At 38.5% G+C, this 55755-nt stretch overlaps 4 protein-coding genes and 1 long non-coding RNA gene across 10 annotated transcripts in view; 4 read left to right on the top strand and 1 right to left on the bottom strand.

Moving 5' to 3' along the window:
- LOC115728859 (protein EI24 homolog) overlaps positions 1–9185 on the top strand; it is a 10443-nt gene extending 1258 nt beyond the window's left edge. Inside the window, exons 3-12 of one of the 4 annotated variants that reach the window (XM_030659268.2) lie at positions 400–550; positions 1801–1853; positions 2619–2753; positions 2853–2916; positions 3540–3625; positions 3705–3787; positions 6603–6679; positions 7437–7552; positions 8602–8704; positions 8926–9185. In XM_030659268.2, coding sequence (XP_030515128.2) covers positions 400–550; positions 1801–1853; positions 2619–2753; positions 2853–2916; positions 3540–3625; positions 3705–3787; positions 6603–6679; positions 7437–7552; positions 8602–8668 — 832 coding nt within the window. In that variant the 3' untranslated portion in view covers positions 8669–8704; positions 8926–9185. Of the gene's footprint in view, positions 1–399; positions 551–1800; positions 1854–2618; positions 2754–2852; positions 2917–3539; positions 3626–3704; positions 3788–6602; positions 6680–7436; positions 7554–8492; positions 8533–8601 lie in introns of all 4 variants that reach the window. The other 3 variants (XM_030659266.2, XM_048278936.1, XM_048278935.1) reach the window with 3 other exon arrangements.
- A 17687-nt stretch (positions 9186–26872) lies between these two features.
- On the bottom strand, positions 26873–28009 carry LOC125315276. The gene is made up of 6 exons (XM_048279727.1): positions 27911–28009; positions 27720–27824; positions 27464–27622; positions 27335–27364; positions 27095–27238; positions 26873–27016 (listed from the first exon to the last, which is right to left on the bottom strand). Exons 1-6 carry the CDS (start codon positions 28007–28009, stop codon positions 26873–26875), a joined length of 681 nt encoding a protein of 226 aa, XP_048135684.1.
- Positions 28010–40991: 12982 nt separating this feature from the next.
- LOC115727036 (40S ribosomal protein S28-2-like) lies at positions 40992–41415 on the top strand. The gene has a single exon (XM_030657156.2). The coding sequence runs from the start codon at positions 41078–41080 to the stop codon at positions 41342–41344; it is 267 nt and encodes an 88-aa protein (XP_030513016.2). The 5' UTR covers positions 40992–41077; the 3' UTR covers positions 41345–41415.
- A 921-nt stretch (positions 41416–42336) lies between these two features.
- On the top strand, positions 42337–49066 carry LOC115727033 (ATP phosphoribosyltransferase 2, chloroplastic-like). Of its 3 annotated transcripts, XM_030657151.2 has the most exons (11): positions 42338–42772; positions 42975–43034; positions 43631–43744; positions 44878–44943; positions 45052–45159; positions 45291–45374; positions 47303–47404; positions 47502–47615; positions 48128–48208; positions 48335–48454; positions 48630–49066. In XM_030657151.2, exons 1-11 carry the CDS (start codon positions 42485–42487, stop codon positions 48723–48725), a joined length of 1233 nt encoding a protein of 410 aa, XP_030513011.1. In that variant the 5' UTR covers positions 42338–42484; the 3' UTR covers positions 48726–49066. The 3 variants fall into 3 exon arrangements, with proteins under 3 accessions (XP_030513012.1, XP_030513011.1, XP_030513013.1); XM_030657152.2 differs by lacking the exon at positions 45052–45159 and having other exon boundaries at positions 42337–42772; XM_030657153.2 differs by lacking the exon at positions 43631–43744.
- A 501-nt stretch (positions 49067–49567) lies between these two features.
- Positions 49568–51370, top strand: LOC115727037. The gene is made up of 2 exons (XR_004013645.1): positions 49568–49615; positions 51028–51370. It is a non-coding gene; the product is annotated as an uncharacterized LOC115727037 (long non-coding RNA).
- Positions 51371–55755: the final 4385 nt, after the last annotated feature.

Here is a 55755-nt window from a genome sequence, read left to right as displayed (position 1 = left end):
TAGAGTCTTGCTAAGAAAAAGGAAGAGAAAGATTGTAGAAAGACTAATCATGGGTGTGTTGGAAACTCTTAATAAACATAATGAACATTGTGAATTCTTAATGGGCTATATTTAGGCTAAACATGTGCAAAGCATGTATCGTTATGTGTTCCAGAAACTAGTTGACTCAAATTGTGAAGTGTTCCCTTAGCATTTTCATTGCATTCGTATGTAGATATTTCCTCAACAGTTATAATCAGTTGAATCTTAGATGATATATACGGGCAACAATTGCAAGTTGTAACAATTGATATTTTCAATTGATTTTGTTTCTCAACTCTTCTATCAATGCTCTTCCACTTCGTTCTTCAAAGTTTGATGTGCGTACTTGTGACGAAAATAACATCGATTTATTTGCAGCATACTTGTCTTACATTTGCTTGTCATCCCTACACTTCAGTGGATATTGCCTGAGAACTGCTGTCAGATTACTTCTCAAGACTCTTGTCCATTTTCTAGTGTTTTGAAGCTCTATTCGTTCCTACATTTTGGACTTGTACAACTGCTTTATGTAAGTTTGCTCTTGACATCTGCAGTTTTTAATTATTAAATATTGAACACGTGCTGTTTCATGGCCTTGTGTTGGCAGAGCAGTGAGCACTACCCAAAGCTGTAGTTTTTGTGAAAAAAGGGGCGTTTGTTTTGCTTCTCTCATTTTGACTGTATGACATTACTTTCGAGTGATGTTCTTGGATATCCTAATTAATGGATCTGTGCTATCAGATTGGTGCTTTTATTGAGTGGTTTTTCCAAATATCCTCTGACGCTAGACAACTCATGTATGTAATGCAAACAATTCACATTACATAAAAGAAGCATTCACCATCTGAACATACTCAATGAAGAACACCATGAGGACACCCGATTTTACCGATAGTTTTTAGTTCGTTGTGACTATCTGGGTTTATTTTTAGATCTGCTGTTCTCAGACTATCGTGAACAATGCCCCTATGCAAGTGGCTTGTCCATGCCTAAGTAGCTTTCAGAATTACGATGGAATTTAATGAGTGCATGTGTGCCCAAATTTTACCACGGGGAACAAAAGGTTCGATAAATAGAAGATCATATGTTATGACTTGTCTCTAGACCAACAACATAAAATGGCAATTTGTCCTTGACAATGCATTTGGGGCCTTCCAGATGCATAGAAGCCCTCATGATTTCTCTTCTGTGGTGATCAAGAGATGGAAGAAGCAATTGACAAAACTTTTCTTTTTACAAGTTCCGAGGCAATCACACGTATAGTTCCTTCAATGCTGAACTCCCAAGTTCCCAACCATCCAATAGAAGCATACGAGTAAAAGAGCTGTATTCCATAGTTTGTTGTACTTGTATGTTGCTTAACTTTTGATTTCTTCCTAGATTAGCACTAAAGTTAATCTCATTTTAAATGTTGAGTATGGATTGATTTTGGACTAGGAAAGAAACAAATTATAGGTATTATAATTTTGTTTGATGTCTAGGTACTTGAGCTTGGAAAGTAGTCTTGAGAGATACGTAGGGCATGGAAAGTACTCTACTGACCCCTGAAATTGCCCAATTGAAAGAGTACTATTAGTGATTTGAATGCTGTACCCTTTATGTTAAAAAAAGAAACCTCAAGATAAGAATTTAAGAGGAGTGAATTCGCATCAGGTTCACAGAAACTTAAGGAATGACTGGTAGATTTCAATAATGAGAAAGTTAATGTTTTGTGTTCATGAAATATCTTATAGTCCCTCATGGATTGATTAACTTTCACCAGGATTTTTTTTTTTGCAGGTTTTCTGGTTCTACCCATTGTACATTTTTAGCTTTATTTTGAGCGCTATATGGTATTGCCCTCATTACACTAGTTAGTTTTATGTCTTTTTACTCTGGTAGTCTTGTTTGTTTGATTTCAGTCAATTTTCCATAAAGCAAGGATAGCGATGAGCATCATGATTACGAGATAAAGTACCCTAAGCCTTTGTATATTGCCTTTCTTGTAAGTTAAACACAGGAGTCAACATTTATACTGTTCAATGGAAACAAGGAGAAAGAAAAAATTACTGAAATAATTTGTGGGTCAACTAGACTTAGTACATTTCCTATGCTGAAGTCCTAATTGAGAGGTAGCAAAAGCCACATGTCTTTGTTTATTTGATGCAAGAAAACAAGGAATGTAAAGCTTTTCAGAAAGAGAAAGGTTAAGACACTCAATAGAATTGTTGGTGTTTGGTTAACCTCTATTTTGTGGGGGATAAAAGTGGTCCAGGGGAAGAAGGTGCTCCAATGGATACGTTTCATAACCATCTTATACGAGGTGGTCCTTGAGAGATTTAAGAAATGGTCTTCATTCATTGCTTGCACCCCAAGCTATGATAAGAACGTGCCCCGGATTTCAGTTTTTAAGGTTGTAATTTGGTTTTGCCTTTTCAGTGCCAGTTCGCTTTGAGCTGATAGGGAGGTTTCCACGATGTAAAGCTCTAGTGTGCTGTGTACACTTTTAAATTCCTTCAAGCGTAGATTTTTTTGTTGATTATTGTGCATTCTTTCCGAGTATGTCTGATATAGGTTGTGGAGGAAATCTAAGGTTTTGGTGGAAGATGTGAATGCAGGTACAGTGATATAGCTAAACATGGATTTGCTGCTATGGAAGGATCTCAGTCTACGTTAGAGCAACCCTCAAGCAAAAATGAAGCAGTGGCGTTGGAAAGAAAGATTGAAACAGAAAAACTTGTTGATCTTGGAGGGTATAGAACTAAACACGATCAACCATTCTTATACTTGGCTATGGAAGTTTGCTTTTGGTATTATTTCATCTGAAGCTGAAGTGTTCTCATTTTCCTTAGGTTGATGATTGGAATTGGAGAGCAGGTGTATTCAATACTGCTTCTGACCTTTTTCTTCCTGGAGGTGAAATAAAGTCTAGATTTAATCTTGAGTAGCTACATCATGGGTTAAAAGCATTTTAGTTGGACTTTGAACTATCCTCATGATCAAACACCTTCTACAACCCACAGGTGTTGAATAGAGTAAAAATTTTGTTAATTGCTCAAATATGGTAGAATTTGATGTTGTTCCTGAATCCTGTGATGTGTATGGCTTCACAATTATAGCTGCCCAGGTGATTACGCCATTGTGGCAACAATGTTAGTAGAATGTTTTCCCAACGATGAACAATGACTGCAATGAAGGCCAAATGTTGTTGATTTATGATGGAATTACCATAATGAAATCAGTCATGTAGATGCAATTGAGGGAGAGAATGCTAGATCTTATTTTTTTTTTTTGGTTTATACCACAAAAAACCCAAACTAGTACGGCCATATCACATTTAACCTAAACTAATTTTCGTTACAAAAACTCCCGAACTGATACACCCATGCCACATTCACCCCAAACTAGTGCACCCGTGCCACATTTACTCTACAATGTTCTACTGCTTTGTTGCCTTAACGACTGCATTTTCTTTTAATACCTTTTCATATACCATTTGTATGCCTGACAAGCTGAGTAGTAGTTACTGCACTGTGCAGGTTTATGTTCTAGGATTTGTTCCCTATATTGGGAAGCCACTTAATATTTTGCTGCTCTCCTGGATGTATGCTTATTACTGTTTCGAGTATGTAATCTTCTCAATGTATTTTATTGGGTTATACATTTTTCTTGCCTTTTACTTCTTCTTATGTGGGAATTTTTAGGTACAAATGGAACTTTACTGGAGTTAGTCTGGACAAAAGGCTGGACTTCTTTGAATCCAATTGGGCATTCTTTGCTGGTTTTGGTAATGTTCTTTCTGATCACGATACTTAATATTGCAGTCTCAGTGTGCATGTGTATTGGGTGGGATGTGATCCATGGATTCGTGGGTCAGCTAATCTGAGATTTTTGACGTGACACTTATCAAATAGTTGTTCACCATGATTTATGTGGGATCCACGTATCAAAGAGTATCTGTAGTGGGTTTTTATTGTGTCTTTCTCCTGCAATGGATATCCTAGTTTGTGTATTTCTTATGGCATAAACGCACTTGGTGGTGAGAAAGACATGCTATTTCTTGTGTTACACACTTTTTCAATCATCCTTTTGATGTTATGTACATATGTAATAGAATATTGAAGTAGTTTCACGTATTTTCTTTTTATAGCAAAGGATGCACTGATTTTTCTGACACAACCAACAAAATTGACTGTTTGAGTATCTTCTCTAAATAATGCTCTTTTCATGTTCTCTATGTATATATATATTCCTTCTGAAATCCTCTATAGGAGATTGGTAGTCAATTTGGGTGATCTGGATGGAAAATTGCTGGAAATGTGAACTGAAGCCTAGAACTTTTGTCTGAGGGTCCTTGACTCCTTGTAAATCTGATTGCAAGATAGCTAAAATGGAACAGGGAAGGACTGCATTTTGAAATGCGCTCTAAGGTAGTCATCACTAGTGGTTATGGATAATGAGGAGGGGTACGAGTGGTATATTTCCTTGGAAGGATCACGTTATTGCTCTTACTAACATAGGTCAATCGAAGACTGTTTTGAACATTGTTTGGCTCTCATTTGGACAGATTTTTATAATTGGTCAATCAGGGCCATTTTAGTGAAGTTGCCTCTTGTCATTACTGAAACTGAAAAAAGAAACACGTGCTCTTAACTCTTAAAAATATTTTTGTGTCAAGTTAACTTTTCTTTGACTACTTTCTTTAACGAGAAGTCGCTTAGAAGAATAAACATCGAAGTTAATTAACATATTAGCAAAACATAAGCTAAACTTAGGTAAAATTTCGTATAGAACTTAAACCGAATAAAAATAAACGAACAGATGTGATGGATGAAACAATGAAGATGTTGAAAACCTTCATTAAACTAAAGCTGCCAACTTTTCTGATACAACACTTGGACAAAATAATGTTAATTGTAGAGGAAAAGTACATTCAATTGTTAATGCATGGGTATGCTACTGGTTAAAGTTCAGGTGATATTATAAAGAGTGGACTTTAATGATGCTCTTCTATCTTACCTGGAAGAGAGGGATCATATTAGTTTGATCTTCCTGTATTAATGATTCATGAAATTATGTTAATCTGTTGGGAGCTCGGAAAGATATGTCAATTTAAACTATAATATTCTACTGCAAAGACAGTACAACAAAATTAGCATACAGTTTCAACTTCTAAGCTATCAAAGTTTCAGATTGTATTTATTGCTTTTAGGTAACTTATATTTAAAATGGGTCAATACTTTTTCCTAATGTTGGCCATATAGAATATATCCAAATAAAACATATGAAGTCTTGGAACTTCCTTGTTTGAATAAGTGAGATGAGCTTTCTTTTTTTAAGGGAGTCATTTCCGTAATTACATTGGATTACTTTCTCCATATCAGCTTTAAGTTTTTCCATGAAATGACAAACTGTCATGTTTATCAATGGAGAGTTAAATCGAAATTTGTAGACCTGTTAGGCAAAATCGAAACAATTGCATGAAACTAAAATTGGGTCAAAATTTGGCTTAATGAACACTTAATTGTGTCAACTAGCTGTTGATGTTGAATTATGTGGTTTGTCAGAAGCACATGCGATGTTGATCTGTTATGACAGACTTTATATGTCATCATGGCATGTGTGTCTCTTGTTTAATTGAAATCTTCTAAATCAATGTGCGGGTCATAATGGTATCTTGCAGCATTTCCGTCATTACATTGGATTACTTTCTCCATATCAGCTTTAAGTTTTTCCATGAAATGACAAACTGTCATTTTTATCAACAGAGAGTTGAATCAAAGTCTGTAGAACTGTTAGGTAAAATTGAAACAATTGCATGAAACTAAAATTGTGTCAAAGTTTGGCTTAATGAACACTTAATTGTGTCAACTAGCAGTTGATATTGAATTATGCGGTTTGTCAGAAGCGCATGCGATGTTGATCTGTTATGACAGACTTTATATGTCATCATGGCATGTGTGTCTCTCGTTTAATTGAAATCTTCTAAATCAATGTGCAGGTCATAATAATATCTCGCAGCATTTCTGTCATTAGATTGGATTACTTTCTCCATATCAGCTTTAAGTTTTTCCATGAAATGACAAACTGTCATGTTTATCAACAGAGTTAAATCGAAGTTTGTAGACCTGTTAGGTAAAATTGAAACAATTGCATGAAACTAAAATTGGGTCAAAGTGTGGCTTAATGAACACTTAATTGTGTCAACTAGCGGTTGATGTTGAATCATGCAGTTTGTCAGAAGCATATGCGATGTGGATCTGTTATGACAAAATTTATATGTCATCATGGCATGTGTGTCTCTCGTTTAATTGAAATCTTCTAAATCAACGTGCAGGTCATAATGGTATCTCGCAGCATGTCATGTTGAAAAATGATTTATGTGTTTCTCTGAAGCTCATATGATTCTTTTTTCTTCCATAAACGGCATTCTATTTAGTGCTATTATGTTTGAATTTTCATGTGGAGATTCAATGCTTATACTGCTAAGAGAATGCTGAAATGAGCCACTTTATTTGCTGGTTGTGAGCATGTCTAAAATGAGGTTTACTTGGTGGCAAGTCAATCTATGTATTCAATAAATTTGCTTAAATTCCTTACAGGAAACCCCTGCGTTCTGGCTAGTTTCTTTTTCTCACCTCTGGTGGGCTATGGTGTTATGGCTATACTTTTTCCACTGGTATGTCTTTGCCTTTTCCTATATTGCCTGTAGTGTGTGCCCTTAGTGCTAGAGAAACTGGTTGATAAAAAATCTAGTTAATCTTCAGCAAATGTCTTGAGCACTCGTGACGTATTTCCATTTCAAGTGTGAAATGATATACACACACCTTATTTCCAACCCTTGGTCAGGTCTTTTCCCTTAGTTAACAAATTTCTGCCTCAAAATACATGCTTATCATCCACTTTGGCTGTTCGCTGCTAAACATCAATATAGTTCTGTATCTGAATCATGCCCAACTCAGGCCTAGCTTCCTTAGATCAGCATTAATTATAAAATTCCCGAACTGGTAATTAATGCTATAATAAATGTCATAAATGCTAAATTGGACTCCAAGTTTGAAGCTCTGTTTCATTAACATGGAAACATGATGAAAATTTAAATAGGTCAGACCAAAAAACACCAGATATACGAGAAGCTAGCAAACCCTAATGATTACCTGTGCACGCGACCTGTTGATGCTGCTAGATATCAGAATTTGGGCTTTCAGCTTCTGAAGGAAAGTAGATATGCTTGTATTCAGACATCGAACCATTTGTGCAGAGAGTGCGGTGACATATTCTTGTTAGATAGCTCATTTACCATTGCCAATTCAGCAGACAAAACATGGTTCTTCCTCCTTTTCTTTTATTTGACCGTGCTTATTTCTTCTCTTTGCTAATTGTTCAAATTGGTTTGATTCATCTGCATTTTCTGTACTAATAAATGCATCTTTCAGTTTGTGCTGACAGCTACAAGCTCAAGGGCTGAGCAAGCTATATTTTCTGAAGGAAGAAAAAAGAGAGATGCTGGAATAGGAAGGCTACCAATATTTTATGCCGCTGATACTTTGTCGTAAGATGCCTCTGTGCCTATTCAATTTCCCAAAGAAGTGTGAATATTGATTTTAGCAGCATATCTATATTTAGATAAATTACCTTCACTTATCGAAACCCTTGCATCTATGAACATACAGCAATTCTGGGCATTTCAATTGACAATCCTTTTTGACCCAAAAAAAGAAAAAGAAATTGACAATCCTGTAATTTAAACTTAAGTCTCCACCTAGGTTATGTGTATCAGTTTAGCCCTGTGAAGTTTACTGTTGATCTTGCGAGACACATTTACAAAGTTTTATCATTTTCTACTGCAGTTTCATGAGATCACAGAGATAATAGTACTAGAATTCTCTTGGTGCTTAGAAAATTGTGTTGTGGCTTGACAAAGTACCTAATGGTGTTTCAAATGCTGACCACCCAACAAAAATGACCAAGTGTTGTCCCACCAATCTGGAGTGGGTTATCAATTTACTTCCTTTGCACTCTGTTTCATGCTAATTCTTCGACTAAGATCCAATATTCAAGGTCTTTATGTTGTGTCTACTCATAAGCTCTAAAGTGTCTCCTTATTCCTTTCAAACCTGCTTCACTATTATAGAACCACAAGTGAACACTGTTATTCTCCATTTTGAAGCCCGCGTCGCAAGAATTCTCGTCATCTTATTTTTAGTTGAGGCCAGACAAACTTTCCTCAAATATAACTTCTTTTCTATCTTTTGCTTTTCAATCTTTAGTACCCTGCATTAATCGAAATAGTCATATCTGCGATCCCGATCTTGCGCATATAGTAATATTTTTAGAGAATATTTCATGGGGACAAGCATTATTGGCCTTGCATGAATATTTTAGGTGATATGATACAAAATTGTTTCAAATTTAGAAAAATCCAGTTTTTCTTTTGTGAATCGTTTTGTAGAATAAGGATGACAAGTTGATCTGAATATTATAAATTCCTTAGTTGGTGATTTTTGCTAATACCTTGATATATGAATCGACGTCCTGTGCAGTGTACTCTAGTTTAATTCTTGGCAGTGCTACTATTGATGTTTCACTCTAATTCTGTAGGATGTGGGTATTGGGTCTTTTCTCTTTGGAATCTCGGGAGCAATTACAAGAGAAGAAGATGCACTAGAAAGCTTTGATCACTGTTGACATGATTGTAGCCTGCATGGAACTTATAACGCATAAACCCTCTCAGCTCCTGTACAGGTGATTCATTAATAACATTATCTGGTCATGATGGTGGTTCTGGTGTTGTTAATTCTATATGTTGATTCAATAGACTGAGCCCTACAACAATATACGTTGACAGTAACACGTGTGCTTTTGTACTTTAGTTCAAGGTATCAACGATCATCTGACGCTAAGAAGTTTGTACATACTCGTTAGAAGATCCTGGAGCATAACATTTCCATGGAAGGCATATTTGTTAATGAACCGGGTGGTCAACAATGATGTGGTTGTGTTCGTCGTCGTATGCTATTAACAAGAAAGTCTATGTAAAGCACTCAACTGTAAATTCTTGCCGACAAGTGAATTTCCCTGGTGAAGGTTAACCTGTTGACTCCTATTTTCACCCTTTAAATTGTACATAGCGACATATCTTTGTTAAGTTGCAATAGACTGGACAGCTTTTTTAATTTTGTCTTCATTTCATGGTACTATATGCTGTAAGGATAGTCGGTATGATCTCATGTTGGTGTATAAGGCGGTTCCTCTTGTATTTGTAACTGGAGAGAGCCCCTCTTTCTCACTCTCTCCTGCCCTTGGTGGATCTCGTTGATGGTGCAGAATCAGATGAGCAGAGGGATGCCCTTGAATGTGCAGTTCAGAGCTCAAGGTGGCGTCGAGCTTTTCAATGGCGAGGCGAGACACCATTGCTGAGCTCTTCAATGGTAAATAGTGAGAGAGATTAAGACATATAAGAGAGAAAGAGAAAAGGGGAAGGGGAAGGATGTTTGTGTTGTTGGGGGGGGGTGGGGGGTTGGGTGTTTGTGTTTTCCTTTGGGGTTGGGGGTGAAATCAAGCTGAGATGATTGGCAGCACCGGGTGATGGTGGCGGCGGTTTGGAGTGGGGAAGAAGGCCGCCTGCAGCTTCAAAGAGGCGGTTGCTGTGGAAAAGGCATCGATTGGTGTGGAAAGGGTGGGGGATAGAGAAGGAAGTATAGTTGGGTCCCAAAGGAATGCAACTCTTTTTCTTTTTTTTTTATTACACTAGCGGGTGAGTGTCCGTTGGACGATGAAAAATTCACTCAAAAACTACTTGGTGTCCGGCATTAGCGTTGATGCTGCGGTCCGGTTGCAGCGTGACCTCTCTCCCTGGTAAACTTGAGGCCAAGCTAATCGTTGAGCCGGTAATAAAATATCTTAGTAACTTATCGATAAACATTTGGATCGACTAATTTCTAATTTGTCAGTAACTTTATCAGACGTAACATTGCATTATTACCATGGACTATCAAAATATACTAGTGTTATCTATTCGAAGCTACACCAAAGTAACAACTATATTTTGCCAATTTGCAGTTTGGTTTGTAAAATTACTAAATTGACGTTACGATATTCACCAGTGAACATTATATCAAGCGACTGTATACGTTTGAGGAAGTTACCAACATGTAGTTACTAACAGTTAGCGTCTACTAGCGAGTATTGAATTTATCTCTCATATCATCGATATCGAGCTACTTACCTTAAATGTTCAACAAAAGTTGCCGACTTACAATCTGATTTGCCAATTTGTACTTGACTAGCAAGTGATCATCGTTTAGCCATGAATCATGCACATCACCATCAACTTGAGTGCTTTTAGGTAAACGGGAGGATTACCAAAAAAGTACTAAACCTATTGTAATTGTGCTAATTTAGTCCTTAACTATTTTTTTCTGTTAATTTAGTCATAAAACTTTTACATTTCTGTAATGTATTGCAAATTTAGTTCAAAATGCGGAATTTTTCAATCAATATCTTCATCGAAGATTCAAAAAGGATTCCAATCAGCCCGCAACATATTCAATGGATAACATTTACCCAAAGCTTACCCATGATTAAAGTCAACTAGACTATATTGATGGAACATAAACAATCTTTTAACAATTTATTATACAACAATCTCACTAAAACCTATTTCAAAATATGAACAACAAAACCTTTGAACTTAATCCATGAATGGACAAAAAGGTTCAGGTCTCCGAATTCTGCTTATCTCATGAGCTGGCGTATTTTGTAATTTGGGCTTATTAAGTTGTACTATGGCGTTAATTAATTGTTCAAAGAATCGAAAGCTTATCCAGTGAGTTAAATGGAGATATATTCTTGTTAAAGAAAAGTTTGGACATACACGTGAAAGATTAATAGATATGATTGAAAACTTGTGAACCGTTGGATATCCACGGTTTTGTTAAGAACAATTAGAACTATGAATCAACAAGCTACACGGATTAGATTTGAGCCACTGACAGCAACACTTGATTCTTGTTTCACTCCTCGTAGGATTAGGAATCGTGTGCTTTATAATCCAAAGGAACTTCACAAATTCTTACTTAGTTGTTTCACAAGAGACACGTTGTATGAGTATTAACAATTTCAAACGCACTTGCCCAAGTAACCCCAACTTCTTGTCAATGAAGCAAGAAGAGTGTGGTTCAAGGGTCATCGGTCCGGACCTTCTCGTGGAGCTGCCATTCACCCAGTTGCCGGCTGAATTCGTTGGATCCGTCCTGTACTCACTTATCACTGGACTCAGAGACGATGATGGCAAGGTTGTGGGACCAATAAGGAGTTCTACCTCCGAGGCTTTCAATCGAGCAAACACTTTCAAAGAAACCAAGCAGTTTCCAGATCGGAATCACGGCTTCAATCTTTCATTCTTCAAGAAGATGCCGGAGGAGTATTTCGGCCTGAATGGAAACCAAAATCTGACGGATGGAGCAGCCGGAAGGAAAAGAGGATAGACTTGAAGAGAACGTACTTAATTAATTCGCAAGACGTTGAGGAACTAGAAATTTCCTTAAAATAAGTATGCTGCGTCAAATATGTATTAAATTATCTTAGTTTAGTTTTTCAGCTGGTGCATCAAATTAGGCATCCACTAATATATCCATATATTTTTCAAGCAGCGGTTAACTCCATGATCAATTAATTAATCACCGCTATATAAGATGCTCAATAAACATTTAAACCAACTTTCTATGTCATTCATATATCTCCAGATAGTTACTATCTTTTGAAATACAAATCCATATAACAGTAAAAAAAAAATTTTAATTGATCGACACAGGTTTATTCTGTAACATACTTTAGTGCAAACAATGTACAGCAAGTCAATAATAACGCCACATGACGCTGACTGACATGACACGACACGATTGTAAGCTAGTAATATTTGCTTTAACTATCAATAGATGGATGGGTATACATATTTGTAGAATTTTGTTGATTCAAACTATACAAACAAATAGCTAGCCAAAAACAAGTATACAAATAGATAAAACCTTAGCCTGCTTGGGATTGAAAATTAATCAATTATTTGTTTCATGAAAATCAATGATTTAAAAAAGTTTTTTCTAATTTTTGATAGCGTAAACATTTTCATATCAACAAAAATATTTAGGCAAGAATTGTTGTTAACTGTGTAATGATGATGGCAGGATTGTCGGACCAATAAGGAATTATGCTTCCGAGGTAGGAGATCAAGGAGTTTGCACATCATAAAGACGGCTCCGATCTTTGGTTCTCAGCACGTTCTGAATTGAAAATAAATAAATTAAAATTCTATTAAGCCAATTTCAGTAAAAAAAAATAAAAATTTTGGCGATGGAAAACGAAGGGTTAGATTTTTCGAGAAAGTTTGGAACGTGTAGATAATCTTTGTGCGACCAAAAAAAAAAAAAAAAGATAATCTTTGTGCTCTCTTATCCTTTCTGTTGTTTCTATTTGGTTAATTGGATCATCACGTATTTGAGAGCATGAACCAAATTATTTTTTTTTCTTTTTCCTTTCTTTTTGTTTTGTTTATCAAATCTAATGAAATTTTATTGACTGAAATAGTAAGTGAGGGAAGGTTTAACTTTTTACAAACCAAGCAAAACTATTCCTGTTACGAGAAGTCCACAGTGCCATATCTAATTGTTCAAATAATGCAAGGCTTATATAGTTGTTGTGAACCGTCGGATCTCCGTGAGTTTGTGAAGACCAATTAGGACTAGGAATGAACAAGCTACCGGATAAGATTCAAGCCGGTGAGAACAAAACCTAATTACTGTTTCACTTCTAGTAGGATTAGGAATCGAGTGCTTTATATTCCAAAGGAACTTCCCAATTCACTGGCGATATGTCGCACGAGAATAACAATTCCATGCTCACCTTCCCTAGTAACGCCAACTTCTTGTCAATGGAGAAAGAAGGGCGTAGTTCAAGGCTCATGGGTCTGGACCACCTCGTGGAACCGCCATTCACGCAGTCGCCGGCCACATTCGTCGGATCCGTCCTGTACTCATTCATCACAGAACTCAGAGATGATGATGCCATGGTCGTCGGACCAATAAGGAGCTTTGCTTATGAAGCTTTCAACCGAGCGAGTGCTTTCAAGGAGATCGAGGAGTTTCAACATGAGAGTGATGGCTCCGATCTTTCATTCTTCACGAAGACGCCGGAGGAGTATTTTGGGTTGAACCCGAAACCAAAATCGACAGATGGAGCAGTCGGAGAAGAAGCAGGAAGCCTCGGAGCAAAGGAGGGAACGAAGGAGAGGGTACCGAGCCTGAGAGAAACCATATACTCCTTAGCAATGAATATGATGCAGTATGTTCTTGGAATCTTTCTGCCAAAGCATGATGATTAGTTTCTCCTCGGGCTTTTCTTCGTTTGGGGGTTTTGTTAGGCACTTCCTTAATTGGTTGTCTTTGTGTTTAAACGTTTGTGTTAAATTGATTTTCATGGATGAATTTTCTTGTGAAAGTTGATCATCACGTATTTGAGAGTACGACCCAATTTCTCTTTTCCCTTTTTCTATCCTTTTATTTGTTTTGTTCATTACATCTAATGAAATTATATTGACTGAAATTATAAGTGATGGAATGTTTAACTGTTTACGAACCAAGAAAACCTATTCCTGTTACAAGAAGTCCAGTGGCATATACTTGTTATTTTTGTTGTTGTTCGTATCATCATCATCTCTAGTTTTGTTACCCCTGGGCTGCACGGACTTTTTCCTTAAATCAGAAAAATAGATAGGAGCAAACGAATCTTCGATAACATGATTGGAAACGTTGGTGTCATATCTTTATTGGCTTGAACTTTGATGAGTACTTGCACTTGAATTTTGCATACTATGAATTGAAAATCCAAAAGATTTGAAGCCTTTGACGGTACAAGAGGAAGCGCACTCTGTCGATTAAGCATAATTAGTGCTGACGCGCACGAATATAGGTTAATTATGTACGAAGAGAAAGGAGTCTTGATTTCGAAAGAAAACTCAGTGATTATTTGATTGAGTGGACGTGGTGAGTATCTGTTAAACATGTGTAATTTGAGTGATTACTTGATGAAGAGGGACTAGCGGGCAGCTCGTTTTTGTGAATTTCGATGCAAGGGTAATGGAGGAACGATGGCGTTCGGGTAAATTACTTAAAAATTCCTAAACATATTACACTATTGTCAATTCGGTAAAAAAATTTCAATTTTATCAATTTTGTCCTAAACTTTTTGATAATTAGCCAATGTAATTATTCCAGTTAAGTTTGGCGTGAACATTCTTTTCATTTAACAGCAACATGTCGAACATATTATGTCTTAGATTATTTCAGGCACGTGAAAGCATAAAGTGTTCCCACAGAATGAACCAAATCCATGTCATTCTTCATCGAAGCGGTATCTTGTAATTTTCCAGGAAAATTGCACCAAAAAGCCTAAATAATATGACCCAGTCCTAAACTTTTCGATTGTTCAATCGATAGTTACCAAAAGAGCAACATGAGTCCTAAATCTTTTGATTATTTCAATTAAATCTTGAACTTTTTATAGAAAGAAAATTTGCAATTCGTAAAGTGAACAATTAAGGATTTGATTGCGTGTTTCGATAAAAATTTAGAACTTAACTGAATCAAATGAAAAGTTTGAGACTTAATTGCATTCCTCACATGAATACTGGGTCTTGACCATATTTATACTGTGGATAGGGAAAAAAAAATCGCAAGCATGATGTCGAATATGGCCTGTTGTGAAATTGAAATCCAACATAGAACGATTATGTTTTGGTTGATATGTCTCCAAATCTTTATACTGCATGCCTAAGATTGTTTGCTTTCACCGGCGGTAAATATATATAACAGATTGAGGGATAATTTCTTCTCTTGGCAAGCCATGGCTGCTCAATCCGATATTCCTCATAGCTATTAAGGCTCCGTTTATTTCGTGATGATTTGAAAAATAATTTCCTTAAAATAATCTCTTGTATTGCTTGAAATAAGTAGTTAATAAATGATGTTTTTATTATTGACAGCAACCTATTGAACACATTTGTTATTGGTTCATTTTAATAGGCAATAGAAGTACTTTATTTAAGGAAAATATTTTCCCATCATTTTCGAAAATCAAATACACCCGAAGAAGTTTGTCATTAGGCTGTAAAATCTCAATTCAACTAATGTTCAAGTTCTGTTCATTTATCTTTTCCACCTTTGTTCGTGTTAATGGGGGAAACATCTGTTTGTATTTCGCTGCCCAATGATATGCCTTGGCAATTCCACATTGACCAATAAGCTTGGTCGATTACGTCTCCATGTCAATTATGTTGACCTTTGCAAAGCATCATAGATGGATATATTGACTTCTGGACAAAACAGACATGCCCATGACAAATTCCTATCCTAGTTAAATATCTCCGTTTCAAAGTCCGAACCGACTTCGTCTACATGTTTCCTCCAAACAGTGAACCAATTATCTCGATCGGACTCATGATAGATTGAGCTGAGCAGTATTATATTATGGATGAAAATGGATTTCAAGACCCAAATCATCATAAATCAATTTAATTATTATCACGAATGTTTGCAATTTTCCTATTCACACGTATCTAGTAAACCTTCATAACAGGGTGGCTGGTAAGGTCATTCCGAATATGAGACGCTTACGACGTAGCTGTCGAATTCAAATTAAGTGTTCAATCACTTAGCCAATAATATAATGTTTTGAGACATAATGGTTCGATTAAGATTTATGACTAAATTATTTTGATCATAGAGTCCTCTTCCGAACTAACATTCTTCACAGTATATCCCAAGTGAAGCGAAACAACACACCATTTGATAGACTCTCGCCGGGTTTGGCTCTGAAGCTATGCAATGGTGTGTCTTGCTTTCGGCAAGGTCGGTATTTATTAAACCGGTGAAACTCCAAAACGAGAAACTAATCAAATTTGGCTAGAACAAGGAAGGAAATTTCTTGTTGTAAACGAAAAGGGCTACTAGAGAGATGAGGTTTGAGAGATGAGGACAGTGACATTGGCTCGGAGAAAGGGAGCTACGGATGACAGAAGCCACCTTTCGTTGAACTAATAATCCGATGTTTTGAGACAGAATGGTTCGCTTAAGATGAAAGTTATGACTGAAATAGTTTGATCACAAAGTCCTCTTCCAAACAAACATTCTTGATAATACATCAAAAGAGAAGCAAAACAACACACCATTTCATCGTTTCCGCTAGGTTTTGGTTTGAAGCGATGCAATGGTCGGTCTTGCTTTGGGGGGTCGGTATTTATTAAACCGATGAAGCTTCAAAATAATAAACAAATAAAACTTGACCAGAACGAGGATGCAAATCCTTACTGTAGACAGAAAGGGCTACAAGAGGAATGAGGTTTAAGAGATGAGGACGGTAACACTGGCTCAAAAGAAGGGGGTTACGGATGACAAAAGCCTCCTTCCTTTGAACAAATAATCCGATGTTTTAAGACAAAATGATTTAATTAAGATGAAAGTTATGACCGAATTAGTTTGATCATAGAGTCTTCTTACGAACAAAATTCTTGATAATAGATTTGAAGTGAAACGAAATAGCACACCACTTGATCACTTCTCGTTAGGTTTTGGCTCTAAAGTGATGCAACGGTGTGTCTTTCTTTAGGGGGTCGGTATTTAATAAACTGGTGAAGCTCCAAAATAAGAAACTAATTAAATATAGCTAGAACAAGGGTGGAAATTTCTTATTGAAAAAGCAAAGGGCCACTAAAAGCATGAGGTTTGAGAGATGAGAACAGATATCTTGGTTTAGAGGACGGGGCGGCGGATGACAAAAACCAATTTCCTCCGAATAAATAATTTGATGTTTTGAGATAGAATGGTTTGAGTAAGATGAAAGTTATGCCTGAATTAATTTAATCACATAGTTTTCTTAAAACACACATTCTCGATAATAGATCTTAAGCGAAACAACACATTATTTGATCGCTCCTCGCTATGTTTTAACTCGGAAGCGATGCAAAGGTCTTTCTTGCTTCAGGGGTTTGATATTTATTATATTAGTGAAGCTCCAAAATGGGGAACTAATCAAATTTGGGTAGAGCAAGGATGGAAATTTATTGCTATGAATGGAAAGGGCCACTAGGTGAATGATGTTTGAGAGATGATGATGGTGACATTGGTTTAGAGGAAGGGGCTGTAGATGATGGAAGGGCCCTTCTTCTAAACCAATAATCCGACGTTTTGAGACAAAGTGGTTGGCTTAAGATGGAAGTTATGACTGAATTAATTTGACCACAAAGCCCTCATTCAAACAAACATTCTTGAGAATAGATCTCAAGTGAAGCGAAGCAACTCCCATTTGATTTCTCTCGCTGGATTTTGGCTCTGAAGCGATACAATGGCCTATCTTGCTTTGGGAGAGTCAGTATTTATTAAATCGGAGAAGCTCCTAAACAAGAAACTAATTAAATTTGGCTAGAATAAGGATGGTAATATAGTGCTGTAAACGCAAAGGGCCACCACAAGAATGAGGTATGAGAAATGAGTACGGTGACACCAATTCGGAAGAAGGGGGTTGAAGATGACAAAAACCCCATTCCTCTAAGTCAATAATCCGATGTTTTGAGACAACATAGTTCGATTAAGATGAAAGTTATGATTGAATTAGTTTGACAACTAAGTCCTTCTCCGAACAAACATTCTTGATAACCAATTTGAAGTGAAGCAAAACAAAACACAATTTGATCGTCTCTCGCTGGGTTTTGAGATAATATGATTTGATTAGGATGAAAGTTATGACCGAATTAGTTTGATTATAGAGTCCTCTTACGAACAAATTTCTTGATAATAGATCTGAAGTGAAGCGAAACAATACACCTTTGATCATCTCTCACTTGGTTTTGGCTCTAAAGTGATGCAATGGTCTGTCTTGCTTTGGGGTTGGTACTTAACAAACCGATAAAGCTCCAAAATAAGAAGCTAATCAAATTTAGCTAGAACAAGGATAGAAATTTCTTATTGTAAACGCAAAGGGCCACTAGAAGAATGAGGTTTGAGAGATGAGGATGGTGACACTGGTTTAGAGGACAGGCGAGTAGATCATAGAAACCAACTTCTTCCGAACCAATAATATGATGTTTTGAGACAAAATGGTTTGATTAAGATGAAAGTTATGACTGAATTAATTTAGTCACATAGTTGTCTTTCGAACAAACGTTCTCAATAATAGATCTTAAGCGAAACAACAAACCATTTGATTGTCCTTCGCTGGATTTTAGCTCGGAAGAGATGCAAAGGTCTTTTTTACTTTAGGGGGTCGATATTTGTTACACTGGTGAAGCTCCAAAATGGGAAACTAATCAAATTTGGGTAGAACAAGAATGAAAATTTTTTGTTATGAACGGAAAGGGCCACTAGAGTGTTGACACCTAAATTTTGATTTTTCTTAAATTATTTTCACAAAAATGAGAATTAGCCTTGATTCTCACAAAAAAAATTAGTTTTCATGTATTGCTATATAACTTAAGCATGCATTGCATTTGTGTTATTTCGCGCCGATGACAGGATTTGGATTCGGATTGACATGCGGAAGACCGGAGCCCATACTCCATAATTTGGCCATCATAAGGGAGCAAGTGTTGAAAATCACAAGGCCTTAGGGTCAAATTTTCAGTCCACTAAATTTTGATTTCGAAAAAGGGCTTTTAATCAAAGTTTACTAATCAAAATAAGGCCAAAACTTAAGCCCACATTATCAGATTTTGACCTAGGGTTTCTCTATATAAACATGGCTAGGTCACGTTCGGAAGGACGGAGAAAAAATTCAGAAACTTGAGAGTAAAAATCGCGAGAGGAAAGAAAAGAGGAGAAGCTCTCTCGGAAAATCCCTCCAGCCGAGAACTGCGTCTTCGTTTTGGGCGATCCACCGTCCTTGTTGAAGTTGCTATTTTCATCACTAATCCTTGTTGTCCACTAGTCGTTGCCCATCAATCCAGTCCACCCATGAAAGCAAAACCGTGAGACGTGGCCTCCGACTTCATCAACTTTCGTAGCAATCATTGTGGTGATGCAATCCGAGAGCTTCAGCCATAGTGCCGCTTAATCCCGCAGCTCACCGTTGAAAATCCACTGGTGGTTGGTTTGCTCGCACCTAGCCATTCGGACCGAAGTGCTAAGCGTGGGGTGCAAGTTTTGAACGAAGATTCAGATCGAAAGCTCACCTTGATCTTCACGGTGCTACTAGCCATTCGACACCACAACCGTAGCCGTGCCATCGCTGAACCGCAGATTGTCCAATACTATTTGTTCACCGATCGAGCTACTGTTCAAGGTATTCTTGTGCTCTTGTTTAGTCTTCAAGTCTAGCCACGATCCAAACATTTCTTAGCTGCTGCTCAAGTGAGCCTTGGGGCTGTTTTTAGAGCTGTTTGTGGGTTGTTTTCTTCATATTGGTCTTGTCGTTTGCTGATATTCCAGATTCATTCCACTGCTGATTTTTTTGCAAGTTGACGTCAACACAATTTTTTTACGATTGCTTGTCGCTGATCACTGCATGCTTCTTTGTTCGCTATTGGGGCTGATTTACATATTATCTTGAATCAATTATCCTTGCCATTCGGTGTTGTTTAGCGAAGTGTTACGTAAAGGTCCAAATTTGTTTTTTAGCAAATCCTATGAGTCGAACATCCACGGGAGCCACCAGTTCTATCCACGAAGTGGTCTTTCGAACTTGGCAATTGATTCTTCAAATTAGATAAATTATAGTTACTCAATTTAAAATTTCGAATTTGGGAGCATCTCGGGATATTGTGCATATATACTTTCGGATCACTTTGAGCATATCTATGAAAAAGTTTGTTGCTTGAATTTGGTATGTTCGAAAATTTCTGAGTAAATCCGGGATATCATCCTTATCTTTTTGGATGCTTAGCATATCATCTGGTAATTTGATTGTGAAGTGATTTGGATCATGTCTTCAAGATAGCAATAGAATTTTTTTTAAATGTTGGAGCATATTTCGTAGCCTAATAGGACTTTCGAATATATCGGGTATATCTATTCGGATATTGGAACACATCTTTAAAATTTGGAAAGCTATCTAATATACTTTGAAAAATTTCAGAAGATAATATTTCCATATTTTAAAAGATTTGAAATCCTTTTTGGATAGGAACTTATCTCCTTGAAAATTTCAGAATCCCTTAAGGATTTTAAAAATTCAATAAATATTTGCACATCTTTAAACAAAACTGCCCATAACACATGCTCCCCAATTGTGCCTTGTCCCTCGGAAAACGTACATTAAAGGCAACATATGACTTCAATCTCGAAGTATGATCGTGCCCGTACGTGTGAATTAGATATCAAATCCTCGATCTCGAGGAGCGGATCGCTAATTCCTAAATAAAATTTCAAGGTTTGCCCTATGTATATAGGGACGACGGTAATTCTATAATATATTCACTTGCTAACCCTAATCTCGGGGGATGTTGTGAATAAAAATTGAAATTTCGGATTTAAAGGTGTTTTATGGGCAATATTGTTTATTTTTATTCAAATTTCATTGTTTTCATGGTTTAAATAAATTCCTAAAAAATCCCAAAAAAAGATGTCACATTTTCTTAAGCTAAATCATATTTCTCTTCACTTTTTGCATGAAAATAATGTCTAATAAAATTAGGACTTTGAGAAATCAATTTCTTAAGTTAAATTAGATGTTACTTCACATTAGAGTAGTTTTTACCTTTATTTTTTCATGAATCCGAAAATACACAAAAATATACCAAAAAATACCATCCACGTTGCATAGCATTATAGTTTAGTTTGCATTATTATATTTTCTTTGTCATGCATATTTGCCACGTCATTATGCCATGTCACGTAGTTTTGCCATGTCATTACATCTCATTTGTCATATAGCTAGGTTGCATTAGCATTGCATTTAATAAAAGAAAACCCCAAAAAAAATTAATTCAAATCATCAAACTAAGGATTTTTTCATGAAAATCAGGTACCGAAATGGCATTAATTGAAAATTTAATGTAACCAAGTCCCCGAATCCATTTAATCTCTGGTTCGCATGAAATAAAGTATTTTCTCCCTAATACTTTATTTAGGTTTCTAATCTACCTACCATAAAAGATTAGTGGCGGCTCCAATTTAAAATCTTGGCATGTAATTGAACCTAAGTTGCGATTCGGTAGGACTTGGGAGAGTCTGAATTAGGTTAGTTAATCTAATTAACCTAATAATCCGTTAACCTGAAAAAACCCAATTTTTAGGTCGTGACATAGAGGAATAATGTTTGAGAGATGAGGATGGTGACACTGGTTTAGAGGAAAGGGGCTGTAGATGACGGAAGCCCCCTTGTTCTAAACCAATAATCTGACGTTTTGAGATAAAGTGGTTGGATTAAGATGGAAGTTATGATTGAATTAATTTGACTGCAAAGTCCTTACTCACACAAACATTCTTATTAATAGATGTGAAGTGAAGCGAAACAACACACCGTTTGATTTCTCTCACTAGGTTTTGGCTCTGAAGCTATATAATGGCCTATCTTGCTTTGGGAGAGTCGGTATTTGTTAATTCGATAAAGCTCCAAAATAAGAAACTAATTAAATTGGGCTAGAACAAAGATGGAAATTTATTGCTATAAACGCAAATGGCCACTAGAGGAATGAGGTATGAGAGATACGGTGACACTAGTTCGGAGGAAGGCGGTTGTAGATGACATAAGCCCCATTCCTTTGAACCAATAATTCGATGTTTTGAGACATAATGATTCGATTAAGATGAAACTTATGATTGAATTAGTTTGATCACTGAGTCCTCTTCCAAACGCACATTCTTAATAATAGATCCGAAGTGAAGCAAAACAAAACACCATTTGGTCGTCTCTCCCTAGATTTTGAGACAAAATGATTCGATTGAGATGAAAGTTATGACCAAATTAGTTTGATTATGGAGTCCTCTTACGAACAAAATTCTTGATACTAGATCTAAAGTGAAGCGAAGCAACACACCCTTGATCATCTCTCGCTAGGTTTTAGCTCTAAAGAGATGCAATGGTCTGTCATGCTTTAGGGGTCGGTATTTAATAAACCGGTGAAGCTCCAAAATAAGAAAATAATCAAATTTAGCTAGAATAAGGATGGGAATTTCTTATTGAAAATGCAAAGAGCCACTAGAAGCATGAGATTTGAGAGATGAGGACGATGACACTAGTTCGGAGGACGGGGCAGTAGATAACAAAAACCGACTTCCTCCGAACAAATAATCCGATGTTTTGAGACGGAATGGTTCAATTAAGATGAAAGTTACGATTGAATTAATTTAATCACATAGTTGTCTTCCGAACAAACATTCTCGATAATAGATCTTAAGCGAAACAACACACCATTTGATGTCCCTATTGGGTTTTGACTCGAAAGCGATACAAAGGTCTTTCTTGCTTTAGGGGGTTGATATTTATTGCACTGTTGAAGCCCCAAAATGGGCAACTAATCAAATTTGGGTAGAACAAGGATGAAAATTTCTTGCTATAAATGAAAAGGGCCACTAGAGGAATGAGGTTTGAGAGATGAGGATGGTGACACTGGTTTATAGGAAGGGGGCTGTAGATGACGGAAGCCCCCTTCTTCCGAACCAATAATTCGATGTTTTGAGACAAAGTAGTTGGATTAAGATGGAAGTTATGACTGAATTAATTTGACCACAGAGTCCTCATTCGAACAAACATTCTTGATAATAGATATGAAGTGAAGTGAAGCAACACACCATTTGATTTCTCTCGCTGGATTTTGGCTCAGAAGCGATACAATGGCCTGTCTTGCTTTGGGAGAGTCAGTATTTATTAAACAGGTGAGCTCCAAAACAAGAAACTAATCAAATTTGGCTAGAATAATGATGGAAATTTATTGCTGTAAATGCAGAGGGCCACTAAAGGAATGGGGTATGAGAGATGAGTACGGTGACACCACTTTAGAGGAAGGGGCTGTAGATGACAGAAGCCCCATTCCTCCGAACCAACAATCCAATGTTTTGAGACAGAATAGTTCGATTAAGATGAAAGTTATGATTGAATTAGTTTGATCACTGAGTCCTCTTCCGAACAAACATTCTTGGTAATAGATATGAAGTGAAGCAAAGCAAAACACCATTTAATCGTCTCTCGCTGGGTTTTGGCTTTGAAGCAATGTAATGGTCTATCTTGCTTTGCGGTCGGTATTTATTATCAAGAATGTTTGTTCGAATGAGGAACCGTCAGATTTAGAATCGATTAAAAGGCTACCAACCACAGCTCCGCCACAATCATCATAGACCGACGCATTGGGAGAGCGACGGGAAAGTACAAGCTGATAGAAAATGGAGTGGACTTCGGTTTTTCAAATTATTAGCACAGCAATTCCCTACTTAGTTGTTGAATAAGAAAAGGTTGAACAGGTCATACTTGAAAATAAGATGAGGTATATCAAACAAAAAGTCATACTTGCATTCCCTCTAAAACTAAAAATATTGGAGCAAGCGTTCATGCCAAAACCAAAAAATTATGAATAACTGGTTTCTGATTTGAAATGTTAATGTTCACAGTTTTTTCAAGACTAGGTGTGTTTGGTATCAAACACAAGTTAAACTTGAAATGCTAAGGGCAACGTCTACGGCACACCAGAACGCTAAAACAAAAGTCACACCAGATACCCCACTGCAAATTGAAAATGCTGCGTGTCGATTACACATTGACTACTATGAACAAAATTCATTGGGGAATGGTTGTCTGAATAATTTAACTTTGAAGAGTCCCTGTGAGCATCGGACGGAAGATCCTAGTTTTCCTATTGTCTTTAGAAAGTGTAGGCCATCATTGACACGTGAAGAAGAGGTGAAGGGATTTTGAAAGTTCAGTTGTAGCCTCAGTAGTATGACATCCTTCCCCTGCTTGTTCATAATCAGAATGTTGTCCTTGAAAGATGAACTATTGATAGATTAGTTGTCAGTAGAAGACATTGGTACTTCTATGTGTCAAATATGCAGCAGAGCGGTTGGATCACAGATCTTACCTGAATGGATGACAATAGAAGTTGCGGATCGCATGCAACTTGTTTTATGAATCCATTTGGGTTGTTTACTCTTTCCCACGGAAACAATGTTGAAAAAGGCTTGAATTAGCAGAATTACTGAATGGCGGTCAAGTTTCGGTATGCACCTCTGAAGCTTTCAGATAGGTTAGGTGGTTAGAGTGTTCATACATTTGGTGTTCGTTCGGGTGTGTGGATTGGGAAACTATGACTTGAAATCCTAGAATGATGATTGAGGGGTCACCTTGCGAGGAATGCAGGACATAGACGAAAACTTCCTGAATGCTTCAACTTCATATATCAGAGCTCTTTCTGTATCTTTTTGTGATGGTTTTGCATTTTCATCGAGCTTTTCAACTTCATGACATCGTAGAGTGTTGATTTCGCAACACTAATGTGACACAGTAGAATGTCCAAGGAGAGCTCATGCTACTGATATTCAGGGTAACGCCAATCTTATAATTGTTCATGAAGCTCTTCATTATGGGGATTGCCGTTTATCTCTCCCAGTAAGAAACGTTATGCTCTCAATTCTGATATGCTGCAGAGAAACCACTCAGAGTTGCTTGCTACTGGTTTCACCTACGCATGTTTGAATTTTCAGATCTTAAATGTCATCGTTTATTGTGCCGTATGTCCTATATAGCAAGTTTCCTCATGAGGTGCCAGAGCGATTGCCCATTATTAACTGCTTAAGTTTCTTTCTTGTGTCTTTATAGATGGATCCTCGGGGACGCGGACGGCTTTTTGGAGAGATGCCAATGGACGTGCGGGCGCGGAAGGCGGAGATAGAAGGCGTGATTGAGGATGGCGAGAGGAGCTGCTTGGGAACCGCAGGACAGCGACACCAGCGACATCAATGCGGGCGGCGCCATTGGGATGGTGAGTGAGGCTCCGAGAGCTCTCGCAGCTTCAGAGAATGATTGACACAGAGTTTCCAAGCGTGGAGATAATGGAGCGCCGCCGCGAGTGGAGAGCGACGGCGGTGAGGGAGTAAAAAAGAGCGGCAGTTTGTGCGCGTGGGAAGCTGAGCAAAAGGTCACCTTCGTCACTTTCGTCCACACGTGCGACTTCACGGCGAATGTCGCGCTTGACCCGAGTACGAACAATTGAATGTCCCGTGGCAATGTCCCGCTCTCCCTCCCGTTGGGTTCGTTTTCTAAATCCAATCCCGCCGACAAAATGGATTTTAATTCCCACTAATTTCAAGCTTGACAAAAATAAGAGATACCGATTTCGGATTCCGTGAAATGGAATCCTTGCAAAATAAACATGAGGAATGAGATCGATTACATTGTACCATTTCGGATTTTTCACAAGATTTTGATCATTGCATCGCTCAATTCCATTACTGATCCGTCCCTCCCATCACCACCGTTGCCGCCGGTCGTCAGCCACCGCCGCTGGCATCTAGGCTTTGTTTTCACATAACCGAGCTCCTCTATTGGTGGTCGGGCTTTGTTATCAATAGTTAGATTTCGCCTGTTGCGGAGCTTGACTGCTGGCCGTCAATTCACATGATCGGTCAAATACAATTTAACAAGTCAAACATTCATAATTCTCAATTCAAAACAAAGATGAAACAAATAATTTAGCCCTTTTTTTTTTAATTTATATGATAGTGAGAGAATTTGTAATCGGAGGACCCCGCGACTTCGTTATGGATTCTTTTTATCCGAGTTAATCCAAGCATGTCCGAATATATTGTTTACCCGACATATCGAATAGGGCCGCTTTTCTTTTTTTCCCCTTAACTTTTCAATTTTGACTTGTGTCTGATACCAAACACACCTAGTCTTGAAAAAACTGCGAACATTAACATTCCAAATCAGAAACGAATTATTCATAATTTTTTGGTTTTAGCGTGAACACTTGTTCCAATATCTTTTGGTTTCAGATTGAAAGCAAGTAAGACTTTTTGTTTTGATAAAGCGCTCTTGATCTTCCCCTTCATCCAAAGCAGGGGAAAACCGTGCAATAAATTGTTTTCACAGCTTCAGAGTAGAACATCTTCTGCTTACCTATCCAAATTCACTAACTGTGTGAAAACCCACTATTCCAATGTCTAGATCTCCAGATGACAATTTTCTTACATTGTCCTTTGGTCGCTGAGACCAGACTTGCAAACTAGAGAGCCGCAAGGTAAGTTAGCCACCAAATCACTCAAGAACAGCCAGCAGTATATAGAACTAGCAACTGAAATACCAAGTGTCTGCAGAAACACAAATTTATACGGTGCCGCGGGGATTTCCTTACTTACTCTAATTACATTTTTTTATGGAGAGCTTTCTATGCTATATAGTTCAATTCAGGTGTTTTTTCAGAAGCTGCAATTTAGGAGAATAGACAAAAAAAAAAAAAAACAATGTTTAACCGAGTGACTTATGTTAGAATCAGAGTCCATCTTTTCTAAGTAATATCTGATTCTATATAAGAGGATAATTCGGACATCCAATACATGCAAAAGACTCTCATTTGCTCATTTCCAAGAGCTCTATTCTGCAATGGCTCTGTTCTGCAATGCGAGCTCTATCATGATCTTTACCATTTGGGTGATTTTGTCGACAATCGTTGTGACTGCACTGAGCCGTGCCGCAGAGGTATCACTTAGCTCTGCCTGTTCATTGCTTTGCTCTGTTCGCCCACCCTATTCAAAGTCCACTGGAATTGGCTTGTTCATGGACAGATGAAGCAAAACGTGAAGCGGCTCAATGTACCATTGACTCCAAATGTGAAACGGCTCAATCTGAGTGGGAATGACTTGGAGAAACCACCGCCTGAAGTCCATGAAGCATTCTCTCATTGGGGATCAAAATTTTCGCTGGTGTCTCCGCCCCACTGAATTTTATCAGCATGGCTACTTAGAGAAGTGAAGAGTCCTTTGGGCCAGTATCCTACGTTCTCGTTCTCAATGCGCAGCAACCAATTTCCTGTAACTTGATCCTGAAATTTTTTTTGTTAGAAGACATAAGACTAAGAAAATATCCCCATGTATATTCACCTAAAAGATTGGTCCATTACCTTCGTTATGGCTATACTTATCTGCCGTTGGCTTCCACCATAGGTGGAAAATGGTTCAAGCAGAGAGCCTGGACGAAATTTGCTACCTGTTAGTACAAATCCCGTGCATAGGAGATCGTAGCAGCCGGTCCGATAGCTATCGTTCTAAAGTCCACCCAGGAAAAGCATGTCAATGTTTGATATGTTCGTGAAAAAATTGTAAAGTTCAAAACTCACGGTCCAATATACGAAAATCCTTGCCTGGTTGGTGGGAGAAGACACTGAATCGACCTATAATAAGAACCCAAACCACTTATCTTCTATATCTACACACATTTGGAATGCCAATCTTACTAAAACGTTCAGATTCAATCGTTCTTAAGTTCTTACCAGCACTCCGGCCTCCACACTGTTTATATTCATTCCGGCACCTGATACGACCCAAATTTGAGAGGTACTGACTTCCGGCTTTATTACTTTTGGATCCCAGACGTTAATTGTTGCACGAGCTCCCAAGAAGATGCCATGGGACAATTCTACTGCAGCATACTGACCAATATACGGAAGTGAAACTTAAGGACACATAAACAAAAAGTAATTCGAAATCAACAGCACAGTAAATCTTCTGGTGATGTACTGCACTCACTTCATGGACTTCAGCCGGTAGTTTTTCCAAGTCATTCCGGCTCAGATTGAGCCGTTTCACATTTGGAGTCAATGGTACATTGAGTCGCTTCACGTTTTGCTTCATCTATCCATGAACAAGCCAATTTCAGTGGACTTTGAATAAGGAGGGTGAATAGAGTAAAGCAATGAACAGGCAGAGCTAAGTGATACCTCTGCAGCACGGCTCAGCGTAGTCACAAAGATTGTCGACAAAATCACCCAAATGGTAAAGATCATGATAGAGCTCGCATTGCAGGACAGAGCTCGCATTGCAGAACAGAGCTCTTGGAAATTAGCAAATGAGAGTCCTTTGCACGTATTGGATGTCCGAATTATCCTCTTATATAGAATCAGATATTACTCAGAAAAGATGGACTCTGATTCTGAGTTACTCTGGCGGAGAATATGTGTCTTAAGCATGAGTGGAATTGGGAAGGTAATACTCGTTCTGCACGTGAAAGCAATTGATGGTCAAGGTAGTAATTGTTACTAGAAAACATTGAAGTGGCATTCGCAAATGTAGTACTTGTTACTAGAAAGTCGATCCATTGGGGCAATGTTATAAGTGGTCCACATACTTGTATCGGCAATTAACCGCTACTTTTTGTTGATTCAAAATGGTCCATGTCCATTTTAAAATGTCCACCATTTGGCCATTCCCTTATCTTAATCGATGTAATGTCAAGTTGGACACCACAGTGCGTGTCATGGTGAAAACCCTTCAACAATACATGGATCATTATGGAAAAAGAAGCAAAGTAGAAGGTAGAATTTCGAATTTTTTTAGGAAAAAAAGATATCGTCATCCAAGATTAAAAAAATCAACATGTTTTATCGATTTAACCACGGATAACTCAGCAACATTTACATGTGCATGCACACTAAGGTTGTAGACAATTTGGGGCAGACAGTGTTATTCCCCCTCTAGTTTTGGGGTAAACAGGATGAAGGGCATCGTCAACTAGGGTAGCATCATCTATTCGTGCTTTCCTTGTTAATAAAGGAGATTCCAAGTTGCACGTCAATTCCCCTTCTATGCCTGCGTTTTCAAATCTCTTTATTTTGGGGTAGACAGTGCTTTGGACTTAGTCATTTATTTGTAATTAATGCTTCGAAAATTGAACTGTTCTTTATTTTGGGGTAGACAGTGTTTTGGACTTTCTTTGCTAAGAGGAAACTCATACGAAGCTTCCAAGAAATTTCTCAAGTTGTGAAATGACACCTCGAGCACCAATATTTATGCACGGCGCTCATTTTAGTGCCAATATGTTTTTTGGATCAAGTATCAAATTGGAGAAAAACAATCACTTAAGCGTCAATTCCACAAAAAACGATCACTTAAGCATTAATTCCAGCCAAATAGTACACGTGGTATTTTTATTAATTTCTTAATATTATGTGGAATTTTTTTTTATGAAAAAAATGTTAGTCCACATAGCGTCCACGTGGCCACTTTTTAAAAAATTCAGTCCACGTGGACGCCTAGCGGATTTTTAAACAAAAAATTAAGTTAAGCCTCGCCAATGCAACTGCAATTGCGCAAGTGTTTTTTAATAGGTTAACAAGATTCCGGGAGCATCATGGGGAGCAACAAATCGGCGGCGTTTCTTTCCATTTGCACCAATTTTCATCGGAAAGTCCGAATCTAAATTCAGGTTTGAATGCATCTTTGTTTGCAAACCATTTGTCCCATAATGAGAGTGAGATCAGTGTGTAATCTTCCTTCCTTGATCAGTGTTTCTTTCCATTTGCACTTTTGGATTACACTCGTCCTTTTTTTTTCCTCTCTTTATGAATACGATGACAAGAGAGATTTTACAAACCGGCAACGTCGCTCATTTATTTAATGACATTACTAATTACAATTTATTCCTTGTCACGGGCGATAAATACTACTCGTAATATCTTTCGTTAAAGATATTGTCCTTATAACATCTCTTGCGCTGTGCAACTGGAATTATCATCATTTTTGTTTTCTTTACCAACATCGCTCATTTATTTAATGGCATTACTAATTACAATTTATTCCTTGTCACGGGCGATAAATACTACTCATAATATCTTTCGTTAAAGATATTGTCCTTATAACATCTCTTGCACTGTGCAATTGGAATTATCATCATTTTTGTTCTCTTTACCAATGCGATGCGAAGTTTGCTTGTGGATTTACCACCGTATGAATTTTGTCGGTCTATGGATTGTGCATTGCCTAACTGCAACACACTTCCTGCGAAGAGATTTCTTCTGCCAGCATTTTCGTAGGGCTGTAATGATGGACTCGGTAATCTCGGACCTTTTTGAATCGTGGAAGGTGCAGAGCTACTTATTGTTTTAAAGATGTGCCTAGCGAAGGTCATTCTCATCATTTATAAGTTTTTCCTTTTTTTTTTCCTTTTTCTTTACTTTTATATTTTCTTTTGTCCCTCCTCCCTCCCCGAGCCACCGGTGAGGTCACTAGACTCAAGCAAGGACCGCCCTCACCCGCCTATACCAGGCAAGGGCGAGGGTTGCCCTCGCCAGATCCCGACGAGGAATCTCATATATCGGTATACAAATACGTTTGCTAAATTAAAACACATACATTACATGTACATAAGAACAAATGAAATGTGATAGGTCAAAGCATCATTTCCTTATATAAGTTGCTCAAAATGATTAATGTCATATTATTAATACATTAACAACAACACTCTTTTATGCTTGAATGTCTGTATAACTTTTAATCTAAAAATAGACAATAAACTGCAGAAAGCGCGGATAAATAAAAACTTAATTACTATGTTACGCCATTCGATCGTATGCTACTAGAAAAGATTTTCGAGTTAAGGATATGGGAATAAGGAAGCCTAACTTTCATCAAACCAGAGTAACATTTTGCATTGCACTTCTCAGGTAGTGAGCTCATTCGTAATGGAATAACAGCTGGAAAATAAGTACTAGATGTAGATTCCATCTGAAGGACTGGAGGCCAGAGGATTCGGTAATAGAAGCGGAACGTAGAGAAACTTTCCCACACTCCATCGATGAGGAACTGAAAAGTAGATCGATCTTACACCAAACTGATGAGGAACTGAACAGTAGCCCTTGTTCTTCCTTAATGGTCTGCAGCAAGTCTCCATCCATGCAAGATGAGCGACGGACAAAAGGGACACCAACATAGAGAACCCAAAAAAAAAAAAAAAAAACTCCATGTGAGAGCTGCTTGCCCAACAGAAAAGCAATTTCCCTTTGGAATCTCCCGTCCTTTATCGTGAAGTGACACACACATCCGCAGAACACTAGGTCGTCAGGATCAGGATCCCAAGGAGGATCCTTTTCGCGATGTTCGACAATCAGATCGACAATCATAAGATCCAAAGAAAGAAATTACGCTTCTTAGCCAAGTAAAATCGTGCCCCGATTTTCTTAAGGATTAATCTCTCTCATCTGGTTGCAGGGACGGAAGCTTTGTCTCCCTTATCTCCAAAGGACGGTACAATTCAAAGGGCCTGAGGTGGTTGATGCCCGTCTAACCATCATTGGCTCAAAGACTGAAGAAGTAGAAGTAGTAGAAGGAGATGGGTGTCTCTTGCTCTGCTTTGTTTTCTACTGTGCATGCATCTCCATCCTTTTCCCTTAGTTCTCCGAACCGTATATTCTCCAAATGGGGACTGAAAACATTATTTAAGAAAGTGGCACATGGGCTGGGGGAAGGACGTCCAATTTGGTGTTTGCTCCGCGTTGAAAAAGCAGAATTGCCATCTAAATCTGGATCAGTGGAATCATAGTTGGGATGGCAATCCTAACCAATTCCTATGATCCGGATCACGATTCCAACAGACTACATGCACACAGAGAGAGAAGTCTTGTGATGGTGCTTAAGGAATTACAAGAACGAGGAGACTGCAGGTCATAGGCTGAATAACATTACTTTGTCCTCGAAGATCAAGCCCCAACAGTTGATTTCTCAAAGCAATACTGCAAAAAATCATGAACAAAGGACCTTTTGAATGCAGCAAGAATAGCAAACGATGAGTTAGAACTATGTTCTAAGATTATATAAAAGAAATCAACAACCTTTCACCAATTCTCAACTCTTTACCTGCTTTTCTTGACACAATTAAGTCCGGTTCACATCTCCCGCCAACATATGGAAATATATCTGCCAAGAGTCCATTCTGATCAAGTATAAGAAGCTTCTTTCTGGGAGGTTCAACACTAGTCCTCTCTGACAATATATCCGGAATTTGCAAAGACATGCTTCTTGCTTGATATTAATATCTCTTCTTCACGACTGAGCTACTACCACTGTACCGCTCTGCCTCCATAACTTATTGAAGAATACAAAGACCAGAGAACAATTCATTGATATCATTGAACTATTACTCCAACCCGAAAGCCCAGTGTCCTAACTTTGCAGCGCGGTCCCTCAAGAAATAATTATAGAGATTTTTTTTCCACGTGCAATGATCTCCTCTTTAAAAGCAGAAGAATAAGATTTTCCCAGAGATGGATATTCAAATTATTCCAATCCTTACTGCCCCCTTTGACCCTTCCCAAGCTGCATCACGAATGTAAATGGAACCGACACGTAAGCTTGATATATATGCCCTTGAATACGTTTCCTACCTAAAAAGCACAATCACACAAGCAAGCATATACAGTAAGATGCAATCGGTCAGTTCTACTAAAACACCTACTAATTCTCTAATTGGGGAAAGAATACAGCATGGATAAGGTAAACTGGCCCAAGAAACAATGTTAAATCTATAACAAGGCCACTCAAATATCTTTTGTAATTATGCAACTATTTCCTGCATGCACGTTATCCCTTCTTGCGTCTATACTCACATGCATGAGACTTAATCTACCAAATGTTGCCAATCCTAACACGATGAACTTGGAATTCAGAACTCAGGTCACCGTAAAACGATAAGTTGAAGCTGATTGACATTTCGATGCATAGAAAGCATTCTCATTAGTAACAGAAAAGGATTAACAGGGACGCGCTCAGACTTCTAAAAGAGAAATTTATCATGCTAATACCAGTTCTTCGTCCGCTTTATTGCCCCAAAATATTATCGTATTTGATTGACACTCTTTTCCTACTCGAACAATTGAAGATACTGCTTCAGCAGTGAACAAGTACCAAAAGCAACCTATGACCCATCTACAAAGCCATAAGCACTCACACACCAGTTTGAGGAACCTTCACATGAAAATCAAAGAGAGAAGCATGCAAAACACCCCCGCTTTAGCTGCACCGGAACTACTTTTCAATTACCTCAAGTGGTAACAGAGGGTGCAAAATTAGCAACCCACGTCTCCTACACACGTGAATCATATGAAGATTGTTGCAATCAACATTGTTAGAAGGAAATTTGGAGAATCTCTAATTTTCTTAGCTCCTCAGGTCCGCCATTCAAGTCCTCAAATACGATAAATCAACAAGGACTCTAGAATTGAACAGATAATGGTCGATTCCTTCTTTCTCCCGGAGATTTGGCTTACCCACGTGATGAATGAATCATTCACATTATGAAGCAACTGAATCTACTCAAACAATATCAGCTACCAAAAACCAGTCTAATCGAAGATTCGAAGCAAATCCAATTGAGAGAGAGAGAGAGGGGGGGCGACGTCATCGTGAAAGAACACTCGGAACCGAATACTAATTTAATTAAGAGAGCAAATTGACAATGATAGGCCACACCCCCACGTGGACGTTGGAAGTAGCATCTTTAATTTTTTCCAACACTAACCCGTCAATCTGGAATCCAATTAGGGCTTTTCCTTGGGAGGTATTGGGAAGGAACTGAAATGTAATAATATCGATTCGTACATATTTTTCATCGACATTTGCATGTGGGGCGTGTGTGAATCAAAGATCCAATTAATAAAGTGATCCAATTTTCATTCCTGGTGGACTAAGTGCTTTTATATAACAAATGTAACAGATAAAGAGAACAAATGGACAAGGATAGTTCGGACCCACGTGACACGGAGTTTTATCTAGAGGTGGCAATATATGGGAGAACTAGAATTTTTTTTTTTTTAGCTCAATTTTAGTGGGATAAGTTCTTATAAGACACTAATTATGTTAACTACCAAATTATGAGTATACTAAAATGAGCAATCATCTATTACTACTATCAAAGAGAGATTTCTTTTCGCTGTCTTCCACTACTTTTTAATTAAAAGTTCAATATGGTAGCAGTAATATGATTAGCTAGATTATATCGACATGGTTTTATCGTTTCTTTCCTTTGACTAGGCACCACTACTAGTGTCCAAGTCTCAACATCCTTCCGCCACCACTAATGGACAAATATTGATTAGGTAGTATGCCTAAACCAGCTCCTTGTGCAGGTCAATAAAACCCAATAAAAACATAGAAGTAACATCAGAATGAACTTAATTGAACGATAAAATTAGTGAGCTTCAATTTTCGAAATAGTATATGGATCGAAACGTCTCTAACACATAAAATGGTTGTGTTATTGATTTGTATACTGAATAGCAATTGTCGATGATGTTCTACTTATTGATGGTCGAGATTTAGTACTAGAAATCCAACAATTTATAATCTTAACGGAGATCCAAATCACTAGAAATCAGGAGATATGTATCGATAATGGATATATGTAATGTAACCTTAGTTAAGTTAACTAAGCACCATTAAATCACTGAGAAGCTGAAAACTTACTAGCACACTTTTCAAGTTTGTCATGGGACCAAGATACAAATAAAAAAATGACCGTTCTCAGTCCTCTCATGCATGTGATACCCGATGATATTGCTCTTCACGTGATTTCATTTGTCATTCATCATGAAACGTGGAACTTTTTACTTAGTAGCACATTAACTTTGCTTGAACTTTATGTTGTTTGTCGAGTCCTATTTCGATTTTTGTTTTTTCTGTGACTTTTAAGGCTTTTTTCTTTATTTAACTATGCTTTGAAAATTATAGTATCTAGAGTTAAATGAAAGATTCCCTTTGGCATCTTAATTTTACCCAATCCCAAGGCTCATGTTAGAAAGTAAAGAGTCAAATCACTTATTTGTTCTCGAAGATCCAGGTGGCTTATAAACCTAAATGAAGAGCAAAAGGAGTCGTGTGAGGATCCCTTAAGACCAAAGTTGGGCCGTCATCTCTATTATGTGTCCAAAGTAAGCCCAACTTCTTCTTTAGGACTATTGAAATGTTTGTCAGCCCAAAACATTACGTCAATATGTTTAGAATTGATATAAAGCATGGAAGGGTTGTGTTATTGATTTGTACATTGAATGGCAATTGTTGATGATGTTCTACTTATTGACGTTTAAGATCTAGTACCAGAGATCCATGGATCCAAAATCTTAACAAGGTTCCAAACCACTAGAAAGGAGGAGATGAGCATCGATCATGGATATCTGGAACGTAACCGTAGTTAAGTTAACTAAGCACCATCGAATCCTTGGGAAGCTCAAAACTTGTTAGCACGCTTTTCAAATTGTTATGGATAAAAATAAGGGTAAAAAATGACCACTCTCGGTTTTCTCAATCAAGTTTTTCATGTGACTAAGTATGTGGTACCCAATGATATTACTCTTCACGTGATTCCATGTGTCATTAACCATGAAATGCGAATCTCCTTACTTAATAGCGCATTAACTTTGCTTAACTTTATATTGTTTGTGGAGCCCTTAAGGCTTTTTTCTTTGCTAATCTCTGATTTGAAAATCGCAATTATAATCAAATGAAACATTCCATTTTGCTTGTTAATTTTACCAAACTCCAAGGCTCTTGCTCTGTTTTTTTCCTCACCGCTCCACAGCATCTTGTTCGATTGATTCCATACAGGTGCGCCAATCCCTTTCGATTGTCATGTAGCATTTCTAATTCCGGTTATCGCGATCATTGGGCGTGCCACATTCATGTCTCGCGGTTATTTCTTGCGGATGTGAAAGCACCGTAGGAAAGTGAAGAACTTGCGAATTCATTGCACCCGGGGGACTAATTTTACGTCTGGACTGGCCACCAGAGATTGGTCTGGACTGTGAACTAGCTCGAGGCGCTGAGGATGGCCTGCGGAAAAGCCTCACCGGTGCAAGCGCGATGGGATCTCGTCGGAGCTGGAACATTGCGAACAGGCTCACCCGCGTTGATTGGAACTATCTGGACAGAGGAGACTCGGCTGAGAACTTACGTGAACTCGCCTGGACTCACCTGGAAGTTTGCCTGAACTCGGCTCAAGATGCTGGACGGTCATCAAGAGTACTTGAAGAACCAACCAGAAGATCAGAAACGTGATGATGCAGAGGCGTGAAGTTCATTCACAGAGGCGGAGCGTGGCAGTGATATGAGTCTTTCAAAAGAAAGAGTGACCTTCCTGGCGTTCTCTCGTTGTGCAGTGAGAATTCTGAATTGCGTGTGTCCCGAATCTCTGAACGTCCACACCTAGACTGCTCTGAACGATCGACCAATGTTGTTGAAGATTGGTCGCCGTTGCTGGAAATCACCGCACAGAAGCGGCTCGACGAGAATCGGAAATTGCTGTTGACGAGCAAGACAGGAGCTCACGGCCACACAGGCTGGGAAGCTGTGGTAGGCATGGCCGGGACGGAACTCGGCTGCTGAACAAAGAATTACGAGGCTTAAGCGCACTTAAACAGAATTCTTTGGGGGCTTCTCGCTATTTTGGTTATTTACGAAACAGTCCCCCAAGTATGGGATATTTGCAATTTGGTCATTGGGAAAATATTTCTTTTGCAATTAAGTCCTTAATAGGTCGGCCAGCCCATTATGTGGGCACACGCCTCGTTTGTGAACCTATCTGTTCTTTTGTGGGATAATTAGGCTTTTTTCTTATAAATTAAGCTTTTAATTAAAAGACATTTTCCTTAATTGACGTTTAATGGGCCGAAATAACTTAAAATAGGCCCTAAGGCATTGAGATTTTCGGCCACACTCACTCACTCCCTTCCCTTGGCCGAATTCTTCATGGGGTTTCGGACGGTCTGAGCGACAATTTCAAGTTCGTTTCCTCTGCCGGTTCAATTTAATGCAAATACGTTGCCTGCGAAAATTAAAATAATCTACATAAGAACTATACTAAAATGATTTAAATATTTTTGTTAGGGACTAAGGTGAGTCCCCAATTTTTTATGAAATTAATTTTAAATGGGCAGCCAAAAATGAATTGTCAACAATATATAGATTTCGATACAAGGTTTTATCGTGGAGATTTTTCTCAAGCAATAATGATAATCTTAGTTTTTTTTTTTTTTTTTTGGGTCCAAAATGATAATCTTAGTTAATATAATAGAAAATTAGAAAATCATCGTCGGTACAACAAGTATGTCATAGTTTGAACTCATGACTGGTGTTTTGGTACACGACATTCAGCTCAAAAAGTTTCGACGATCTTGTAGAGATAGATTACATTACTATAAGATTCGGACAAACCTTGCAGATAAAGCAATGGGAGTTTAGTTTGACATCCCACATGGCTTGCGAAAAACAACACATGTATTCGATAATTAGGAAGACAAATTAAAAATGCAAACGGGATTATGAAAAAAAAAATGGATTTTTATCTATACTACGATATCAACGACATTACTTTTCCTTTTTTTTTTTTTTCCTTTTTTGTTCGACAAAGACATTGCTTTTCTCAGAAGTTTAACTTATTTAAGATTCGTATTTGTTGTGGTATTATGCAGAAGCTACGAACTTTCTAAATGTGAGGGGAGAGAGAGAGAGAGAGAGAGAGAGAGAGAGAGAGAGAGAGAGAGAGAAGGCAAAATTAGATAATTAATATAGAAATGGTGGTATTTCACAGAAGGTTTCGATAGGATTGAATTTGATAAATACAGACATACTAATAAGTCAAACATGTTAAAATCTATTTATATTTGTTCAATCTTTTCTATCTCATCAAAGTTCATGATATGCCTTATCGATGTCCGAAACGGAAGAGCTAACAAGCGCGGATCGAAGCGGACAGGCATGTTTTGAAGCTCTGACATGACATTAATTCATTTAAATACGGCAGTTTGTTAAAAATGATGTGCTTAATCACATTAATTCATTTAAAAAAAATTCGGCTCAGTAAGGAAAACTAATTGCATCTTTATAAATATTGTGAATTGTGAGTCTCGTGTAGTTACATGGCATACGATATATAGCTCGAACATGAAACATACTTTCTGATCTATTTAACTTGTGCTTGTCAAAAAACACAAGCACCACATTTGAAATGAAAGAAGATTCTCCATGATTTTCTCTATTTTTCTATTTGACAATATATTGCAACATCAACAATTTGAAAAATGTTAATGTAAGCGAAAATCAGATGAATTGGAAGACTCATATACTGTTATATTCTCCACGAGGTTAGGTTTGGATATCTCTATCCGGTTTTAAAGTTCCACCAGAGCTCCAAACTTAAAATCTATTTTAGAACGTTTAAATTAAATTAAGCTTCTTCCTCCCAATTTTCATAAGAAAAGCAAACCGAATCTTACTCATGATGTTTATTCTCTCTCTGCCTTATCCCTCTAATAAAGAATCCATTCGCTAAGCCTCCAGCAATTTATACATTAATTCCGGCCTTAATATCTCTACTATTGTCTAGAAATTAAATCCACTACTAGGTCGCCATCGTCGTCGGAAAGTTCCGGTGGACCTTCTCGGAGGAAAAATTGCGTTGGCTCATTGAAAAGTTAGGAACCGGTGAGAAACTAGCGAAAAGACTGAATTACGAGGACACCATTTATGTTCCTTTCAAGAAAGCAAGTCATTCCCTCTTTAAATTGAAGACGTTCGATCTGCTAAAATACCTGAAAAACAAAACTGGCATGACTTAATTAGATGGGATACTAACTAAGTCATGTTTTTCATAGTAAAAATTATATGTATAAGACGTTAAATGTTTAACAATTATTTAGCGAGTTCATGTTAATCAAATTATTAAGACGTGATCCTTACTTTCATGAGATTTGCCTTTTTGTGTCTTTCTATATGAGTTCAACAGAGAGATAGAGGAGAAAATTTTTTTGTTCATCTATGTTCGTTATCACCTCCGTTGGCCTCTAAAAGTTATCTATAAATAAGTTACCTATGATATTTATAGATAAGAAGGCAATCGTTCGAAAAGCACCTTTTTACGGGGCCCTATCTTAATCGCATCCTTTCATAGACGTAATGTAACAATTAGAAAAAGCAAGTCGAGTCAAGTTCCCTTTTGAGCTATCAATTGATTAAAAAAAGAATGGCCCAAGGCACATTAAAATGAATATTATAATCAAAAGACCCGAACATTTAAATCTAAAATGCTCATCGGTTTCCCGAACATTAAAACACACTCATTGTCAATCGTTTGTTTGCTCAAGAAGCCCCATTTGCTAGTGACCAGGTTATTCTCATCCATCAAAACGGAGAACAGCCAAACTAGTCCACCTAAGGGTTCCTTCTTCTCAAGTCATATGTCAATTTTAACAACCCTCAAAGTCCAGAAACATTGAGCCCCAAATTTCACCGGACGAGAAATCCGATTTCGGACAGACCGAAGTGGGTTAATTGCACACCTGCCTTAAATAATCGACGAAACAACCGGCAAAGGATATTGCCCGAATTCGAGATTGGTCGGCGAAGACAGATCCGATTGAGCTGTCGCACCTTCGGTCGACTTTGGGGTCTAGAGGTCACAAGTTTCGGTACGCGAAAGTGAACATGGGAAGGAAGAAATGAGCTGAGAGAGAACTTGTTGGTGCTTTGGGTTAGTCAAAAATACAATCTCATGAAAGTAAGGAGCATGTCCTAATAATTTGATTAACATAAACTCGCTAAATAATTGTTCTCATCAAGCGCTTTTGAATCCCCTCCAAGTCTACCGAGAGTCAAATCCTATCAGTCTAGTATCATCATCAAATTGCCTCATCACGTTGATAACCTGGCTTCTTAAGTCGAGCAACTCGAACCCGACTGCATGAGGTCCTCTCCAAAACCACACAAAATTAAATACGACCACATAAATTCTTCCAATTATTGTGACACTCTGACCTTAATCAATTCAAGCTCATTCACCGTGCCAATTATCGTGACACCCTGACTTTAATCAATTCGAGGTATTGTTCACATTTAGGCCAGTGAAACAGGTGAATCATATCGAGACCGCATAAAATTGATGCATGTTATCGGTTTTGATCTATTTTGTATGCAATACAAATTTAACGACTCATATCTGACGCAACACATACCTGACCCAATATTTACTATAGCAATTTTTTCTCCTTAAATTGTTGCGTTTGAAAAAACAGGCAGCTCCCTAAACCGGCTAGTCGAGTTAGTAAGGGAACTCCATGATCGGGTTGTCGACGAGGTGCATAACCAGGGGCGTGCTTGTCGTTTAAGATTGGGATTGAACCAACACACTCGCGGAGTTATTTAGAGTCACTAGCGTAAATACAGACTCCTGTCAAGTAAAAAGGAGTTTGGGATTTTCAGTCCAAAATAACAAAACAAAAATACGAAGAGAAATATTTTCAATTGAATTAGTGCTCTACAACGTCATCGTCCAAATTGCCCCAAGAATACTGTTAGTTTTAGCAGGTTATTTAATTCTTCAGTGTTCAGCTTTTACCACGCCACGACACGACACGACACGCCGACACGCTTCTCAAAAAATAAAAAATTTCGACACGTTGGGACACGTTATATATTAAATGAATATTTTTTTATATATGCATAATAAATTATCATTTTTATGATTCGATAAATAAAAATGATTATTTTTTACATGAGGTTGATCTTAAAATGTTATTCACAATGTTTTTTTTTATTTGTTTTTTGGTCGGATTATTTTGATCTTAAAGTTGCACGTTTAATAAGAGAAAATCTCCAATAATTATCCACTTCTTACCAAAATAAAAAGGAAAAATTTCAAAAAAGGGCCCGAAGTGCCATCGTTTTCTCAAATAAGGGCTTGAAGTGAACTTTGTTTCAATTAAGGGCCTGAAGTCTTCAAATTGTTTCAAAAGAGGACCTAACCGAGGGCATTTTTGTCTTTTAAATTTTTGTTATTTCTTTAATGTTTTTCTTTACCTTTTCTTTTTTCTCCTCCCCTCCCTCCTGTTCATCATCTTCCCCACGCAATTCTCTGGAGTTCTCCCTCTGAACCAACCAACCCAACCCCTTCTTCTGGTGATCGAAGAGCGCGAACTTTATCACCTCCCTCGGTGGCTCCAGGGCTTCCATTGTCGCGGACACATCATTGGCCGTGAGAATTGGGAAGCTAAAACTGGGTTTATTGAATTGGATTCGAATGTGGACTTTTCCAATGATGTGCATGTTTCGCCGTAGACCTTCTCAGTACCATGTGTGACTGGCAATTGATTTGGCCATTTTGGGTGTCCTTTATGCTTGGTTCGTCTCCTTTGTGCAGAATGGATTCTCAGATTAAGCATGCTGTTGTCGTCAAAGTCATGGGTCGAACTGGGTCGAGAGGGCAGGTGACTCAGGTGAGAGTCAAGTTCTTGGACGACATGAACCGGTTCATCATGAGGAATGTGAAGGGACCGGTGAGGGAAGGAGATGTCCTCACCCTTCTGGAGTCCGAGAGAGAAGCAAGGAGGCTTCGTTGAGCCATCGCTTTTACGTGTTCCCTGAATTTTGGTATGACTACACCGGGGTTTTCTGCTACTGGTTGATCCAACATGAGAGTGTCGAATTTTACTTTCAGTTTACATTTGAGGATAACATCTTTTGTCGCTTTAAGTAAGAAGACATTTGACAAATTTCTCCCACAGAAAGAAGTAGACACTCAGCAAAACCTTATCTAGGGTAGTTCCCGAGTCCAGGACGCATCGCCTCTGGTGTTGAGAACAATTTCTGCTTTTTGAGAAGTTGGCTCTTGACGTTCAAGCAGCTGTCTTTGTCTCCAGTAGATTTCGCTCTCCGTGAGTATCAACAGGCTCTTATTTCACAGCATTGAAAACCTATCTTCTCCAGCATCTGTGCACCCAACCCCTTCTTCTGGTAAAATAAACCCTTGCTCGGTTCCGATACTTGGACTCCTCTCAAATGGATTCCCATTCCACCCGATCTCCTTCACAATAATTTGGATTGCAAGAACTTGCGGTCTTCGGTGAGACAATACCTCTCGCCAACGACAGCGAACCACCATTTTTGAGGACTAACCGCGGCCGATGAAGTTCCTCAACAAGCGATGGAATCCGACTATTGATAACAAAGTCCGACGACTGACGGAGGAGTTTGGCTATGGGCAACAAAGCCTCGAGGGGCTGACGATCAGCGGTGGAAAGCGGCGAACAATAATAGTCGACGGTGGAATAGAACAGCGTAGTTATCAAGATTTTATTAAAACGTGAAATGGTACGATTCTAGGTTTATTCAAGTAACCTATTTCATTCCTCATTTTTTTCTAAGGATTCTGTTTGGGATTAAAATCCAATTTGTCGGCAGAATTGGATTTTAGAAAGTGGACGCATCTACCCCCGGGACATTGCCACGGGATATTCAATTTATTCATATTCAGGTCAAGAGAGATATTCGCCGCAGTCGCACGTGTGGACAAAAGCGACATTTCTCAGCCTCCACACGCGCACACGCCCACTCTTTTTGACTCGCTCACCGCCGTCGTTCTCCACCCGCGACGGCGCTCCATATATTTCACACTTCGAAACTCTCTCTCTCTCTCTCTCTCTCTCTCTCTCAATCATTCTCTGAGGCTGCGACGTCTCGGAGCTTCACTCGCCGTCCCAATGGCGCCCGCGTCGATGTCGCTGGTCTCGCCGTCCCGCGGTTCCCAGCAGCTCCTCTCGCCATCCTCAATCACGCCCTCTCTCTCTGCCTTCCGCGCCCGCACGTCCATCGGCGCCTCCTCCCCGAAGCCGTCCGCGTCCCCGAGGATCGTCTGCTTCTCTGGCCCTTTGCCGTCCGCGGCCGCTGTCGCGGTCTCCAATGGCAGACCGGACGGCGAGCGGAGAGAGATCCGGCTCGGTCTGCCCAGCAAAGGGCGCATGGCCGAGGACACTCTCGGCCTCCTCAAGGTATTACTTGCTTTTCACGACTCGCATTGCGGTTTTGGTTGCTGAGGAATTGGTTCCAAATGTGAAGCGTATTAAAGATTTGAGTCAATGTCGGATTTGAGTTTGACGGTGTAAGTGGCTTAAGTCTCTGACATGCCGCTCTGGGAGACTTGTGGTTTGTCCTTTATCTGCATACTAACCCTCTTCAACGTTGTTCCTGAAGGATTGCCAATTGTCAGTCAAGCAGGTTAATCCTCGACAGTATGTTGCAAAAATTCCACAGGTATGAAAATTTCATGAAAATGTGTCTTATTTTGATGGGGGTAAGACATTTTGAGTTCGTTTATTGTAATTCACTTGGACCTCAATTTTGATTATAGAACTACTAGAGATAGGTTAGCAACAGAGATTTTGTAGTCATCATATCTGAGATATGCGGACAGGGAACAAAGGAGTGCTAACCTAACCCTTTGCAAAATCATTAATGTGAAATAGGATCTATGCACTAATTAAGATAAGAGTGTAATCTTCGCAAAGTGCTGATGGTTTCAACCCATAGCGTGATGCTGAACCATCTTTGCAAGACGCAAGAAGAAGAAATGATCCACTCTAGCCACTCAAATGCTGTGGTTGAAAAGGTCCGTCTCTTAAGAGTACTTCTGTGGTGATGAGCTAAACAAACGATTCTCTTCTCAGATAGATTTACTCTCACTATATAGCATAGAAAACTCTCCATAAAAAAAATGTAATTAACGTAACTAAGAAAATCTCCACGGCACCATTTAAATTTGTTTTACTGAAGACATTTGGTATTTCAGTTGTTAGTTCTATATACTGCTGACTATTCTTAATTGACTTGGTGGCTAACTTATCTTGCAGCTCTCTGGTTTGCTAGTCTGGTTTCAGAGACCAAAAGACATTGTGAAAAAGTTGTTATCTGGAGATCTAGACATTGGAATAGTGGGTTTTGACACGGTTAGTGAATTTGGACAGGTAAGCAGAAGATGTTATATGCTGTATGTTTGATCATTGGTTGGAATTTTTGCTCATCATTTTTTACTAATGTTTCGTCTGCATTCAAAGATTTATACTCTGAAGCTGTGAAAACAATTTATTGCGCACTTTTCCCCTGCTTCGGATGAAGTGGAAGATCAAGAGCGCTTTATCAAACAAAAAGTCATATTTGCTTTCCCTCTAAAACCAAGAATATTGGAACAAGTGTTCATGCTAAAACGTACAAATTATGAATAATTCGTTTCGAGTTAAAATTTTATGTTCACATTTTTTTCAAGACTAGGCGTGTTTGGTATCAAACACAAGTTAAACTTGAAATGCTAAAGGCAACAGCTACTTCCAAAAAGCGAAAACTAAAGTCACACCAGATGCCTCACAGCAAATTGAAAATGCTGCGTGTTGATTACACATTGACTACTATGAACAAAATTGATTGGGGTGTTTGTCAAAATTCTGTTGTAGCCTCAGTAGTATGTCATCCTTCCCCTGCTTGTTTATAATCAGAAATGTTGTCCTTGAAAGATGAGATATTGCCTTGGCATATAGATCCCCTGCTATTGTGCAGAGTAGCAGTTAGTAGATGACAGGGTACTTCCTATGTGTCAATATGCAGCAGAGAAGTTGGATCACCGATCTTACCTGAATGGATGACAAAAGTAGTAGCGGATCACATATTACCTTGCTTGAGTTTGTAGCCCTTGTTGTATGAATTTATTTGGGTTGTTTACCCTTTTCCATGTAAACAGTTTAGAAAAATGGCTTGGATTAGCAGAATTACTGGATGACGTCGAGTTTTCATATGTACCTCTGAAGTCTTTATTTAGGTTAGGTAGTTAGAGTGTTCGTATATTATGTGTTTATTTGTATGTGTGGATAGGAAACTATGACTCGAAATCCTAGAATAATGATTGAGTGGTCACCTTGTGAGGAATGCTGGACAGAGACAAAAACTTCCTGATTGCTTGAACTTCATATGTCAGAGCTTTTTCTGATCTTTTTGTGGTGTTTTTGTGTTTTTATCAAGCTTTTCAACTTCATGATATCGTAGAATTTCACAACACTAACTTGATATAGTAGACTGTCCTAAAAGAGCTCATGCTCCTTTTATTCAGGGTAACGAAGATCTTATTATTGTTCATGAAGCTCTTGATTATGGGGATTGCCGTTTGTCTCTCGCCGTAAGAAAGTTTATGCTCTCAATTCTGATATGCTGAGAGAATTTTTCCCAATTGGTTCATTGCTGTGGAAATTCGTAGCATTGATATGTTCTTTGGATCTCCTATTAGATTCCCAACTATGGGATCTTTGAGAAGATCAAATCGGTGAAGGAGCTAGCTCAAATGCCCCTGTGGACTGAAGAGAAACCACTCAGAGTTGCTACTGGTTTCACCTACGTATGTTTGAATTTTCAGATCTTAAATGTCATTGTTTATTCTGCCATTTTTCCACCTTCAATAGCAAATTTCCTTATGGGGTGCCAGAGCAATTGCCCTTTCGCTTAAGTTTCTTTCTCGTGTCTTTATAGCTGGGGCCTAAGTTCTTGAAAGAAAATGGACTGAAGCATGTGAGCTTTTCAACTGGTGAAGGAGCATTGGAGGCAGCTCCTGCGGTAAATATACTAATTTCTTTCACTTATTTGATATCTTTGTAGGTTACTAACTCATTACCCGTATTGGCAGATGGTTTGTGATTGTCACGATGAATTTTTATTAAGCGTCTGTTGTCTTTAAACTGACACTGGAGTGTGTATGTCTGTGGAAGCTCTCTTAAGAGATTCAAGAGAAGGGGTTGGAGAACCCATATTCTGGTAGAGTTATGTCAAGGAAGAGTCAATCTTGTGTGCTCAACTAGAATTTAGAATCTAGAAGTTTAAATCTTCTCATTTTCCAGTTTGAAAAAGGTTCAGACCATTTGAATATTTATTTTGAAAGACGAAAGACGGTGAAATGCATTGAGAGTCTTATGGCTCTGGATTCGATTCCCTTCTCTTTTTCCAGCTAGACGGGTAGAAGATCCGTACTGAAAGCGCAGATTGGTGAATACAAATATTTTTGCTTGGCAAGGCAGGGTTGTGTTATTATCTTCATGCTGTTTTAGGGGTCAACTTGTTACCACATCTTTTACATCATTGGCAAATACCTCAATTCCCACTTATTTTCTAGGTTGGTCATGGAGCACGGTCCTTTATTCACTCCAAAATGCACCCCTTCTCTTTTTCCAGCTAGACGGGTAGAAGATCCGTACTGAAAGCGCAGATTGGTGAATACAAATATTTTTTCTTGGCAAGGCAGGGTTGTGTTATTATCTTCATGCTGTTTTAGGGGTCAACTTGTTACCACATCTTTTACATCATTGGCAAATACCTCAATTCCCACTTATTTTCTAGGTTGGTCATGGAGCACGGTCCTTTATTCACTCCAAAATGCACCCCTTCTCTTTTTCCAGCTAGACGGGTAGAAGATCCGTACTGAAAGCGCAGATTGGTGAATACAAATATTTTTGCTTGGCAAGGCAGGGTTGTGTTATTATCTTCATGCTGTTTTAGGGGTCAACTTGTTACCACATCTTTTACATCATTGGCAAATACCTCAATTCCCACTTATTTTCTAGGTTGGTCATGGAGCACGGTCCTTTATTCACTCCAAAATGCACCCCATTTAGGAGATTAAAAATGGTGTCTGGGAATCTAGTTACGTGAGAATCTTCATCAAACAAGAATGGCAGAGAAATATTCCTACTGAAGAGGGGAAACAAGGGAAAGAAGGGAGTGGAAACTACCATCTCTTTCTTGACGTGTAGATGCAGTGAAAGGAAGGACGGAATAGTGTACATACCACTAATTTTCGTATTCTAAATGCCGGTACATTGTGCTTATGGAGGCCTTTTCCTGTCCACGCTATGGGGCAATGTATGTACATTCCCTGTCACGGAGAATGTATATTTGAGACTACATCAAGCCACCATAGTTTTAGCAGCAGGATCCTTTTAAAAATAGCACTTGAATCTTTTGATGTTTCCTTCAATGATGCAATGGTTGGATCTATCTGTCCTTGCCAATAGATCTTGTGGCCATTCACTTTGTGATATGATCCATTGATGTGATTAATCCATGAATTGCAGGTTTTTTCTCTTTTGAATGATTGAAAATTTCATCCGTTGGAAGGAGATAGTTCTACAGACATTTGCTTCATTCATTGTCAAAAAGAATCTGAAGTACATTTATGCCCCCAAAGATTATGCTCCTTGGAAAGCAACCTCATGAGCATATTAACTTAGTTCAATAAATGTATTTGTTTAGAAGCTGCATTTCAGGTGAATAGAAATATATGTATGACTGCCATTATACCTTGGCATGTGGGGCACTGGCATCTCAATGGCATCTCCATGAGGGGAGGTGAAGGATTTATTAAACTGATGCTATTGATGGCATTGGCAGTATAGTCTCATGGAGATGCCATTGCAGATACCAATGCCCCACATGCCAAGGTAGTCTGCATGATCTACAATTGACTTCTTTTCTTTTCTTTGGTCATCCAGATGGGGACTGCTGATGTTATTATGGACCTTGTAAGTAGTGGGACAACATTAAAGGAAAATAACTTAAAAGAAATTGAAGGTGGGACGGTGTTGGAAAGCCAGGTGGGTAATATCTTTGCATTGGCAAACTCGCCATATGATTGTTTCTTCATTCTGTCTTTTTCGAACTTCTCTTACCCTAGTGCTGAATATCCTTCAGGCTGTTCTTGTGGCAAGCAGGAAGTCACTAGTCCAACGGGAAGGCGTTCTTGACACAACTCACGAGATTCTTGAAAGATTGGAGGCACATCTTAAGGCAGTTGATCAGTTCACGGTGCGTAGATTATTGTATATATGATGATGAACTTCCTGTCCAGCATCCAGACATACGTCCCGTTACAGTTTATTACTATTAAGTTGCAACTTGTGCCATCCCCCTTTCACTCATTACTATGTTACTGAGCTGCGTAAAAAAGATATATCAAGCTAGCCGTCAGAAAACAAATTTTAACCGGGCAACTTATGTTAGTGCAAGTTTTCTGTTGAGGCCAATTTAGCAGTGTCAATCAGATATGATGTGGTTAGTGCTCTGTGGACATAAGCGTACCTTGTCTCATCCTTGTCTCATTTATCAAGTATAACTTGTTCAATCTTTTCTTATTCAACAACTAAATAGGGAATTGCTGCAATTAAAATTTGGGAAATAATATTGAAAATTCTTTAAGTGCAATATAAAGCCTTTTAGGTTATGTGCAAGTCGGATATTGCAGATACATGCTTGTGATTGACTCCTTTTTCTGAGTCTCAAAATGAATGCTTTATAATCGTTGTTAATTCTTGTTACAGGTAACAGCGAATATGAGGGGGAGGAGTGCAGAGGAAGTTGCTAAGCGAGTACTCAGTCAACCATCACTCCCTGGTTTGCAGGTATCATAGTGAGCCCCTTTTTCTTGCACTCCAAGTTGAGCCCCAACTTGATTTGAAGTTTAAACTGTAGTTATCTCATTCTCACTCTCCAGCGTTTCTGATCCTCTTGTACTCATACGTTAACAGGGACCTACGGTAAGTCCAGTCTTTTGCATACGTGATGGAGAAATGGTTGCAGACTACTATGCAATAGTCATTTGCATTCCTAAAAAGGCGCTCTATAGCTCTGTGCAGCAGTTGAGAGCAGTAAGTCCTAATTTTGGAAATAGCCAATACACAGCTGCTCTATGCAAAGATTTTGTTTTCCCCTGGTCACATCCTAATATGAAGTGAAGATATATGCAGCTGTTAATATTCGTCAATCATAGCTTGATTACACTCCCGAGGACCTTTTGAATAATATTGAACTTTTATCGTGCAGATTGGGGGTAGTGGAGTTCTAATATCTCCGTTGACTTACATTTTCGATGAAGAGACTCCCAGATGGCAGCAGCTTCTGTCCAAACTCGGGCTTTAGTTCTCAGTAGCCAGTGCTCAGGTTGACTAGAGGTGCCCGAGTTGGAGAACCGGCTTTTGGATAAGATAAGAGGAGGGGCTAAGATTTATCAGGACTGTTGTATCTTAGACATGTTGGTAGCTATGCCGGATCTGTTCTTTTGGATTTGCGATTTATTTTCCTCTAGGTACTATTTTTCCTCTTTGTTTGGCTTTTAGCAATCGGTTTTAAAATCCAAGAAAGTGTGGGAACATCCTAAAGTTTATTTTGCGACCTTATTTGTAAGTGATTATGTCATTGATGACAATTGGCTTCGATGGTGATTCCTTGATGCACTTTGGAAGACATCCAGGTGCTGCTAATACCTACACAACTTGAAATCGAGGCGCACTGTTTTGCATTATTGGTTGTGCTGCTAATACCAACATGAGTCGGATGAGTTAGGCAGAGTTGGCTGTCCAAGAAGAAAATTTCGAGGATCGAATTGTACATTAGGCAGAAGATAAGCGATCGTTGATTTTGCTAGACGATGGCCTCTATTGGGTGTGTGTTTGGGAAGCGCTTTCTCAAAGGACCCAAAGCCCTTTGGGCCAAAGTCTTGGTGTTTGGGAAATTTTTTGAAAACATCTTTAGGCAAATGTCGACATTCAAAGAGCTAAAAGCACTTGGCTTTTAACATTCTCGGCATGCTGCCGAGAATAGTAAACCACTTTTTTTATTTTGCCGTTATTGTCTTCAAATATCTTTATAATTCCAAGTTTGTCCCTTCCAATAAACACTAGATCTGCCTCTTTCTTTTCTATCGTCTCATCTACCGAGGCTATCCTCCTCTCTTCTTCGTCTTGCTTTAGGTATTGTCCTCACTCCATCTCCAAATCCTTTCGATCCTTCGAATTTTGCCTGCATTTCTGGTGAGTTTCGTCTTGGACTATTTGAACGATTCTTCTTCTTGCTTCATTTTCTCTCGCATATTTGGAGAATTGAGTAAATTTGGTAGTTAGGCTGCGTTTTCTACCCCTTGCTTCTCGTTGCTTGGAGCGAGAGTGGGAAGATTGGCCGGTGATCCAACCCCACCTCCCCCCATGAGCTCTTCACACTTGCCCTACACCTGTTCCGTTTGCCCTTCACATTGAATCGCCGATCGTGTCCCACAATCTACAGGCAGCTTCGTCCTACTCCAACTTCTCGTATGCCCCATTTCAAACTTTCATTGGAAGTGTCTATTAGTCGATTTGCATTGTTTGCTTAGCAGGTTTAATTTCTTGTTCATTTCGTTCCTGTTAGTGTTGATTTCGACGAGCTGGGATTTCCCTTTTTTAACTAATTGTGCCTTGATGATATTAGCGTACTAGCTGTGGATGTTGAGTTGCTTTTTTTTAGGTGTTTGCTCTGTGAATTTTTTTTTTTTTTTTTTTTTGCGATTCTTTTTGCTATCAGTTTCAGATTTCGATTTAGAGTTAATAGTTCTTTTACGATCGGTTCGAGTTGATAATGAGAAAAGAAAGCGAAGAAGAAGCCTCTGTTCCTCACCGTCCCTCTAAAAAAAATAAATGGAAAAATAGAAGTCCCCTCATGCGTAAACTGAATGCTTCATTACTGAGATATCTTGCAAGATTAGAACGATATCCTGCAAGATTTTGGGAATTGAACAATAATAACGAGTGCTTCTTCTTTGTTTTGGATGGTGTTGATCATGCAAAGGGTCAGCATGTAGTTTCTATTTTTAGCATTAAGTAAACAAATGCCTATGTCTGACTAATGTTCGACTCCCCACCGTAACTCTTCCTCTATTCCTATTGGGCATGTCCTCGAGAAGCCACAGGAGATGTGTGAACTGTTTAGCGATATCCCAGTTGGTTGTGATCGTATAAAGCTACTTCTTTGAATGTAGCAATTGTTAGGATCAATGTCTGTGGGTCTTGGTTTGTGGTTTGGTGAATTGGTGGAAAATCCTTTGAAGTAGTTGCGAATTTGCTCTCGCGGGTTGATTTTGTCTCTTTTTCCAGCGTCATTAAGGGACTTTAGATTTGAAGTTCTTTACTTTGGGTACAAAAATGGAAAGCACAGTGTCGTGAGGTTTAGGGTCATTGACCAATGTGGCAAATACTTGTTGGACCTGTCTTAAGGTAAAATTTTCCTTTTATCAGGGTCCTCGATTAAGGAGCTTGCTTTAGCATTAGTTTTAGCCCTTGAGTTGGATTTCGCAATATCCTGTTTCACAATTTAAGTGGAAGAACCGGATCCTCGATCTTCTTGTGGTGTGATTTTTTAAAGAGAAGGTAATATCTCTTTATTTGCTGATGCCTTGCCCCTTGCATTGTAGGTGATTGATGTTCTGCACCCTGGAAGACCCAATTTTTCCAAGGTAACCACAGTTTGGAAGTTACGAACTTCAGTGTTGTTGTAGGTTCTTTTTGCCTGTTTGATTGTTTTATTTCACAATTAATTTTACTGAAAGCTGTTGGTTTGCACCTTGTGTTTTGTTTTTTGTTTTTTTTTAATCTCAGGCTGAGCTTAAGGAGAAGCTTGGAAGGATGTGCGATGTGAAGGAACCCAACTCAATAATACACATTTTGCAAGAGCTAATTTGGATCTTGATTATGGATATTTAGTTAACCTTAATAATGTAAATGAGGGGTCTAGTGCTTCAAATGATAATTTATCTTTTGACATGGAACGTTTACGTGATCAAATAGCCATGAGTTTAGTAAATATTTAAGGATGCTTGTAATTTTCAATAATAACGTAAATCTTGTATCGGTACATATGTGATTATGTTTATTATAATGAAAGTACTCTCTTTTTAATTGTGAAAGAAGTCCACTTTGATATGATTTTTTTATTTATAAATTTGCCGGTATGTCTCCATCATATTATTCTCAATGCAAACATATAAACGTGGCCATCATTGTTTCCTTTTTCCAATTTTAAACAAATAAGAAAATCTAATTAGGTCACATTAAATGACTTTTTAAATATATATTTACCAAATAGCATTTTCCTAAATGAATTTCTCAAGCCACTTTTCAGTTATAGTTTACCAAATAATTTTTGCAATTCATCAAACCCCTTCAGACTAAAGGCATTTGTGTTTTCTCAAAAACTTTCTTCGAAAGCTTTTCCAAACGCAGCCATTATCAGAAGGACGTTCAGAGCACAATTAGAGACTACTAGCAACGACATCCCTCGGAAAGATTAACCATGAGGAGGCGACCACTTGCGACGCGAAGAAGTGTTTGTCTCCATAGTACTTTACACAAGGATTCTTCAAGCCTAAAACGCCATCTCGTTTGGCAGACAAAATTTCTCCCACTTCACCTTTGCTTTTGGCAGTCAAGTCTCCAGTTTCCGAAGAGCCAGACCTTATTTTGTGGCTCTAATGAGCTACTCCGTTCTGAGGATGCATTTGTTTGGTAGAAAATGAATTATTTAGAAAATATTTTTTTTTAAAAATCGTTCAAATCGCTTACAAAAATACATAAACGAATTATTTTCATCCTTTACTAAAATATTTAGATATAAATTATTATCAATAATAAAAAATATTTTTCATTGATTAATTATTTCAAGTGATGTATGGGATCATTTTTTCGAAAGTATTTTTCAAATTATTGATCTTTCTTAAAGAAATGGAGTCTTAATTGAAAAACATCACATCAATTATTAATTTCGTTGTAAGTGATACTTTACTTACTGTACTGTATTATCATAAGGCTTGGGTTCTGCTGCTCAACTAGTCATCTACATTGTATATCTTTCTAATAAATTGTTCGCAATAATATCTCCGTTTCTCACGACTAAAATAAAATAAAAATAACTAAAAAGAAAATGAATATGAAAGAGTGGAGGGAGGAAAGATGAGGGAAAATGAGGAAATCATTTTCTCCACTTTTGAATGTGTTTTTTTTATGGGTGGAAAATATTTTTCTTGATTAGTTTATTTTTTGTAAAATCAATGTAAAAAAATCAGGAAAATATTTTTTAGGAAATTGTTTTTCTTGAAACAAACGGACCAATCTCCTCGTAAGCTGACACGAGATTTGACGTGATCGACGACGCTAATGAGTCTTACTAATTATACCAAGACGGCGAAACTGTGTCTTTTTCACAAACAAAACAACCTTATTTTATAATAAAATTGAATCAATGACTAATATACATTAGTGAGACAAGAGAAAAAAAAACGAACAGTCTGAAAATCAGAGAAAAATTCAACATTCCAATTAGACGATTTCTTGCAACTTTGACAGAAAAATTATTAAATGAATACATATGTTCCGTTCTTGACATATATTTAAGGCATTTTTTTGCATTTGTCTCTAGTAGTAGTCGTAAATCACGAAAATATTTCTATTTTTTTTTTCCATTTTCTTAGCGTTTCTTTAAGGGCTATGCGTTTTCTACTCTTACTAGGGCTTAGACACTCTCCTTTTTTTGTGTTTTGACCATTTTTATCCATCGTGTAACCCACTACTTTGGATACAACTATACAAAAGTGATCCCTTTCTTTTGTCATTTGGTCAAACTCTTTGTATTTTCTTTCTTCTTTTTTCCCTCGAGTGTCTCACTTTCCTTCTTCTTCTTTCCATGCCTCTCAATCATCTCTCTGGTTTCTCTCTTGCTGGAGATCATCACGGGTATCGACTGTGCGTGCAAGTCGATCACAAAGCGGACGTTGATCTCTAGGTTGGATATGCAGGATATTAGGATGGAGATCTAGAGAACACACCTTTTGGTTAGTCCAAAGAATACCGTCGCGATTAAGGGTGGTTGCGAGGATCCATGGTATGTCCGCATCGTTATGGAGCTCTGCTTTGGCGGTGAGCTATTTGATCGGGTTATCCAGAGGGGGCATTATAGTGAGACGAAGGCCACTGATCTAACAAAAATCATTGACGGGTTGTCGAGGCTTGTCATTTGCTCGGAGTAATGCCTAGAGACCTGAGACCTAAGAATTTTCTTCTGGTCAACAAGACGACAATTTCTCTCTCGAAGCCATCGGCTTTGGGCATGCTGTTTTCTTTCAATTCAAGGGATAAGTACACCATGAGTGCTATAACTTATGTACGGCGTTCACTTGAGTGCCATGACAATTTCTCTCTCGAAGCCATAGGCTTTGGGCACGCTATTTTCTTTCAATTCAAGGGATAAGTACACCATGAGTGCTATAACTTATGTACGGCGTTCACTTGAGTGCCACAACTTTCAAAACTTTCACTTAAGTGTCATAACTTTCAAAAATCTTTCACTTGAGTGTCACGACGGAGAAAAATGGTTCACTTGAGTGATACAACAGCTTTTTCGGCGTACCCCGTCGGCTTTTCGGCGTGCCACGTAAGCTTTGCGGAGTGCCACGTCGGCTTTCGGGCTGCCGCGTCGGTTTTTCCGACATCCGCGTCAACATGGCACTCAAGTGAACGATTTTTGAAAGTTATGCCACTTAAGTGAACGTTTTGAAAATTATGGCACTCAAGTGAACGTCGTACAAAAGTTATGGTACTTCTAATGTACTTTTCTCTCAAACTCAATATAGATAAGAGCTCATTTTGCCCATGTGTTTTATTATAAATTAACTTGAGTCAAGGGCATGAAACAACAAGATTGTGATGACCCTAAATTTTCACGTCTGTAAGATAACTGGATTCAATGAAAGTTGTAATCTTGAATTCCAGCCTATTATAATGATATTGGATTTTGAGGATTTAAGAGACGATATTTGGATTTTTCCCGAGACGTTGGTTAGAGTAGATGAAGCTTCAATAGTTTAGTCGTCGCGCAGTAGTTTCGGAACCCTTTGCACCCGAGCCAACCCTAACCGAACCTTAGCCGCGAAAGTACCAAAATACCCTCAATCCTCTATGCCAAATGACCAACCAGTCTTAAAATACCAAATGACCGTTTTGCCCTTGCTTTTATGCACCAGAAGACAAAGATTTCAAATGTGATTTGACCTATGTGAACTCTCGCCTTTTCCCTTTTATCTTATCACCCCCCAACCCATCAAATCTGACCCACCCAAGTTTGAACCTCTCCCTCTCTCTCCCCATTCACACCACCCCCTCCCCTCTCTCATCCGACGGCACTCTTATCCTCTTCCTCCCTCACGAGCATCAACCACCAGCCACCACCGCCGTTCCGACTCGAGGAGCTCAGCCCTGTGACCTCCCTTTCCCATTTTCTTGATGTTTCGCCGACCCACCAACCACCACCTCCTTAGTGGTCGTCGCTCAAACACCAAGACAACCAGTCCTTGCCACCCCTCCCTCTTGGTTTGTTGTTGTCGCCATATCTCTTCGTCGATCCCGCCGTACAGTCCAGCCACCACGACCCGAGAGCACCACATCCCCGACTTCCCTTACTGCTCTAACCACCCGCGACCACCAGCCGAACCGTTTAGCCTCCGTTAGTAGCCATCCCCCTAAACTCGTACCGCGAATTGCCGGAGTCAAGCTCGGCCGAGTCCTCACCGTACCTCAACTGCCGGGATCATGAGCAGCTACCCTTTGCTAAAAACCGCCACCGCCCTGACCAAACCCGTGAGCCTCCACGGGTGTGCCGAGTTCCGAGAGCCCCGTCGCTGCGAGTCGCCGTATCGTTGCCGCTCGAGCTACCGTCGCCGTCGTTGTTTTTGTGAGTTAACCCCTAACCCTCACTTAGGTTGTTAATTACATTTACGACTAGTTTAGTTAATGTTAACTATGGTTAGTTAGATAATTGCGATCGGTTTAGATTAGTAATCCCGGTTAGGTTAAATGACTGCAATTAAATAATTTAGACTGTGGCTAGTTGGAGTAGACTGTATTGATTGATCACGACCGAATTGTTAGACCGAATTGATTGGATAATTAGTTATCATATTAACTAATGTGATGAATCGTGTTTATCGACTGCCGGTCCGGGTGATTATTGTTTGACCGCTAGATGCACCGGCTGGTTTGGTGTGGATGGTATGAGGTCTTAATAATCTATTTTAGATGCAAAATCCGGTGAATAAAATGTGCTCTCATATGACCATGTGTCGAGTCCAATTGCATATTTGAGCATGAAAATG

This window comes from Rhodamnia argentea, chromosome 5, assembly GCF_020921035.1.
Source record: "Rhodamnia argentea isolate NSW1041297 chromosome 5, ASM2092103v1, whole genome shotgun sequence".
NCBI classification, from domain to species: Eukaryota; Viridiplantae; Streptophyta; class Magnoliopsida; order Myrtales; family Myrtaceae; genus Rhodamnia; species Rhodamnia argentea.
Note: the sequence above shows the minus strand (reverse complement) of the source record. Positions and strands in the feature narration are given on the sequence as shown.

Coding starts and splice junctions, on each gene's coding strand:
- LOC125315276 (XM_048279727.1), bottom strand. CDS start 28,009: ATGCGAGCTCTGTCCTGCAATGCGAGCTCTATCATGATCTTTACCATT. Junction 27,239..27,334: donor TGTCTTCTCCCACCAACCAG/GCAAGGATTTTC, acceptor GGTGGACTTTAG/AACGATAGCTATCGGACCGG. Junction 27,017..27,094: donor TAAGTATAGCCATAACGAAG/GTAATGGACCAA, acceptor AAAAAATTTCAG/GATCAAGTTACAGGAAATTG.
- LOC115727033 (XM_030657151.2), top strand. CDS start 42,485: ATGGCGCCCGCGTCGATGTCGCTGGTCTCGCCGTCCCGCGGTTCCCAG. Junction 45,160..45,290: donor TTGCTACTGGTTTCACCTAC/GTATGTTTGAAT, acceptor GTGTCTTTATAG/CTGGGGCCTAAGTTCTTGAA. Junction 45,375..47,302: donor CATTGGAGGCAGCTCCTGCG/GTAAATATACTA, acceptor TTGGTCATCCAG/ATGGGGACTGCTGATGTTAT.
- LOC115727036 (XM_030657156.2), top strand. CDS start 41,078: ATGTGTGACTGGCAATTGATTTGGCCATTTTGGGTGTCCTTTATGCTT.